The sequence below is a fragment of the Vigna unguiculata genome, chromosome 8 (assembly GCF_037176805.1).
Source record: "Vigna unguiculata cultivar grain cowpea cultivar isolate G323 ecotype 2 chromosome 8, ASM3717680v1, whole genome shotgun sequence".
Classification (NCBI taxonomy): domain Eukaryota; kingdom Viridiplantae; phylum Streptophyta; class Magnoliopsida; order Fabales; family Fabaceae; genus Vigna; species Vigna unguiculata.
The window spans coordinates 7,287,213-7,359,301 of NC_140799.1; the positions used below are offsets into that span (position 1 = coordinate 7,287,213).

General features: G+C 33.2%; 3 protein-coding genes and 1 pseudogene across 5 annotated transcripts; 2 read left to right on the forward strand and 2 right to left on the reverse strand.

The window, feature by feature from the left end:
• The first annotated feature begins 3,441 nt into the window (after nucleotides 1–3,441).
• LOC114193959 (potassium channel AKT1-like) lies at nucleotides 3,442–12,188 on the forward strand. The gene is made up of 12 exons (XM_028083968.2): nucleotides 3,442–3,837; nucleotides 3,915–4,280; nucleotides 4,377–4,434; nucleotides 4,525–4,836; nucleotides 5,201–5,446; nucleotides 6,428–6,526; nucleotides 6,638–6,670; nucleotides 6,763–6,948; nucleotides 7,869–8,063; nucleotides 8,157–8,232; nucleotides 9,128–9,697; nucleotides 11,734–12,188. Exons 1-12 carry the CDS (start codon nucleotides 3,638–3,640, stop codon nucleotides 11,997–11,999), a joined length of 2,607 nt encoding a protein of 868 aa, XP_027939769.2. The 5' UTR covers nucleotides 3,442–3,637; the 3' UTR covers nucleotides 12,000–12,188.
• A 4,231-nt stretch (nucleotides 12,189–16,419) lies between these two features.
• LOC114193960 (putative boron transporter 7) lies at nucleotides 16,420–22,417 on the reverse strand. 2 transcript variants are annotated; one of them, XM_028083971.2, is made up of 14 exons: nucleotides 22,259–22,357; nucleotides 21,518–21,611; nucleotides 21,315–21,408; nucleotides 21,029–21,221; nucleotides 20,510–20,648; nucleotides 20,263–20,428; nucleotides 19,658–19,824; nucleotides 19,297–19,470; nucleotides 19,105–19,200; nucleotides 18,898–19,014; nucleotides 18,502–18,809; nucleotides 17,423–17,681; nucleotides 17,184–17,331; nucleotides 16,420–16,738 (listed from the first exon to the last, which is right to left on the reverse strand). In XM_028083971.2, exons 4-13 carry the CDS (start codon nucleotides 21,139–21,141, stop codon nucleotides 17,203–17,205), a joined length of 1,668 nt encoding a protein of 555 aa, XP_027939772.1. In that variant the 5' UTR covers nucleotides 21,142–21,221; nucleotides 21,315–21,408; nucleotides 21,518–21,611; nucleotides 22,259–22,357; the 3' UTR covers nucleotides 16,420–16,738; nucleotides 17,184–17,202. The 2 variants fall into 2 exon arrangements, with proteins under 2 accessions (XP_027939772.1, XP_027939770.1); XM_028083969.2 differs by having other exon boundaries at nucleotides 21,029–21,397; nucleotides 22,259–22,417.
• Nucleotides 22,418–34,594: 12,177 nt separating this feature from the next.
• LOC114194208 (DNAse I-like superfamily protein) lies at nucleotides 34,595–49,172 on the reverse strand. Of its 2 annotated transcripts, none has more exons than XM_028084318.2 (15): nucleotides 48,960–49,170; nucleotides 48,490–48,871; nucleotides 47,727–47,893; nucleotides 47,206–47,271; nucleotides 45,363–45,415; nucleotides 44,685–44,766; nucleotides 44,521–44,552; nucleotides 43,168–43,249; nucleotides 42,961–43,053; nucleotides 42,841–42,873; nucleotides 42,678–42,766; nucleotides 41,436–42,582; nucleotides 41,217–41,302; nucleotides 40,871–40,955; nucleotides 34,595–34,985 (listed from the first exon to the last, which is right to left on the reverse strand). In XM_028084318.2, exons 1-15 carry the CDS (start codon nucleotides 49,074–49,076, stop codon nucleotides 34,905–34,907), a joined length of 2,595 nt encoding a protein of 864 aa, XP_027940119.2. In that variant the 5' UTR covers nucleotides 49,077–49,170; the 3' UTR covers nucleotides 34,595–34,904. The 2 variants fall into 2 exon arrangements, with proteins under 2 accessions (XP_027940119.2, XP_085521704.1); XM_085665578.1 differs by lacking the exon at nucleotides 34,595–34,985 and adding an exon at nucleotides 37,224–37,610 and having other exon boundaries at nucleotides 48,960–49,172.
• Nucleotides 36,265–37,399, forward strand: LOC146884081 (uncharacterized; annotated as a pseudogene).
• Nucleotides 49,173–72,089: the final 22,917 nt, after the last annotated feature.

The window sequence follows — 72,089 nt, forward strand, 5'->3', positions numbered from 1 at the left end:
CGTGTTTTTTTTTCATAAATGGGACATGCGAAATGACCTTTAACATTGTAATCGCTCAAGTTTTCATATGCTGGGAAATCATTTATGGTGCAAAATAACATTGCACGCAAATAGAAAGTTTCTTGACAATATGAACCGTACACATCAAAGCATTCTTCCCAAAACAATTTCAAATCATCGATCAACGACTTTAGGTACACATCAATGTCAATTCCAAGTTGTCTAAGACCCAATATCATCATAGATAACATCATATATTTTCTCTTCATGCACAACAAAGGATATAGATTGTAAATCATCAATAAAATTGGCCATGAAATATGTTTGCTACTTAAGTTCCTATAAGGATTTATACCATCTGTAGGAAGTCCAAGTCTTAAGTTTCTTGGCTCTGCATCAAAGTCTAGAAATGTTTCATCAATCTTCTTCCATTGTGGAGAATCAACTGGGTGTCAAAGAAGATTATCACACTTTCTTCCATCAACGTGCCATTTCAGGTTCTTTGCATCTTCTTTAATGGAAAACAATTGTTTGAATCTAGGTATTATAGGCAGATACCACATCACTTTAGCAAACAAACCATCTTTGTCTTCATCACCACTTTCATCAATTTTCTTTTTAAACTACGATAAACCACATGTTGGACACACCTTGAGGGCAGCAAACTCGTTTCTGTATAAAACACAATCATTGGGGCATGCATGTATCTTTTGATATTCCAAACCCTTGGACATAAAAAAAATTTGCCTCGTAATTATGGATAGGTAACGTGTTATTTTCTGGAAGCATCCCCTTTAGTAACTCCAACAAATTTGTGAAACTTTTATCAGTCCATCCATTCCTTTCTTTTAAACTGAACAATTTCAAAGTTATCGACAGCCATGTAAAGGTAGCGCATCCTAGGTACAACTCTTCCTCTGAATCAGACTTAAGAGAATCAAATAAATGAGCTTTTCCAAAATTTTCTTCCCCAATATCACGTATCATGTCTTCTAAATGACCATTCATCCATTGGTCTACATAATTTGTTCCTCGTGACGTCGTAGGCTTGTCTAATACTTCTCCATGCCAAGTCCAAAGTGTATAACTCCTCATTATACTGAAGATGAATAGATGATTACACATTATGCCCAACTTGTGACATATTTGATTAAGACAACGAACACAAGGACAAAAATATGTCTCATTAACAAAGATTGTGTGTTCTTGAGCATATTGCAAAAATTCAGAAACCCCTTTTTCATACTGTTCATTGATGCGACGCTCATTTATCCATCTCCGATCCATACTATTTTCATAAAAACCTCCATCAATCTCAAACTTTTAATTCTCACAAGGTAAGGCCCTACCCATTTGAAAAATTATTTTTCATAATTTCCTAACCAGTATACGAAGAAGTCAAACATCATAAATTTGACAAAATTTCGACATCATTTCACATTGATCTCTGAAGTACACGAAATGAAAGAGATCAGTTATGATCACAATCAAGTATGCATCCAGAGAACAACACAAATTGCCTCAATCGAAAATTTATCAAATTTACACATAAACCTCAATATATACGTTATAGCCAATTATGAAAAATATTTTATTCAAACTGTCCGATCGAACAATTCAAGATTTAATACAAACGATTAAAAATTTAATCATTTGTACTAAATCTCAAACAGAAACTAAGGTTCACTCAATATTGTGAACTAAAATTATAATAAATTTTCACATATAAAATAACAATGGAATAATAATATTTAAAAAATTACAATTATTTTAACATACAACAAATCTAATAATAAATATAAATTTTATTCCAAATTTATCAACTATCATAAAAAAAAATAAGCCAAAAAAATCAACATAATACATTAAAATTATTTTAATAAGCAACCCATCTAATAATAAATCTAAATTTTATTCAAAATTTATCAAAAATCATAATTTTTCTAATAAAAAAAATAAGCCAAAAAATATACAAAATAAACGCATATATGAACTAGAGGAAAATGAAAACCTAATCTCTTGTAGCAAAAACAAGGATGCAGATGGAGGAGGGTCTACTGTCGGCAAAAAAAGCTTCACGATGCAAAAGGGAAGAAAACCCTGCATTTATGTGAAATGGAGACCAAAACGAAATCCAATCGGTTCAAAATGCTTAAATTAGTGCACAAATCAAAACCCAACAAGTTTCATGGTGGAAAACTAACCTGTGGAGGTCGTGCTAGTCGGCGGAATGTGAAGGAGAACTTGCGGGGAAGAGAAACAATGGCGTTTGCACGTTGCATATCTGAAATTTAAGGTGTGGGACGTCGGTTCTGGATTTACCTGATGTTAATTGACGCTGGATAAGTAGTATAACATACGTCGAGTGACGTTGGCGTGGTGGAGACAAACGTTACGCTAGAGTAACGCCGGGGCTGGGAGAAACCGACGTTAAGCGACGTCGGAGCAGTGTTGGACAAACGTTAAATTTGACACTTTATTTACAAAAATGTCATCGGTCATTTTTTACGTTTGTGTTGTCTCTAGCATATGTTAACTGGGTGACATTATAGGCACGTTTTGTATCCGTATTACTCAATAAATTTGAATACAAACACTATTCTTACAATAAAAAAAAAACACTTTGAAATCTAAACACGAAACTTTTTTTTTTAAACCGTGTAAGTGGATAACATGTCTGTAGATATCAGGGCATCATCTACTATTTTAAAAAACTTTGCTGCAAAAGTACAAATATAAATTAATTAATATATATTTTTGTATGTAATAAAGAAAAAACAAACCAAAATTTATCTCTAAATACTTATAATAGAATTTTAGGTATCTACACATAAATTTGTCATTATTACTTACAATGACAACTTTTAATATCTTCACCTAAATTTGCAACAAAAAGATGTGAAGAACAAGTTATGAAAGAAAGTAAATATTGCATACAAATCTTTAAGTTTTAATATCCATATTGCACAAATTTCAAATATATAATTAATTTAAAAAATATTAAATATAAAACACTACGTATATATGATTACAAATCTAAAACGTCAATAACTTAATGACCTATTTTTAGAAAATAAGAATTCGTCCAAAATATTTCGCAAACTCATTTTTTTCTTTCATAGCATATATGAAACTGTTTATTTTCCTCGCAGAAAAACAAATTTTTTCCTATATATATATATATATAAATAAATCTTGTTTTCAGTATATTTAGGTCATGTGTGTTAGGTAGGTGGAGTTGCATGTTAACGTATTGCAAAGAATCAGGATTTTAACAAAAAGTTAGGTTCATGAATCTATATTATTGTTGAAGGCAGTGCCAAATGGAGACACAACCAAGAAAGTAGCATGCAAACATGTTAGGTGTTGCCTCGTCACATAGATATATATTCTATATATATATTGGTTTATAATTGATTGATCGATGCCACAGAGTAAAAAATGGCATTATTAAGCTACGCCAATCAACAAAACCAAGAAGAAGGGGAAGAAGAGGAAGGGAAGCAGAAGATAAATTATTATAGCAATTCCTATTTGTAGAGACGAGGGGAGAGACACATGGTGTCTCTCTTTTTTCCGAGCAAAAGTGTGACAGAAGAAAACGATATCATCAAGCCGAAGAAGGAAGACCAAGAAGATGTTTGGATTGTGTGGTCGTGATGATGCAAAACATGAACATGATGTAAACGAGAGAGAAATCGAGGGAAGGGAAGATGGTAGCCAATACAGTCTCACCGGTGTTCTTCTTCCTTCTCTCGGTGCCACTGCCCAGAACAACGGTAGTCGGAGACCAAAGCTTGGTCGTCATGTCATCTCTCCATACGATCATAATTACAGGTTCAATTTTCCGACATTCATCCATAATGTTTTTTTTATCAACCCACCTGAAACTTAGGTTAAAAGTGTTTTTGCAGGCTATGGAACAAGTTTCTGCTAATACTGGTCTTCTACACGGCTTGGATATGTCCATTTGAATTTGGTTTCCTTGAAAAATCAAAGGGTGCCCTAGCTATTACCGACAATCTTGTAAACGGGTTTTTTGCAGCTGACATTGTAATCACCTTTTTCGTTGCTTACCTTGATAAGTCTACTTATCTATTAATCGATGACCACAAACTCATTGCTTTGAGATATGCAAAATCATGGTTGATTTTGGATGTCATTGCTTGCATTCCATATGAAGTTGTTCGCAGTGTGTTGCCACCTTCTCTTCAGTCCTACAGCTACTTAAATGTTCTCCGACTATGGCGACTCCATCGAGTTAGTGCTATGTTTGCAAGGTAATGCCATAACTCTAATTTTTTTATGTATCAGAGAATGAACATTTCACATTCTTCTTCTGAACCACTATAATTATTTATTTCTTCATGTGTTAGATTGGAAAAGGATCGAAATTATAGCTACTTTTGGGTGCGTTGTTGCAAGCTTACATGTGTAAGTACCTACTTATATACTGCAATGGATTAATTTCTTGGTAAAGTTTTTGTAGACCATGACAAAACAACCTATTTTATACCATTGTAGGTTACTCTATTCTCACTGCATGCTGCAGCATGTTTTTTCTATTTTCTTGCTGCGAGAGAGAATCCAAAAAATACATGGTTTTCAATTATTCCTTCAACCATCGACCAAACTATATGGGGAAAGTATGTAATATCTGTGTATTGGTCCATAGTCACCCTTGCATCAGTTGGCTATGGTGATCTACATCCTGTAAATACAAAAGAAATGATATTTGCCATTTTCTATATGCTCTTCAACCTTGGACTCACCTCGTACTTGATAGGCAACATGACCAACATGGTTGTCCATTGGACCGAAAGAACTAAAAGATATGTAAGTTTATCTTCTCATTCCTCATCCTTTGTTTTATTTATAGTTAACCTTTATAAGTAAGGTAAGGTTTTAAAAAATGGGCATTGCTTCTGTGCCCTTCAAGAAAAAGGGGGGTTTTGGTACACTTATGGGTGAATCTAAATGGAAACATGTCATTTACATCATTTAAAATTTTTAGATATGACATGTTTGCATTGAATCTATGTAGAAGGGCTCCAAAACTCTTGTTTTTTTAAGGAGCACGAAAGCATTGTCCTTAAGAAATTATTGATGGTCGTGAATTCGGTTAGGTGAAGGTTTTTAAGGTTTTTATGAATGTAATATGATTATCTATGAAAGTGTTTGCTTCTTCTTGTCATAACAGAGAGACACTGTCCAATATGCCTCAAATTTTGCTCGTAGGAATCGATTGCCTCCTCGTTTGCAAGAACAAATATTTGCTCATTTGCTTATGAGATATAGAACTGATTTAGAAGGACTACAACAACAAGAGATTATTGATTCCCTTCCAAAAGCCATTCAGTCTAGCATCGCACACTACTTATTCTTTTCACTTATCGACAAAGTGTACTTATTTCATGGAGTGTCAAATGACCTGGTTTTTCAACTGGTAATATTTTGTGTTAGTCATGTCTTGTTGCATTATGTCAAATCAGAATTATTTTCCTATTATTAACCTAATTGATTTCCTGTTATTAGGTTCAGAATTATTCTCATAAAATTAAGCTAATTGATTTTCTGTAATTATGTTGTACATAATTACATACATGATTTAGATCATATTGTTATATATAAATACATATCTCTCATAATTTGGTTGAAGAAAATTTGAAGGGCAACAACAAAAACTTTATCACACTAGGAAATCTCTCATTTACATAAATCAAACTATGTCATTTGATTCAATAAGAAACCAAATTTTCAGAGATGTTATTCACCATGAGATCTTTGTTAACAACTGTTATTAGGACAATATTTCACTTGTACACAGAGTCATAAGAAGAATGCAAAGTTAGGGAAATAACAAGAAGAAAAACTATGGAACACTTTGATTTTATTATTGTATTTTATCACCATTTCTTGATTCAAACTATAGTATTTGTAGGACAAATATACATGTAATTGACATATGAAATCTAATTCCCATTAACTTGGTGATATTAGTTTTACAATTTTTATTTTTACAACAATTTCTTCCAATGTTCTTTCTGGTCTTCTTGTCCCTATTTTTATAAGGCCAAAAACATGGAACCTTATATTTTTACTAGTGCTTCCCACAACCCTTTTTTATATGTGCTCAAACAACTATAAATGATTTGTTTAATCTTTCGCCCAATTGGTGGAACATAGAAGGACAAAAATTTTAGGGTGTTACATTGGTTTTCTCATAAAAAGCACTTACGGGTGAAAAATATTTTTAGAAGTGACTTTTAGTTTATAATCGGTGATTAAGAAGTTTTGTAGGAAGAGAGACTAGTGTTGTTAAATGAAAGGACTCTGGAATAATTAATTGCATTGATTCTTGTTATTCTTTCTCTTTTAAATAAATAAAATGTTTTATTTTGCTATGCTTGTATATCAAAATTTGAAGGTCACAGAGATGAAGGCTGAGTATTTTCCTCCAAAGGAAGATGTGATTTTGCAAAATGAAGCACCAACAGAATTTTACATATTCGTTACAGGAGCTGCTGTAAGATATTGTATTACTTTTTTTTTTTTTTTTACTTTGTTATGTTATAATTTATTCTATTGTATTCCACATACACACACAAGCTAATTTTGATGTTCTCATTACAAACAGGATCTGATCACTCACAACAATGGATTAGAACAGGTAAGTTTGTTTATTTTGATTGTTTTCTTTCATATGATTTCACGAAAAATTTTGATTCTATGACTAACAAAACATGCGTTTAATTATACCAGATTGTTGGAGAAGTAAGGCAAGGAGATGTAGTTGGTGAAATAGGAGTCTTGTGTTATAGGCCACAATTGTTCACAGTCCGAACCAAGCGATTGAGTCAAATCTTACGTTTGAATCGAACCACGTTTCTAAATCTTACTCATTCAAATGTTGGAGATGGAACAATGATCATAAACAATTTTCTCCAAGTATGTGAAACTCTTGAGCTTTTATGAAAGTTTTCTTTTTATTTCTACTTAGTATTGTTTAGTTTTAAAGTTTAGAGATTAGGGTTTTAGTTTCAGGCTTTTATGATGTTTGCTATGTACACATTCATTTTGGTTTTAGTTCAATGATATAGGTTATATAAATCAAACTACTAAAACGTTTCTACTTTTAGTGGAGGCACAATTAATCTATTAAATCCTAACTTTATTGCCTAATATTTTAAAATTTTTAGCATAACATGTTCTCATAATGAGTTCTAAGTAAGAATGTACTTGTATTTCAATAATTGGCCCTTTGACATATTTATTTATTAATATTCCTCTGCATGCATCTTAAAATATCACAAGAGAATATAAATTTATAAAAGAATTCTAGAAAATATTTTGTTGATGTGATATTTTACAATATAATGTGTAATTTTGCTTGTGTTAAAAGTCTCGTATCGACTAAAGATAAGGTCCATTACAATATATAAATAGGTGTAAATCTCACTTTACAAATCATTTTTGTAAGATTGAGTTAGACTTAAAATTTACCTCTTAACATGTATCCAAACAAAACTTGTTATTTGTTGGTTCTATGTTTCACCATCCTTATCAGAGCGGCATTAAATGTGATATGTATATGTCTCGGCGTAACAAGATGTGTTGGAAGTCCTACACTGACTAAAGTGAAATCGATTTACAATATATGTGTTGAAACAAACTTTACCTTACAAATTGACTTAAGTTTAAAGTCCATGACTTAACCGTTTACATGACTTAAACATAGTTCCTTTGTGTTGAAGTGAAATTTTATAAATGTGAATAGAATCAAAATCATGTTTAAGAGTCAACAAATATTTGATTCCCATGTAGGAGATTGTAAATGTTATTTTGACATGATTTATTTCTTAGTGCAGCATTTACATGAAATTGGGGGTCCAATTATGCAAGAAATTGTGGCAGAAGCAGAAGCAATGTTGGCTAGGGGAAAAATGGATTTGCCAATTAGTTTATTGTTTGCAGCAAGTAGAGGTGATGATATTATGTTGAATCAATTGTTAAAGAAAGGTTCAGATCCAAATGAACCTGATAAGAATGGAAAGACAGCATTGGTTAGCAAATATGATTTCCTCTAATATGAACACATATACATATGTTTAAACCTACTATGGACTCTTACAATATTTTGCTTTCACATGTAACAGCATATTGCAGCTTGCAAAGGAAATGACCATTGTGTACTTGTGCTAGTAGAACATGGAGCAAATCCCAACATCAAAGGTACACACTTTTTCTGAAACTCAATCACTGCTAAAAGGAAAATGTTCTAGCTTTCAAATGAGCAATGTTCTTTGTCAACAACTTCCAACACATGAATGCTAAAAGAAGAAAACAAAAGTGACAGAAACATTCAACTTTGGATTGCTAAAGAATATAAAGTTAGTTTTTGCTTATTATATAAATCATCAAATGATAATACTTCTCACTTTCCTTAGCACATGACATTAATTACTCTATCCATGCAAAGCTAAATGATTATATTGTTAGGATTCAAAGTGAGTTGGAAGTCACACGTTAGATAAAAAAATGACTAGTATACAAATATAAGAACCTATAAACTCATGATTTTAGAGAAGTGATTATATGGTCCTGTATATAGACTTGTTCACAACTCATTGATTTTGAATTTTTCGATGTATCCCCTTTTAAAAAAAATAGGAAGGTGTCCCAGTATCGAGAGATTCACATTTAATGGAGAAAGATAACTATTTTTCTTTTCTTTTTTTATCAGCAAATGTTAATTATTAGTTTTTGTTAAGAATCCCAATCTCTTCCACCATCCCTTCTAAATCCACTAAACCAATCTTATTTCTCCAAATTGTTAGTAGGGATGATCAAACTTACGACCTTAAAAAATAGCTATTATATATAAATAAAAGGATTCATAAACTCATTACTTTAAGATTTTGAGTTAAAAGTGACATCATAGTCTCTTATATGGACTTGTGTTCACATCTTATTGGTGCTGAATCTCCCGGTGTCTTTCCTCTTGAAAAAAAAAAAACCTCACATTTCATCTAGTACACCTTCTGGTTTCATTGTGACAACTTTTTTCACATTATGCATACTTTGAGCTATTAGTTGATGTTGTCTTTAACTACTGTTATTTATGCAGACCTGGAAGGAAATTCGGCATTATGGGAAGCAGTTAAGGGTGGACATGAAACTGTGATGAGAATTCTTTTAGAAAATGGTGCAGAAATAACATCTGATGATGTAGTTGATTTTGCACGATTGGCTATTGAGAGAAACAACCTAGAAATTCTAAAGGAAATTATTGAACGTAAAGTGGAAGTGACACAAAGTGGTAGTAAAATGACCACACTGCTACATGCTGCAGTGTGTGAGGGAAATGTTGAAATAGTGAAGTACCTTGTAGAATTAGGAGCAGACATTGATAGAAAAGATAGTATTGGGTTGACTGCAAGATCCTTAGCAGAACATCAATGTCATGAAGAAATACTAAACGTTTTTAAGAAAATGGGACACAACAATAAACCAAATGCTCCTCTTCCTCCTATTTCATCCATTGTTGGTAGGTGTCAAAGTGAACCCACAATACCAGCCATTCCCCAACCCAACAAACCACCTAATAAAGAACTCAAGTGGTTTGATAAACATCAAAGAAGAAGGGTCAGCCCTTTCCACAATTCCTTTTTCGGAATCATGTCATCTGCAAATTATGGTAAATATGCATTTATCTTTCAGATTCTTTCATACTTTTTCTACCTCAATACAACTTAGGATATAATTAATCAACTTTTTAGTAAATCAATCTTGTATCAATCATCCTTAAAGAATTAGGTCAAGTTAAACAATTTTTTTCAAATATGCATCACATGTTTTTAAATGGCTGAATCAAAAAATTAGGGTTAAATATGTTTTTAGTGTCTAAATTTGGACACCAAATTAGAATTTGTGCATGTCCCAAACTTTGATAAAGTTTGGTACCCAAACTTTACAAATAAATAGATATAGTCTTTTTGACCCAATTGGATGAATTTATTTTGACGTGCTAAATGACATTTCAGGCAAATGTTTGAGCTATATACACCATTTGAAAATTTTCAACTCAAATGTCAGCCTAGAATATCATTTGACACAAAAAATAATTAACTTTATTGAGTTAAAATAACTATATTCTTTTAATTTTTACGATTGAGGATTAAAATATATCAAAGTTTATAATATCAACAAATTTTACTTCTATTTTCAAATTTATACACTAAAAACATATTTAACCAAATATATTAACAAATTTTTTAACATCGTGTTTAGAAATAATAGCTTGAAATAGATGAATACACCATTACATATGTATAATCAACACGACGAATTCCTATAAAACAACATATCTTATTCAGTAATACATTTAGATAAACCAAAAATGTATTGAAAATTCAATAAAATCAACACAATTTTAGTTATGTTTGGCAAAATATATTTAAACCTTGTTTTATTAACTTAAAAGCTTGTTTGACCTTATTTGTAGAGTTTGATAAATTAGATATTTTTTCCCCTCTAGTTTATAGTGTTTCAGAAAACGCTAACTTCTTCAAATAGTCTTTTTGACACTACATAAATTTTAAAACGCTAACTTCTATTTTTTTTATACATTTATTTTTATTTTATACTTAAAAATTATTTATTACTATTATTATTATTATTATTATTATTATTATTATTATTATTATTATTATATATGTGCCTTTTACACAATAATTATTATATATATATATATATATATATATATATATATATATATATGTGTGTGTGCGCGCGCCTTTTTCCTATTCAACTAACAAGATAAAAGAAATTATTTTTACTTTTTATGACACAAAATATTCATAATTAATAATTAATTTTTTAATTTTATTATTTATTTTATCATTTTTACATTAATTTTGAAAATATTGGTATTGAAAGACGATATTCTTATATTTTTTAACTATTCTATTAACATAATGAAAGTGCGACGTCTTCTTACGTATGATATATTTCTCTATTTTGAATTTAATTGGAAAATGTTTTAAAATATAAACTAAAACAAATAATTGAATATGAAAGACTAAAAATATATTAATTAAAATTAACATATAATAATAATATTAAGGATTGATTTATAAAAAAAATTAAAATTAGTATGTGTATTTCTATCATTTTGTATTTATAAACTACTTAACAAATAAGTGTAGCGTACACTTATAGTACAAAAAATTAGTTTAAAAATTTTCAATTACTAGATTTTCATCTTCTACAAATTTTGATAAACATAACATTTGTATTTGCTACAAATTTCAATATTGCTAGTATTTATTCAATCACATAAGAAATTGAATTTAAATTTAATTCACTCTTAACAAATCAGCACAGTAAGAAAAAAAAAGTATTTCCAATTTATATATTATAATTTGGATTAATAAGATCTTCAATAATATAAATGAACTTTAAATTAAGTTGAAAAAAAGAAAACCAACATACAAATAAAGACAGAAAAGTTATTTTAAAAAATATGTAAAAAACTACTATTGGTAAGAATACTGAACCCTAATTTTGCATTTCATCTAAAATAAATAAATACAAACAAACTCACCTAAAATCTTCTTAAACATAAATTAATTGCATGGTTCCATAGGTGAATCTGAATATTATCATTATTTAAGTCGTTTATATTTAGAGTTTCGTGAAAACAGTGAGTTTAAGTTATAATTTGATTTTCAGCATCAAGAGATTCAACGGATTCTCCAAATTCATCTCAAGTGGGTCAAATAATTAAAGAGGAAGTAACAGCCAGAATAACAGTGAGTTGTCCAGAGAAAGGTGAAGGTGCGAAGAAGCTTATGTTTTTGCCAGATTCTATTGAGGAATTGCTACGAATTGGTGCCAAAAAGTTTGGTTGTTCTCCGACCAAAATATTGACAACAGAAGGAGCTCAAATTGATGACATAGATATTGTAAGAGATGGTGATCATCTTGTTCTTGCATAGGATTCAACATTCAAACATACAAAAATCTTAATTCCTATATAAGTATGTAGATTTTACACTTCTATCTTACCCTTCATGTCTATATTCTTGGTCAGTTGTAAATTGACACAATTTTCCCAATATAAGAAAAAAAAAAATCTTAGTTTATTCTTCTTGAGAAAAAAAAAAAAAAACATACGAGTGATATACACAAATAGGTATGTATGTATGTATAACAATATTTTGTTGATAATTTTAATATAAACATGTCTCTATGGATCTTTATTATGTTTTTTTTTAAGTAAAAATTTAGGGAATATAGATGAACATTGTAATAGGTTGGAGATGAGTTTAACTCATTTTTATTCAAAAATTATAATATTCATCTTGAGGTGTCGTCCAATATGGAGAAATCATGAATAACTTAGTGTTAATTTACACAATTTAAGGTTGATTCAGTAGTAAAGTTGGAAGGGAAAAATCCCAGAGAGTGTGGATTCAACTTCTCCCACTGATATTTATGAGATATAATGTAAATTTGGTGGGTTTAGAAAGAATCGTGGAAAAGTCTTCCACCAATAAATACTAAGAACTAACATCTTCGATTTAAAATAACAAACCTAATTTAAAAATTATTAATTTAATATATTTTAATTCAGACAAAATATAAAATATGGTGAAAGTGGCAACATTGTGTGGCTAATATTTTTTTTAATTCCCAGTCAAAATTAGGTTTCGAGATTCGAATTCTCAACTGTTTTTTTTAATAAATTAGAATTAGGATATTTTAAATCTTTTATTTTTTAAAAAATAGATTTAAAAAATGGTTGAATTAGAGGTTAAAAAGGTATATTTTTTTAAAATTTCTTTAGTTAAAAAAATATAGTAAAAATAGATTTCTTATTACATTTTAAGTTATTTTAGGTAATTTGGAAATATATCAAAGTAAATGTAATTTTTTTTTTTGAATTTGTTGAGTTTTTTTTTTTAAATAGATTTAGTATTGTTCATTAAGTTATTTTAGATATTATTTGAAAAATATGAAAATAAATGTAATTAAATTTTTCATTGAATTTCTTGAGTTAAAAAAATAATGTGAAAGTAGACTTAGTATTGTAGTAAATTATTTTAGGTGTAATTTGGAAATATAAAAGTCAATTTAATTTTAAAGTTTATTTTTTAATTTGTGTATTATTAATTTTTTTATTAGATGTTTATAAATATTGAAATTATAGTTTTCTTTTAATTTTTGGTAATTTTTAAAAATCGTATATTAAAAGGTACAAAAAATAATTTGATTTGTATACTTAGTTTTTTTATATGGTAAGAATTTTTGTTGTAGTAATTTGTAATGGAGCAATGTTTTCTTAAAGCAAATAAATTCCAACATATACATTGATTAAAAATTTGTTAAATAATATTGTTTTGAAAATAAAGGCAGCGAACATTAACTATATTTATTAAACCTAAAATTATATAGGAAATAATTGTAATTAAATTTGTTTAAAAAGAAATATCAAAGTAGAAAAAAAGGTTATAAATATATTTAATAAAATAGAATTATGTGCAAGAAGTGAAAAAAAAATGCAAATTTGTAAAAAATAATTTAAAAATGAAGGAAATTACTAAAATAATTTAAAACCATTTTATTATTGTATTTTAAATAATTTTGTTATTTGTTTTTGGTTTATGTAAAATAAGTAACAATAAAAGATAATAACAAAAGATGTACCATTGAATTGAATCAGGATAAATTTATTGAACACAATTAAAAGTACAACATAAAGTAAGTAGTTCGATGTGGATCGTCTAAGTGCAGGATTGTTAGGACAATGATTTATTGTGTGTCCTTGAATTCTACAATAGAAACTCTTTCTTGATTGTCTTCCTTCCTTAGTGTCCATCTTAGTCCTAATTCTACTTAATTTAGGATGACCCCTCTCACTCCTTTTTTTTTTGGCAAGATGAGGCCAAACCATTTTTATTTTTTGTACTAGAACACTCCACAAGTTTCAAACTAAGGAACCACAAGCTTAAATAAAACTGACTTCCTTCAACTGGATAGCGTGCCAAGGAAGATATTTAATCTCATCATTGTAAAAGCTACGAGATATTTCAAATACATGGCCTCACATGCACTCTATCATTATGACAAGACTTGTAAACTTTATTGAGTTGTGCCAAGGCTGATTTATTATTTAACTCTTGTAAAAGTTAATGGATACTTCAATTGGGATAACGTGCCAAGGAATATATTTAATTTCATCACTACAAAAGCTTACGCATATTTTAAATACATGGCCTCACATGCACCCTGTCATTATGACAAGACTTGTCAATGATATTGGGTTGTGCCAAGGTTGATTTATTATTTCACCCCTATAAAAGCTGATAGAGACTTCAATTGGGTTAACGTGTCAAGGAATATATATAATTTCACCATGTAAAAGCTTATGCATATTTTAAATACATTGTCTCATATGCACCCTTACATTACGACAAGACTTGTCAATGATATTGGGATAGTGTGTCAATAGAAATACATAATTTGACCAATTCAAAAACTGACAAATACGTGAACACATGGTCATACACAGTGTAATCATTAATGGTATCACATGCATGCTGAAACTATGACAAGATGTATTAGCTTCATTGGGATACCGTGCCAAATTTTTTACTAGCTTGAATTGTAAAAGGTAAGTAGTCTTACAATGCATGCCCTGATTCACATTACATATTAATGGGCTAAGATGCACTCTGCCACTATGAAAAGATGTATCACCTTTATTGGGATACCAGGTCCTATACACCTAATTTGAATCCATACCAAGACCCACAACTACTTCCCCTACAAATACAAAAACTCCAAAACCAAGTTAGTGTACTCTGGTATTGCATAAAAGCACCACTATCAAAAGATCAATACATCCAATTGTCTGACATGGAACACTTTGGCGTTAACACCCAAGAGAACTATTCAAATTCCTTTCTTGGAGCCTTGTTTTCCAATGGTCAAATGATGCAATGTGAAGATGGTGTCAAGTTCCATAGTGAAAGTCCAATTATGTCAATTTTATTTATAATTATGTCAATTATGGTATTGTGATGTCTTTCATTAAATAAATATATTTTATGTTCAATTATACTTTATAAATTTCAATTAAAAAACACGTATATTACAAAAACAAAATTTCAAGTTAAAACAAAACTAATTAATTTCAACCAAATTTTTGGTCGATTATTTATTACAATATTTAAAAAAAAAAATTCTAACTTTATATTTTGAAGTTAATAGCTACTATTTTATTTCACCATATAACAATAAATTTTACATTATTTATTTGTGTAAAAAAATAAACACTTGACCAATAAAATTCTTATAAAGAAATCAAAGTAAAAAAAAATATAAATAAAATATAAATTTTTACTTCCACATACTTTTTTAATTTTAAATATTCAATAAACACAAAAAAAATAAATAGTACAACACCACCTCAAACATTATATATTAATTATTTTTACTTTTATTACCTCTATTATAATTCATAAAGTTTTTTCCAAAATCACTATTATAAAAAAAATTATTTAACAAATTCAAAAAAAAAATTAAATTTACTTTTATATTTCCAAATTATACTAAAATAACTTAATACAAAATACTATATCTATTTTTAACTCAACAAATGCAAAAATAAAATAAAATAACATTTATTTTTTTATTTTTCCAAATAACACTTCAAATAACTAAAAACACACTACTAAATCTTTTTTTTTTAAAAAATTAACCTCTAATTCAACCATTTTTTAAATCTATTTTTTTAAAATTAAAAAATTTTAAAAATCCTAATCAAAATAAAAACATAAATGGAGAAGTGAAGGTAGCTATACTTGATGGAATACAACAGGTCACATAAGAACCGAGAGATTGTGAATGTGGCACAAAGTAGGACAAATTACAAATAGAGTCACGAATTGAGTTCAGAAAAAATTTACCCATTGAAATTGCACATGAGATAACAAATCCTAATTAAAAAAAAAATCTACACATTATGATAATAATTAAACAAATTATTGTAAGTTACTATGTGTGAATATTCATCTTTTTTATGATGATCCATTACTTAAACTAATAAATTCAATTTTTTTTTTATATTAGTTCAGCTTAGATGTCAAAATACATGATGATACCTAAAAAAAATCTAACCTTCTATGTTTCCCAAATACTAATATGAAATCATTTTTTGTCAAAATCTTTGCTACAAAATTGACATGCAACGCTCACTACATCTACAACCTTGGGTCAAAGATACTTACAAAATCCTCAAAGTGCCCCGTGAACACATACATCACATACATACATACATATATATATATATATATATATATATATATATATATATATATATATAAATAAATAAGACATTGTCTATATTTTCACTTGAAAACAAGTGCTGAATCTATTTATTTTCAGAACTTTGTAGCCAATTAATGAAGGAAAAATGATCCTTGAACAAAACAAGCTAATTATATGTAGTTTCCTTGTAACAATATTGAGGACAAATAATCAAAGTTCAAAAATTTTTCTTTCCAATTTGCATTTCATATTTCTTCTGATTATGTTTCCATACATCGTATGTCTTCAACTTTTGTTGACTTCACAATTATCTAGAGGATTTCATTCATGATTATAGTCATACTAAGCCTGTTTCAACATGCCAATGGAGAGAGACTCATCATTTTTCTTCAAGCTGTTGAACCTGTCCAACACCATTCCATGTTTAGACACTATAACTCATCATTCAAAGATAAACATAAAACAAACACTATATCTGCATATATTTATTCAAACCCTTAAAGGATAAAGGGTTATGTAGTCAGTCAGAACTCTCTTGTGAAATGAAAACTATAAATATAGACTGTTTATCAGATTTGAATAGTCAGATGAAAAGAAATGTGGATGATATTTTTACAGAGTCATTTGATTACAAGCTAAGTTTTAGTTTTGGTGATATAAGTATGGTTGTATACATCAGACAAATTTATAGTAACATTTAAGATGAAGTTTCACTTGATAGGTCCCATAAAACTCAACACAGATGAATTTGAACAAACCAAACTTGTATATTTTAAACTCAATTTTCATCATTTGCGAAGAAAAAAGGTCAGGTTTTCTGCCTCTTATCAGCATGTTATCATGAATACCTTATGCATACATATCTGTCTATTGCTTGTCTTCATTGAAGCTTCTGTTTTTCCTTTGGCTTACAGTTCTATGCTTTAATTCTCCTCTGTAAGTTGTTATCTCATCCAATATCTCTGCGTTGTTGTCATCCTCACTTGGATCTTTGATCTGATCAAACAGTTTTGAAGATTGTTAAAAGGTTTGGATTTGAAATTATTGTGTACAAACATATAACTACATTGTTGAGCACAAGACATACCTCATTTGGAACTCCAAGAATTTCCTCATACTCAGCAGCATCTAGTTCTTGAAGATCAGCAGGCTTGAATATGCGGGGAAGCAAGTACTCTCTTATGGGTATGAGAAGGAAGAAAGGTAATGGGAAAAGTATTCCTCCTATAGGTATCAATTGCACTCCATAACATACTAAAAAGTACACACACTGCAAGACTGTGAACAAGGCTATGGTCTTGAATGGCACTGATTCCACAAACGAGGCATGAGGACTTTCCAAAATTCTGCCAAAAAGTACTCACATTAGAGCAATCACAAAATTTAAAATGTTATTAGCTTCTTGTACTATATGAAAATAACAATGATTGGACACCAAGGGAAAAATGAAAGACCTACTACACTATGTACCCTTGTGAAAATGCTAACTACATTTTGTACACTAAGGCCAGATTATCAATTCTGCTACAAACGAGTATTTCCACCACAAGGAAATGATGGGTACATCAGCCTAACCCAAGCAAGGAATTAACACCACTTCTAATCCAAAACATTAAGACAATGGATTTATAGGTCTTCTAACTTTCCTAACTTGCTCAACTTTCTCCTTTTTATCCCGTGTGGAATTTAGACTCACACTTTAAATCCAACAATCTCTCCTTCAAGGGTAAGCCCCTTTCACATTGGTACACACTCCATCGAAATCATTCCTAACCACGAGTACCTTTTTTTGTATCGTTTCATACCACCATTCAACTTAACGGGACACGCTTACATGGAATCCTTGCTAGGAAGATTTTTTATATAGGGACCATTTTTATCCAATGTGAAACTTAGATTCACACTTGAAACCCAACAATAAAGAAAGCTTTGAATACCATGAAGCAATATATCTATTTCAAAACCATTATTTATAGACTAAAACTTGAGTTGAGTGGTCTAGTTACCCTTAGAAATCTAAGGTTTTTGGTACTGGACCAGTAGTTGAATGAGTTTGAGAACACCAAGAGAGATAGAGAGGGAGAGAGTGCCTTAACAACAGTACCAAAATCCTTAAATTTCCCCGGATAACATAGAATTTCTCTTGAAACTTGTAGGGATACTTACTTGCTGCGCCGGCTTGGTGCAATGAAGAGAAGCAATATTCTTTCCCAGAATTGATTTCCTGGCAGACTATCAATAGCCATGTACGCAAAATATCCCCACAGAACTGAAGTGGGTATCATTTTGATGATAGAAACGGCAAAAATTGATAGGCCAACCAGGAGAGACTGCAAGAAGTTACTCATTCTTTGTTCATTAACACGTTCTGGTATGTAGGCATCAATGTGTTTCTCAGGATCAAATGCAGGCGTTTCTCCATTACTATCAGAAGATTGCATTACAGCCTCCTTCAAATCGTTCAAGTCTTTAGTCTGGACCAAATTCAAAATGTCTATCAAACTACTGTTGGATTTGAACAAATAGGCACATATAAGTAGTATCAAGTCAGCAATACTTAACACTTGGTTCAGAATCCATTTCTACAAACACAGCTTCCATCGCTCCATATAATTCAGTGCCGGTTCCTTGTTGCTTAATGCAATCCTGGGCACTTTTTACCACCTTCTTTCGGATCATCTACAAATTGATACAGTAATTATATAAGAATATATTATAGTTAGTGTTTTAGGCTTAAGGGTCTTGATGTAAAACTAAGATGATACTTACCTGCCTCCTGAGAACTGCCAAACTCTTTGTATGCATGGGGGACTGAGGAAGGACTCCATTTGATGGAGGAAGGCCAAGTAAACCACAAATCAGAGTCTACACATGAAAATGATATAGATATGTCAGAGAACTGATTAGTGGAGTTAACAAAGTGATGTTTGAGGTTGCAAGGTTTTGCAGAAAATGGTATACCATTATACCAAGAAGGAACATATCATAGTGATAAGCACTTGGTTTTTGAAGATTATATTCCTTCTGTTGAGACATCTTAGAAGCTACACTGTGATCAAAGAAGTATAAACCTGCTACCATAATAGCTGGAATAATTGCTGCAAAGATGTAAAGCACCGGTACCTTTCCCATATCCTGCACTTTGCCATCATCAACCATATTATATGTTTTCTAGAACATGTTTGACATAAAATTACTAATTATAGTATACAATGTTGACCATTTCTAAAACGTAAGGACTAAAACTAATTCTAGCATGAAAGAAGGACATGTTCTGTTTCACTAGAAGATAAGAAAAAGCACATAATATGGGTAATAATACCATTATCACTGTCCAGTGATAGAGAGAAGCAGGTTCCCAGGGAAGTGGACAAACCAGCCTTCTAGGAACAGAAGATGGAACTTTGTTGGGTACAGTATAGGATAGTCCAGTCCAAAGCAAAACCATCAATGGAATCCCATAATCTGCAACAATAGCTCTCATCCACCCTGCATTGAATGCCACAAAGAAGATCAAAAAAGTGAAAAAAAAAATATAAATCATTGGCATGTTTGGAAGAGTTTCTCCACAAACACTTCTAGAAAAGAAAACAAGAGAAGCACTTCAAACACTAAATTTACTTTAAGATAGGTTACTTCACAGAAATAACCTTTTTCACTTTCTTTTCTTCTATAGAAATTCTTATGGCAAAGTTCTTCCAAATGTCCCCAAGTCTTACATGAAAAGTTTAAAACTTTGAACATGGCCTCATATGAATGAATCCTGGGTTGAACACGTAGGGTTATGCATTTATATATAGGAAAGTACAAAGGGATGAGTTTATCCCTGTTACATCTAAAACTAACACATAATAATGTAACTAACAATATCTAATGATATCACAACGATATCTGACAGTATATATGCAGATATTTGGAGCCACTTGCCTGTTCCATATCTCCATGTTCTTGCTCTTCTGCTGACCATGGCAGTGAGAAGTATTCCAAAAGAGAAAATGACTGCAAGTAGTCCGTTTATATACAGCCATTGGAATTGATGATCCTCTGCAGAAGCATGTTCAGATATGGGTGTCTCGAACTCACCCTTGACTCCCTGAGGATCACATGATTTTTTGGTTAGATCTTGAAGTGCAGAATTAACATTCTATTTTGCTTCCAAGGGTCAGCAATGTACCCTTATAGCCTCTTGGAAGAAAAGGACAGTGATTAACATGCCAAATAACTCCTCTGCGAGTCTTGTGAACTTCGTGATAACTGTGCAGGCATTGAAAGTTGCAAGCAAAATCAGCATGATAGCTGTCCACACACAAACCCTGAAACACAAGTGAACATAATGTAGTTCAAAAACTAAGAACATGGTAAAACCAAAATGTCTAACATATAACTACGAAGCACCGATTATTTGATTTGTTTCACATAAATAAGGATAACTTTTAATACTTTACTGATATGTATGTATATGCATAATATACCAACATATGAATAATCATAAAGTATGTATAACAATATGATACTATTACTTGTGATACACAAATGATTCACAGTTTTTCTTTTATTCATAGTGATGTCTAGTAAGATATATTGATATGAATTTATGTACATATGTATATCTTATACATGTATTTAGAATATACAATCATATGGTGGTATCATATTTGTGCATGATATTCAAGCATCATAGATAGATACATACCATCCAGCCCAAGGCAGAAACATCTCAACACCAAGATCTGGACTTTTTATGCAGAACTGATACAGAATAGTGTACATTATAACAGTTGGTTCAGCAACTCCCAAAATCAACATAGGCTGACCACCAAATATTGACTGGATAATTCCACAAATAGCAGTTGATGCCAGTGTTTCAACTGTACTTAAGCTTCCACCTATAAAAACATGATATGGATGCTTGGTTATGGAACAAAAAGCATAGCATTGACCACTGAAAGTAACTACAAATTGTTGAAGAAATGTTTTACCTGTATCCCTGTTAAGTTGCTCTCCAAAAGCAATAACAGGAAGAGCTGAAGCGAAGAATATGTAGAAAGTTGGAGCCAGTATCCTAACATATTACTTAGAGAATCACAAATCAAAATTAAGCACAGATAACAGTGAAAAGTAAAAAGGGGGAAAAAAGTCTCATCAATATGAAACTAAAGGGTACTTAATAAACAAGAATTACTTAATCCCAGAACATAATGCACTGGTCCAATCATGTTTGTAGCAAGCAGCCCTTCCTTTGATATCACTAATGACTCCTCCAAAAGGTACCATTTCTGATGCAAAAAAAATTGGATCATCAAATCAAAAACTTCCAAAACTTATAATATCTTGAGATGAAAATATATGAAAGTTTGGAGATTCATTTTTTCTTAAGCACTACGAAATAAAGGACTTCCATAATTTTGTTGGTTGAGCATCTGTATCAAACAACTTAGATGCATAAAAAAACCCAGTTAAAGATTTCAATTAATGCCTACACCAGCCACATAAACCATGATTTAAATAATTGAATTCAGTGTTAGAACATATATATATAAAATCAAACTGAGGTTAAATCGATAGACATCATTGTTATTCCTGACATTGAACACCATATATCACAATCTTCTCTTAAATTCTTTGCAAACACTTTTTAATTTAAATGATGGGTTGGTAAGGATTGTGGATTCATCACAATCCTTAATATTGCAGAAAATTGTGAATCAAGACATTTGGTGTGGTAATGATATCTAAATAATGGATTGTGATGGACTTCCAACCAATGTTTTTCCACAAAACTTGAATCTTTGATCACATATGTTTACAAAAAACAAAGTTATCTATGAATCATGCAACCATGATGAGATTCATTTCATAAATAAAAGTGCACAATATATATATTTGATCTGCAGAAGGGAAAAACAGAAAGAAAAAGACTGACTTGAATTACGAGCCTAGGTTAATCCCTAGGTCTCGTTGTGGGAGGAACAGGTGGAAGAAAAAGTATTCCCTCCGGAGGATCCAGAGGGAGTGTTATTGTTGGATGTTTCTCTCTGTCTCAGGGTTGAGAAGGAATGAAAAGAGGGTGGCTTCATGTATGCATGCAGAAATAAGGACGTGATGGAAAAACAGACAAGCGTGTTTTGTGGAGTGCAGACATGGTGTACATCCATTTGTAACATCCTTAGAGACCAATACCTACTACGACAATCTGTGATTGTCAATACATATACAAAGTATACACTCTTTTTTTAAATGTCTCATGTTTAACACATCAGAAAAGTTGACTTAATCATCATCGCTCGTGTTCTCTTTTATTTCGTCTTTTCTAATGGTTTTAGATGAATAAACACCTAATTCATTACTATATTTTGATCTCATTTACGTTTGATAAAAAATAATGGAATCCACCCATTAAGTCTTGCTCGTGTACTACAAATAACAATAATTTTAAATCATTAAGATTAATAAAAAATAGTTTAATGGGTTCATTTTAATTAATAATATTATAAATTTAAACTTTATTTAAGAGATACTAATCGAATTAAATAGTTTAAGTAGGGATTATATTTAATGACATAACTAATAATTCAATAAGTTATTTTAACCAATATATATTTTTATTCTCTTAATAAAGGCATCCACCTTCATCGGAGACGAGTGGATGTCTCCTTATAAATTAATGGTATGAAAAAACAATGCATTTGAAAATAATTATATGTTAATTATATTTAGGAAAAAAAATATTTCTAGTTGTTTCCAATATATAAAGGTAGGAGGTAGGAATGGCAACGGGACGGAGCGAGGATGAGTTTCGCTATCCCATATTTATCTTCGTAGAAAAAATTCATCAACATCTTTATACCCAAATCCAACAGGTATCGAACTTTTGTCTCATCCACATCCCCACTAGGTAACGTATATAATCTTGTATCTATACTCGTACCCGTTTTCTTATATTTCAATATTAATTTTAATTAATTTTTATAAAACAATAAAAAATTATGAAAATGAAACATAATATTATCAAATATTCAATATTAGGAGAATGATTGTTTGTTCGATATTAAATACTTTAAAATAAATTATAATTGTTTACATTTTAGATTATAATACCAAATAAAATTTGATGAGAACTAAAATATTTATTAAATTTACAAACATTAATGAAACCTAGTTGATAAAATTTAAAAAGATTTTTAAAAAAATATAAAAGGAAACAAATATTCAAATTAAAATACATTTTAAATGTTTGTTTACTTCAATTTTTTAAATTCTAATAAATCTCCTTTTTATACACTAATATAAGTTATAATACGTCACTTGATCAAAATGATACAAAGAACAAATAATAAACATAATAATAAAATTTTGACATAGATCTTGTATCTTTGAACTCCAATATATGTTGGATGGTAATAAAAAAATATTCATGGCAATTACATTAAATTTTTATTGTAGTAAATAAAAGTTCTTTATTTATAGTGAAAAAATTACAGTATGATTGATAATAAGTTAGAAAATAAAAAATAATTAGATAAAATATATTGAAATAGTATTCTACATGATGAAAATAAACAACAAATAAAAATATAAAAAACTTAACAAATGTGTGTCTTAAAAACAATTTGAGAGACTATTGAAAGAAATCGCACAAAGAAAAACAAATGTATAATTAAGGATATGATAAGATGAAAAATACCTTAGAGATTTAAGAAATTTTTTCAAATATTAACATATATACTCAATGGTTGAGAAATAACGAAAATTGTTTTAGCGAAACAAAAGAGTTCTTCAAATGAAACAAAAATGAATAATAGTAAGTAAATAATTTTTTTTATTACTAGTAAATGAAAGGTTTATGCTATTAAACAATTAAATTGAGAGTATTAAACATTCTCCTGTTAAAGGAAAATATATAATGAATAAAAATATTAAAAAATAATAGAAATAATCAAATGTGAGACATAATTTTTTTTAATTGACATGCATCATTTTAACATAATTACATAAAGGTTATGATAAGATGAAAAATATATTGGAGATGCAAATGGATTTCATGACAAACCAAATAATTAGAAGAAATGAAAATAGAAAGTATATATACACATATATATATATATATATATATATATATATATATATATATATAGTTAATTAATTAATATTTTAATAATTTAAATAGGAAGGGAGATGTGGCGGAGACGGGTATTATGGCGGGGATATATACATCCTCATCAGTGGCGGATCTTGACCAAAAGCGTCAGAGGGGCCAAAATAATATAATTTTGAGATCATTAGATTCAATCATTAGTATAATGCTTCAAAAAAATGACTTCTTTAACTGAACATTTTGTATCATTAGTATAATGTTTCAAAATATGTGAAGAGGTAGAATCTATATTGTTTTAATCATAATTTCATTTTCATCACTCTTAAACGATTAATTTATTCTTTCATTATTTATCAATATACCTTTTTTAAATAATACTAAAAAATAATTGATCATAATCTAATAAAAAATTGAGACATGTAATTATTAAAAGAAAAATATATTCATTATTATTAATACATAATACACTATTTTTTTTTGTATATTCATAAACAAACTATACAAAAAGCTCATGAAATAAAAAAATAATGTTTTCATTATCAAGTAAGACAAGAGACGGGAAAGGAAGAGGATAAATGAGAAATATAAGGAGTTTATGTCTAACTTTTCTTCTTTAATAACAAAAAGAAGACATATGAGAGTGGGAGATTATTACAATCTGTGAAAAATTAAAAAGACAATAAAAAGGAAAATAAAAATTATGTTAATAAATATTTAGTTTAATTACTCTTTGCTTTGATGGTGTAATTAACTTAATCCTAGTGTCAATTTTTAAATAAAAACAGGGACCAAAAGAAAAATTAAACCTAAATATTTTTATTTTTTATTATATTTAAATTTATATTTTATTTTATATTTACATTAAATGTTATGTTTAAATAAAAGAAATAAAAAATAAAAAATTTAATTTTTATTAATTTCTAATATATATTACCTACAATTTAAAAAATTTAAAAAATTTTAAATATATTTTTATATTATATTATATATATATATATATATATATATATATATATATATATATATATATATAATCAAAATTTTGGGGGGAGGGCCCTTCCCTGCCCCCAAAAAGCTCCGCCCCTGATCCTCATACCCAATTGAAAAAGTCGGGGATTCCATATATCCATACCCATACCCAGTCAATGCAGGGATTCCCTGTCAAAATGGGGACAAATTCGAACAATACCCATGGAGACGAGTTTATTTGTCATCTCTAGTAGGAGGTAATACTTTTAAAATACCATGTTGAAATAATATGTGTTTGTAATTGGAATGACATATATGCATAATTTGTAAGAATACTCTTATATGTGGATTGATATTTTTGAATGCAAAGAACCGTTAAAAGAATTTCAATTATGTTCATTAGATTATGTTCTCTCTACCCAAATACCAATTTCTCCATTTGTTGTAATTGTTGTTTCATTAAAATAAAGGAATTCATATAAATAAATAAATTGAGAAGCCTTTTATGTTTATATCTTCTTCTAATTTTTGTATTGTGTATTTTCTCTATATTATAAATATTAACTAACATTGCTGTATAATCTTCATACACAAAATAGTAAGAATATTATCTATGTGATTGTTTTTTCAGTCGCATATTTGTTACATCTAGGTTTATGCCTTTCACTTCTCCATAAGTTTCCAATTTTTCTCTTCTTATAAGGAAAGTCCCATGTATGAGAGCATGTATGAAAGGAATAGGTTGAGAATATTTATTTAATATTTTTTTATTTATACTAGTTTTAGAAACATTTTGGTTTTAGAAATTAATTATTATTTAGATATAAGAAATTAATATTGAGATATTATATATATATATATATATATATATATATATATATATATATATTGATATTTGATATTTTGTTACATTTCGTACTCAATATAGAGAGTATATATGTTAAAATAAAACAAGTTCCTTCTTACAATATATCTTTTATGTCTCTCATATCTCTTATATCTTCCATGTCTCTCATGTCTCTTTTATCTTTCATGTCTCTCATATTTCCAAAATTCGTAAAAAAATCCCAACAGTAATATCAAGAGTCATTGTTCTTACGGGGCTTGTAGCATGGAAGGAAATTTCTCACAGGTCGTTATTCTACTCTTTGATGGTGAAAGCTAGTGGTGGACTTACATGTAGCTAAGCATGGGCAAGTGCCCTCTTTGATTTTGCTAAAATTATTACCAAATATCTGGAAAAAAAATATCCCCTCCTAATCCTATATATCCCTACCTAATTTTGCTATCTTTAATTTTACTTTAAAAAATTGATTGATTGAGACCCAAATAATGTCTAATTACCTCTACTTACTTAAGGTCTTAGATATGTCACTGGTGAAAGCTATGATCTATGGGTGGTAAGAATGCAAACTAATCTAGAGAGACTACATTTATATGAAGTCGTGGGGGAAAATGATGATCTGTTGCCTAAAAATCCCACCATGGCTTAAATCAAAATGTAAAAGGATAGACAAGGAAGGAAAAGGCAAAGTCATGCTTGTTTGCATGTGTTTCACAAATTATCCTTACCAGGATCCTAACTTTAAAGTCACCCAAAGAAATTTGAGATTATTTTTTAAAGGAGAATATGAAGGAAACAAGAAGATTCAATACATGAAAGTTTTAAACTTGATAAGGGAGTTTGAGCTACAAAGGTTGAAAGAGTCTGATACAATTATTAAGGAATACTCAAACAAATTGTTGAGTATTACTAGCCATATAAAATTGTTGGGAAAGGAGTTTTCAAATTCCAAACTCGTTGAGAAAATTATAGTGATGGTGCTAGAGATATATGAAGCATCTATTGCTTTGTTAGAAAACACAAAATATTTGTCAACAATTACTTTAACAGAAGTTATGCATGCCTTGCAAGCACAAGAGCAACAAAGATTAATGAGTGAAGATCGCGCGGTTGAAGGTGTTTTACTTTATATTGGAGAGAATGTTCTCATATTCAAAAACAACAAAAGGAACAAATGTAACAACACATAAGTTTTTCCATCTTGTCCCTATTGCAAGGAAAATAATCATCAACTCAACAAATGTTGGTTGAGACCAGATGTAAAATGCCACAAATACAATCAATTGGAACATATGTAAAAAGTATGTAAATTCCAAGATCCTCAAGAAGATGTCAAGATTGTAAAGCACAAATTAGAGGAGGAATTACTTGTTACCACATCATGTGTTACATCAAACAAGTTTATAAAAGGTTGGATTATAGATAATGGTTGTACAAACTACATGAATTATGATTGAAAACTTTTCAACGAGATAAACAAATCAAATATTTCCAAAGTAAGAAGTGGGAATAGAGAACAACTTGATGTGAAAGGTACATGAACAATTTCAGTTAAAACTCATTCAGGTATCTTATATGTTCCTGAGATTACCCAAAATTTGTTAAGTGTTGCACAAATATTAGAGAAAGGTTATAAGGTCTCCTTTGAAAATTAACTTTGTGTGATCAAATATGTTAACCTAGAAGTATTCAAAGTTTATATAAAAGACAGAAGATTTGGTTTGAATTTGATGGAGGAGGAATTGGTTACAAATGAAGAAAATGTGAAAGAAGAATCAAAATAAAAAGAAGATGAATACCTCTTAAAGATGTTTAAACCCAAGTGAAAGAAGTAGATGAAGACCCACATTCTAACATTAATCAAAGGTTCAATGTCACTACCATGAAATTCAAAATTAACAAGAATATTGTAACATCACGTCTGGATATTACGAATTTAATAAAATAAAATAGGAGTAAACCATTAAATATCATTTATTATAATTCCATTTCCCAAAAATGCAGGAAAATTAAAATGTTTATTACATCCGAAATTACTCCAAAATCCATACTTTATAAAATTTAGATATAGTATCTGAGTTCTGAACATAAAGTTTACAAAACTATTTCAAAACCATAAAACATAAAAACTCTAATAAAACTTTCTCCCATACTAGCCTCGCTCCGGCTCTAGGCCTCATCAGATTCACTAGAAACATCATCTGCTCTCGTGTACCGCATACACGATCATCGCCAAACACAAGCAGATAGGGTGAGCTAATAATTAAACAAACATATATACACAACATATATATATATATATATATATATGTATGTATATATATATACATATATATATATATATATACATACATATATATATATATATATATATACAAACACACCAAAGGAATTCCATCCTTTGATTCCATATCACATGGCCACCACCATGTCATCCCTGATCTATGTCTTAGACGAATATCTCAAAATGTCTTGTTGCCACACCTACAAGCCACAACTTGTAGAGCACGTGCGGGAAACCTGCTACGGACCATACTCCGTAACGCTAGGTGGAGTTCCCAGTACGAACATTATTCGTAACGTCCCAAGACTATGAAACTTGTCAGCTAATTACTGAGGAGGGCAATCTATCTGGACCCATCCGTACAAGCCACAACTCACACAGTCACACCGGCAACACTCGTCAACCCGAGCTACAACTCAAGAGTTCCTTGTGTTCATCCGTCATCCCGAGCCACAACTCAAGAGATGTCATTCCGAGCCACAACTCAAGGAATGCCACATGTTTAACCTTTATCCCGAGCCACAACTCAAGGTATATGTTCTGAGCCACAACTCAAGGAACACAAGCAAGCCGACCTTCGAGATATCACCAAAGCCTTGTAGACCACACACATCCAACCTAAGCAAAACATAAGTCTGGCCTCTGCATTATCGCTTGACACTGCTCCTGAGCCGCCAGGTGAAATTCGCTTCTAGACCACCTGGCTTCGCCTGGCGGGGGACATGTTTCGCCTAGCAGCTAGCTCGCACCGCCGGACGGTTCCTCTCAGGAATCTAGTTTTCAACATAGAAGGAATGAGTCGCTTGACGGTAGTTCATCACCCGCCAGGCGGTTTCTGGAAAAGTTCCAAAAACCCAGAAATTTAACGTGAACAAAAAGGAATCAAGCATAAACAGGTTATACATCATGCAATTAATCTAAAGCATACAATTATTGAATTCTAGCTCCCCTAACCAGGTTTCCTTGCTTAAGTCTTGGAATTTTTCAAGCCCTTGTGCACTCCAATTTCTAGTGCAGTTGATTAGTATCTACTTAGAGTCATCTTCCTCTCACTAAACTTCCCTTTACCCCCACTTTCAAGCCTGCCCCTTCAAATTCATTTCAAAAAGAAATTTGGCAAAAGGAAAGTTTAATTTAGATCTACCAAGGTTCAAACTCACAACCATACTATCTCAATGCAAATGCACAACCAATTCAACCAATTCATGTTTCATGATGATTCCTATCAATCTAGGATTATATTATCACTCATCATGATCCAACATATTATTAAAATAATAACAAATTAAATAACACATACATACAATACATAGGACTTAGGTTCAAGTCCTTTTAACATGTCTAAGTACTCTCAACCACTTGAGCTAGTACTTTTTCATGTCATACATGTTAGTATTAAATGTCATAAAGGCTCCTACTACCTGCATTTATTAATTATTTATTTATTTAATTAATTAATTTCGCAAGTCTTACAAAGATGATCTTGATAAAAGAGCAAATTCAATATGTTAAATTGAATGAAGATGTGATCACATGGAAGAGAGAGAAAATTAAAAATTACAAGCAAAAAATATTGAGAAAATCAAGTACAGAAAAATGGAGAATCAAATTTGAAGATCTAAAATTCAAATAAAAAATGGGATCTAACCAAGTGTTTTAGGGTGGATGGAACAAAAGAAAAAAGGGACTAATATTATTTAAGATACGAGTGGGTAACTAGTTAATGAGGTATGTAGTAGTTAGCAAAGCTTCTCCCCCACTAGGTTTTAAGAATGGCATACAAAAAAGAAGCTCTAACTACCTCTTAAAGATCACATTTTCCCTTATGCAATTCTATTTTTGTTGGGAAGTGTTAACATGTGTTAGTTCATCAGCAATACTGTTATGTGACAAAAACTTGGAGAATTTTTTATTCAAATATTCAATACCATTATCAAACCTAATTCTTTTGATATTTTTTCTAGATTGATTTTGGACATGAAGAAAAAATCAACAAAAATTAGAAAGACCTAAAATTTACTTTTCATAATGTATATTCATGTGACACGAGTATGATCATCAATAAAAGTAACAAACCATGTTGCTCAAAAAATAGATTCCGAAGTAGATCCCTAAACATTAGAGTATATCAAATCAAATAAAAAAGTACTCTCTTTACTAGATATGGGAAGATTCACAATGATGCTTTGACAATTGACAAATATTACATTTGAAAGACTCAACAGACATTTTATTGACCAAATGAGGGAACAAAGATTTAATAAGGTTGAAAGGGGGGTGTTCGAGTCCATAATGAAGCCATACTTGGGAATTTGTCCATGTTTCCAAGGTTGGTTATTGGCTTATGACCTTTGTTGTACTTTGACTCGTGGATTTCAATAGATACAACCCACTCCTTAGCAATTAAAATTGTCTTTCGTGTGACAAGGTCCTAAATACACATAAGAAAAGAAAAAGTTAATGAACAAATCAAATTTTTTGTAAGCTTTTTTTTATGGAGATAAGACTATTGGTCAGTTGTGGGACGTTCAAAACATCCTTTAATACTATAGGTGTTATAAGTTTACATTCTCATATCCACATATGGTACACTATCACTACTTGTAATTGTAATGAGTTATTCTTTCATTAAAGAGCTTAGAAAAATGAGTCACATGATTAGTTTATCCTGAATCAAGAATCAAACACCTTGAGATAAATGGGAAATAGTATTGAATGTACTCTTACCATTCAAGGGTAGGGTATAGGATTCAAAGGACTTAATCATTGATTAAATCATTGTTTTGAAATTATATAGTTCTTCTTTAAGAGTTTTCATACTAAACATTATAAAACACATAAACAAAGAGATAATAAAGATTTAGCCAGTGTTGTTTTGATTCTTCAACAAAAATCCTTTGTGCTCTAGAGGCCTCGACCCTATCTGTGGCAAGAGCGGGTCGGAGACACCTTTTTGTCTCACCACTAACCTCAACAACGATCACCAACAATGTCGGGGATGAAAATTAACAAAACAACTAAAACAAGGCTCCTAAGATATCATCTTTATTTGTAATAACCAAAACTCTTGAAAAAAAAATAAAAATATATTGAAATAATTAGGAAAATTCTTAAGATATTTTCCAAATTTCTATATAGATATTGAAAATATTTTGTATCATAATAATCTACTATTTACAACAAAGTTTATATTAAATGTACAACATAGTTTCAATCACAATGGTTATCATCCTTATAATAGTCACAATCATCTTGTACATCTTCTTTATAGGTCAAATAGTGTCAACAAAAGATTTTGATAGAAATCATCATTTGCAATAACTATAGGTCTTTGTTGTGCATCATGATCATTTGGGGATGCAACTTTGAGTTTAGAATTTGTGATTGATTGTATTTTACTACATGCTTTGATTTATATGACATGTAACTATATTTATTCTCCTTGAGGATATGATGTAAAGTAAACTTGCTCTACTTCTTGACCAAATAAAAAACAATAATTATGATATCTTGGATTCCTTCTCAATTTTAATATTGTCATACTCATTTGTACTTCTCCCATTAAAATTAGAATTAGAGTCAACTACTCATATTTAAACATAATCACATTTTTTTTAATCAACTTGTATATTACACATCATCAATGATATGATGACTCGTATCTACCTCATTATTCATCCACCTTGTAGTTTTGAGGAACTTCCATGCCTACTACATTTTCTCCTAACAATCACTTACAATACAATTGTTTAAAGTACAAAACATAATTCATAGAATTCAATAGATGTTAGTTCATTACGTCATTTAAGCGTAAGTAATACTTTGCTTAAGTGACAATAAAATAACACATTTGGATAAATACTTTTCGTTAAGCATCACCACTTCAAAATTGTCTTTAAGCATGAATCGTCGTTTTAGAAAATTTCATTTAAGAGTCATTTATATATTTGTTGAGTGGTTTGCTTAAGCATTAATTATTTACTATAATTCACTTAAAGTGATGACCAATCCTTGGTTAAGCACAACAAATTAATGAACCTAACTCTTTTTAGGGAACCATTCAAGCAACTAACTTAGCCTAAATATGGATATATTATGTATATTGTTGATTTAAATGCTACTTGGAAAGCAAAGTTAATCAACCAATTACCTTTTCAAAGACTATCAACAAAATGTTACAACTATACCTAATACAATGATTGAGCTTAACACAAAGATATACCCACAACAAAAATCTAGAATGGTTAGAATACTCCCTTATATGAACATGTCTTTAGTTTTTGAAGACAATGTATTTTAGTTAAGTGCAAACAACTAATGAATTTGTATGCTCTAACATTACTTATAAGTGCAAGAGTAGTTCATTTGTTTGTATGAACACAAGAATGTGTGAACACGTTGTATTGTGAACTTTACTTTTAATGATTTCTCATACTGTTTATGTATAACTGAAGTAATAATAATTACATTCTTTTTAAATTAACACAACTTTTTGGAGAATGGATCATAGTAATGACATTTTTTCTTACCACACGATCTTCAATTTAAAAATAAATGTTTTAGAGATTAAATGAAGGGTATTGCTAACTAGTGCCTTGAATTTTGTAAAAAATACATAGGTAAGTGTAATATTGAATTAAATCTGACCTAATCACTATTAATGCAATTTTATTTTATTTAAAAGACAAAATTGTCCATAAATATTGTACATGTGAATTTTATATTTTACTTAATATTCACCGATAAAAATTAAAAAAAAATAAAATAATTATATTTTAATGTTGTTAAAAATTAAATATATTAAACATAAAGAAGTTTAAATTAACATAACAACCAGCAAAAAAATTAAAAAAAAATAGTGTTAAACATCTAAAAAGTTTATAAAAAAAATAACTAAAGTATTAATTTGAGACCCCATCGAATTTTCTTTCTCTAACTTCTCGACAACAAGACAGGAAAATTAATTTGAAAGAATTTTTTTTTTTTTTGTAAAACTTAAAGACATACCTTTCAAATGTTTACATTCTTCACATTTGAAACTCTGAGAGACTCTTGAAGTGTCATAAGAGATTTTTTATTCTTTTTAATAGAAACTTAAAAATTCCAAAATCATATTATTATCTACAAATTTAAAAGGATGTTTTTTGTTTTTATAAAATTTATTATATGCATTTATAATATCTTAATTAATGTTTTTAATTATTTCATCTTTCAACGTAAAAATAAAAAAATCAATATAAATTAATTTTTTTTAACCGAACACCTGTTAGCATTCTCCTTAAATGAAGGTAAGTTTATTATATCAATTACCACAATTGGGTTTTTTTCTTCTTGGAATGTGTACTATTGACTAATTTCTTTTAATACAGTTCCCACTTAAACGTATCCAACGCCTTCGACATAGAGGTGTTGGAGTTGATTGATTATACAATTTTTTTAAATGATCTAATTTACTGTTAAAAGTAATGAGTAATTCCACCACAAATCTTATTATACAATGAATATTTCAGTTCCAATATTTTATCTCATGATGAATATAAAAATGAACATGTTAAATTCCATAATGACCGATTTAACCAATTTATACGAAAAATAAAATTAACTTGTTATCAACATTTTTATAGAATAATATGGCATTCATAAATAAAATCTAAAAATATAGCAGCTTCTTTGTATAAATCAATACACTCAACAATTTAAAAATTAATTAATGTATAATTTTTGTACATTACAACAAATTTAATAAAATCAAAATATATTAACAATAAAAAGGTATTCATTTTTTAGTGACTTGAAGCCTACACTTTCATGAAATTGTTCAAGTTTATTTGCTAAATCATCCCTAATTATAGGAATAATAAATCAAAGCCTCAATCTTTTCTCAGGATATCCCAATAGTGAAGGAAACTGTAGAATAGTGAATCACAAAACAGTTTCAAATTCTGTAGGGCAAACAATAACATTCAACAATTCCATGGGTAGCATTATTCTGGACAAATTGACAGCTCCAAATTTGAGAAAATACCAGATTCAATCCATCTTAAGCAGTTAATTAACAGCTCAAAAATAAAAATACATCTGAATATCATGCACTAAATGTATTTATTAAATGTACAGGAGGATCGATATGAATATTTAACTTACAAATACATTTGCAGAAAAATCTTTATGTATCCTACAGGTTACAAGAGGGGGAAAATTAGGGTAGGGGATTTGAATCCTCACAAGTGAGTTTCAAAGAAAATTGGGGATATCCACCATTGATTTGAATTAAAAGAGCCTCGTAAGGTCGATACACCCCAACTTTTCATGTGGCATCATATCCAAATATCTAACACAATCCTATAAGTCCACTGGTTATTGAATGAACTGCTATTTTAAACCTTGGTGGAGATGTCGGTACCATCTTTCAGGAAAGCCAGCTCCGTCACCAATGCAATATGATCACTGCCCCATTTCTGTACGATTGAGAGGCAAAGAGAAGCTTAAAAGAAATAACAAACTACACATTTCAAGTAACGGTTTGCAAAATCAAGGGAAGTGACAAGGGAAATTATACATGAAAGAAATCTAGTTCAGTTGTCATGTCAACACATACGGCTATATCATTGAAACCTAAATTAAAACACCATTTGGTCCTTAAAAGTTCAAAACATGTGGCATTGGCGCTGGAAGTAAGAAAATTCAAAACAAATTCCTGGGATGTCATATAAGTTTCTGAACTTATAACTTACTGACATTTGGGAATTTGCGCCTTAAACAAACGTTAATATGATCACTTGACTACTTTCGAAATTTTGGAACAAAGTGAATGGCAGACTGCAACTTCTGGGTTTATCAAAACTTTCTTATTTTGAGGACTAATATGATACCACACCCTGTACATCAAACTTCCATTACTAAAGAATCTACCTCCTAAGTAACAACCTAAGGAACAAAACCCTCTCTTCTGAGATGTGGGTAATGTTGTCAAAATCGTGAGTAAACTCACACGGTCCTACAATTACAAATAACACCACGAGCTGAGGTAGATACTGGGTTGCACGAGGAACGGGAAACAATGAAGCTTGTTGAATCAGGGGGATGGTGGGCTGTTTCTATCCTTCCGACCTTGTAAGGCTTAGGTTTCACATCCCATAGTTGGCTAAGAAATGAGCCAACCTAAAAAGAAAGGCCCAACACTTATGACCACAAGAGCATACACACCTCTTGACATTGAGGTCATAGCTGCCGTTGAAGTCATCGCTATTGCTATTGTTTAACATCATCGCTGCCATCCCCAGAGCAATCAGAGCACTCACGCAGAGCTTCACCAATGTCAACATTGCCAAACTCATGAATCACAACCAGCATAGTCGGTGTTATCCTTCTTTGGTGTTCTACTTGCTTCTATTTTTGCTGGAGTGTTTAGTTTTATTTAAAATTCGAAGGAAAAAATGGCATCAGGTGGTTCAAGTGACGCTCCTAGAAGAGGAAGTGGAATTGGAACAAAGATTGTTCCTGCCTAGACTCATTGTGTTTCAATTAGTGGGAAAGCAATATGAAATGTAAATATTGTGAAAAAGTATTAACTGGTGGGATTTATCGATTGAAGTTTCAATTGATGGGAAAGCAAGAAATATGAAATGCAAATATTGTGAAAAAGTATTAACAGCTGGAATTTATTCATTGAAACATCATCTAGTAGAAACTTCAAAGGATATCGGAGCATGTATAGCTAATAAAAACGTTAAATTAATGTTGGATGTGGTTTATGTGCTGCACCAAAATTTGATTAAAAGATCAAAATTTAAAGAATTCGAATTGGGGGAGTAGTACGGTAATTGCCAGAAAAAGACTAAGGCAAGAAGAGGATAAGGACTCGTCACGTATTTTCAAGAAAAGCGGCAGTCAAACTCCTATCAGTACCATTTTCTAGAAAAGAGGAAGAATGCATGTCAAGTAATTGCTCTATTTTCCTACAACAATGTCATTCCATTTAATGTTGCAAAGAGTGAAGAGTTCGAGAGGATACTTGAGTTGGTTTCCAAACATCGTGCCAGATTTAAGCTACATTCATACCATGAAATTAGGCAAAATATTTGAGGCAACAGGTTGAAAAGACCACTCTAATCTTGGAAGAACATAAGCTGTTTTGTAGAAAGATGGGTTCACAATAATGACAAATGGATGGAATGATAGGAGTAGGACCATACTTAATATTCTGGTAAATTGTCCAAAGGGCACTGTCTTCTAGAAGTCTATTGATGCTTCTGAGATATATAAGACAGCTGAAAAGACTTTCAGGATGATGGATGATATTGTTAAAGAGGACGGTGAAAAGAATGTGATCCAAATTGCAACTAATAATGCAGCAAATTACAAGGCAGCAGGAGATTTGTTAATGCAAAAGAGACAAAATTTATATTGGACATCTTGTCCATCGCATTGTAATGATTTGATGTAGGAAGATTTTGAGAAGAAAATACCACTCCATCATGAAAAGTTAGTGAATAGTAAGAAAATCACAGGCTACATCTATTCAAGAACTAGTCTTGTTTCCTTGTTGCACATATGTACTAAAGGGACAAATTTGATAAGACCACCATTGCCACTTCTTATTTGACTTTGTGATGTTTGAATGAAAATAAAGGATCACTTATTAGGATATTCACATCCAAGGAGTGTAAATCCGGTCAATTTGCAAAGACTAGAAATGGAGAACTTGTACAAAATTTGATATTCAACAAGGGATTTTGGAAAAATATTTTGAATTGCAAGAGGGTGTTCGTCCCCTGATTAAGGAGTGGCATATGGTGGACTCATATGAGAAATCAACCATGGGTTTATTTATGAAGAAATAAATATTGCTAAGGAGACGAGATTTATTTGAAGCAACAGATTGAAAAGACCAATCTAATCTTCGATCATCCATATATGATCTCCCGTCAGTATCACAATAGGCTTTTAAGCTTAAAGAGCAGTTAAGTGATGCAGATTGAAAATGCATCCCGTGAGTCACACTCACTTCAAAACCAGGTGGTTGAGTCATATAAGTTGTTTCTTCAAGAAAGTCGTTTAGAAAGCCATTGTTAAACATCTACCTGAAACAGTTTCCATCCATAGGATTAAGCAAGATTCAGAATAATACGAATTTGAAGAACAAGCTCTAGATACCATCTTAGAATTTGACTAGATAAAAGAGGGAAAAACTTAACAGAATCTTTTTTATTAACTGATTTCACACTTGAATGTTATGTGAAACAGATATTTATAGACATGGATTGCTACATGGTGTTATAAATTGACAGTTGTACCATGAAAAAAGAACATATACAATGAAAGAAACCTACAGTTGTACAAGTCTGACTATTTATACAAGTTGACTACAATATATACACTAACAACCACCGTTCATTCTTCTCTTTTATTTTATGTTTCTTCTCTCCTGTTTTTCTTTTATTCTTCTTTTCTTCTCTTTTTCCTCGTTTTTTGTCTTTTGTTTTATTTTTCTTCTTTCTTTTTTTTTTTCTTTTTTCTTCACTCTTTTTTCTAGTAATTTTCTGTTTTCTCTTTTTTTCTCTTCTATTTTTTATCTTATGTTTTGTTTTTAATTTTCTTTTTCTTTTTTGTTTTTTATTTTCTATTTTTCCTTAATCTTTTCATTTTTTTTATCTTTTCTATGTTTTTTTTCTATTTTTCCTTTACCCTTTTCTATTTTTTTTTTACTTTTTAGTTCAATAGCACACCCAATGGCAACAAGTGAACAAGGCAGTTCATAATTTTTCCACAACTTGTAATTTGTAATTATTGTGGAAAAATTACGGAAGGAGGAATTACAAGAGCCAAAGAACATCTAATGGAAAAAAAGGGCAACGTTGCACCTTATCCCAAGGCTCCCAAAAATGCTAGAGAAGAGCTTTAGAGACTATTTAGGGAGAAGGCAGCCACTTCAATAAATTTTGTTCATTATATAGGGAGCTTTGGTGATACTAATGAGAGTGAAGATGAAGTTGAATTTACAGATGCTAGTAATCCTAAAGAGAAAGAATTATAGAAAAAAAGGACCAATGGATATGTTTCGTAGGAATCACGTTCTTACTTTAAAGAAGAGAAAAAAGGAAAGACAAGCTAATATTGAAGAGGCTTGTGACAAGAATTTGAAGGCTTTAGTTCATCAATATATTACTCGTCTTTTGTACCAAGCAAGCTTGTCATTTATTATTGTTGAATTGAAGAGCTTTCAAGACATGATTTATGGTCCACATTTACCAGTTCTTGGGTATAATGAAATTAGAGTTCCACTTCTTAACAAGGAGATGGACTACATTGAAGGATTGTTGAAAGATCATAAAGTGCAATGGGCCAAACATTTTTGTTCTATCATCTCATATACATGGACCGATAGGAAACAAAGATGTTTGATTAATTTTTTGGTGAACTCTCATGCATCGACAATGTTCATGAAATCCATTGATGACTCAAAATTTGTGAAGACAGGTGAGAAACTGTTTGAGATGGTTGGTGCCCTTGTCGATGAGATTGAAGAAGAGAATGTTATTCAAGACATCACATATACCAGATGCTTGAAGACATTGGAAAACTTCCTTTAATAAGGAAGACAATCCAAAGGGGAGTTAATCGTGTTGGTTTTATATATAGTTATTCTAATACCTTGAGTTTGTTGAGACAATTCACAGACAAGAGGGAATTAAGACATGTTACAAGATTTGCTACAGCTTATAGATGTTCACTTCTAATGAATGGAGCAAGAACAAGTTATCTAAGGCAGTAATGGGAGGGAAGCTTCAAAAGTTGTTTTTGTCCTTGGTTCTGGAACCATGTCGTATTTACTTTGAAAGTCATGGCTCCTCTCTATGTACTTTGTCTTGTAGATGGGGAAAGAAAAACAACAATAGAGACCAGAGAGTTACAGCAAGGAAGACTGTGTTTTAGTGTTTTCCCAGCAAAGAAGGCTGCATTTTAGGATTTACAAATCAATGAAGGTTGTGTTTTAGGGTTTACACAAGAATTAAGGTTGTGTTTTAGGGTTTACACAGCAATTAAGACAGCATTTTACAGTTTACAAATCAATGAAAGTTGTATAAAAAAAACACACAATCAGATGCTCCCAAGGATCAAGAGCTCTGATACTGTCTCAAGTTTAAAGGAAAATAGTTTCTCTCTTATTCAATCTCGTTACATACTTATGATATCTACTATACATATATAAATTAATTAGATAAATTTGGAAATGAGTATTACCTATTCTAGGAAACAAAAGCCCTATGATTTTGGGATTGATATGTCAGTAATAAAATTAAGATACAACCCACATACAGAATTAAAAACAATAGGAATCAAATCTAAAACTTCCTAAAATATCTAAACATGTAGTCTAATAACTCAACATGCACTCAAAACCAAAACTCCAACACAATGGTGGGAATCATAAGTTGATGAACATCCAGAATTACAAAGGTTTGCTTTTAAAGTATTGAGTTTGACTCTTAGTGCATTCAGTAGTGAGTGCAATTGAAGTGCTTTAGAGAAGGTGAGAATTTAAATTTATGGAATTGATTTTATAGTTATTTACCTGTACCACTTAGTAGGCTAGTGTGATGTGTTAATTAATTTTACAATTATTTAGGTCCACAACAAGAAAAATGTTTACAGCAAAAGAGCATGATTGATATGGTGTTTGTGATGGCTAATTCAAGATTGAACAAGAGGGATATTACGAAAACAAATGACTATAACATTGATAATCTTGCTTTTGGTGATGAATGGACTGTGGAATAGAATGAAGTAAATTCAACTTTGATGGTTCAGATAAAGACATCTTAGTTGAAGTTGGAGAGATGAAGATGCTAGTGATGGTGTTGTTGCACCTATGAATGATTTGAAGGTTCCTTCAATTGCGAACAATGATGAAGGTCATTGAGGACATGATGAAAATGAAGATCATGTGGCGTGCAATGATTATCTACTTTTAATATGAATGATTTCCTTGGATAGTTTGCTTGTATTGAACATTTGCAAATTTATTAACTGTTCTATCTATGAACAATTTTTAGTTGTGTTACGCATTGCATCTTGTCACTTAAGACTTATGAGTTATTTTTATGATCTATATTACTTTTAATGCATGCACGGGTCTATGAATATAACTCTTAATATTCTCATCACTGTTACGTGTCAAATGACATTTTTTATCCACCTTTTCAAATCCTCTTTGAATCCTCGAGTTTGATAACATTGGATATGGGTAGCATAATGATAATGAGTAAAAGAAAAGTCCCAAAACACCCACCTATAAACCCCATCCATCTGCAACATTTCATACAAAACTAGGTTTTCTTACCTTCGTTGGGAATCCTGGAGTCCATTCCATGGCATGTTTAGCCATTGGAGCAAGAACTCTGGTTGTTTGAAGACCTTCAGATCGCCTGAGTGACAGATCAAACGAAAAAATACATTCCTATCAACTCCTTTCATTTAGTTAAACAAAAGTGTACAGCAAAAATTTGAATGCATACTAAAATTCAAACGAATCAATCAGAAATGTCAACAAAAAAAGAGTCACACTTTTACAAGAACTTCAATAATGACTTCAGACCAATTATTGTCACTTTATAGTTCAAAATAAAATTAGAAGCATGGCACAGCAAATCTGTGACAGATAAACTTGAACAGCTTATAGCACCTACCAAATGTAGTCAACAGTTCCTGAGAAGCGCCTATTATAACTGGTCACAAGGGGCTCTCCGTAAGGGTCTCTGGTCCCTGAACAATCCTGCAATTATACAAGTTTACAGGTATTGTGGAAATACAGACTTTAACTATAGCTTTAAAGTATGAGGTGTAAGATGTGCTAATTTGTCAAATAAAAGGTTCAAAGAAATGTGCAGGCGACTGTTTAGATATACCGTAGCCTCGGTGTATGTGCTCCTAAGCTGTAAAGGGTGCTCCAAGAAGGTGCAATCTTCATTTCCTGTTGCAGTTTCTATCTCCTTAGGGGTCCACAATGCTGGATTATAAGTAGCCTCCTCTGCCCAAATAGATTTAGAAATCTGACGAGGAGACAAGTTATCTTCACCTTCATTGCCTTCTACAGGCACCAAGTTGGAAGAAGATTTTAATTTATTGTACTGATAGGACTTATCAAGATCTGATTTCATTGATGAACTGATGTCAAGAGCAACTCCTTCAGCATTATGTAAGGAAGATACAAAACTCCTGTCATCACCAATATTTTCGCCGACTGCGATAGTTTTATCTATCTCATCAAAGAATGTTCTCTCTTTTTCATCAAGTGGAAAGTTAATGTTGGACATTTGATGAGATTTATCAACCAGGAATGCGGTTGATGAGCTGTTATTTTGGTCATCAGCAATTTCCTCAGGAGATGGGCTATCTCCATACTCTGTACTAGGGACTTCAAATGTATTGGAAGCTGAAGTTTGGCTCGATGGTTTAGTTGGAGAAATTACGCTATTGTCTAGATCTGTTGACTCATCATCAATGCTCACCCTTGTGAAAGATTGATGATATTCCTGAAGAGAAGTTGAGGAAAATTCAAACTCCACCAGTTTATTCTCTTCAGGGACATGTAAGTTGGATTCTTTACTTAATTCTTCATTTGAAGTTGGGACAGCATCTTGTATATGTTCATTGCTTCCCATCCCAGTTTTTTCACTGTTAACAGCTTCAGGAGCTGAAGAGATCACAGATGTAATGTCATGAATATCACCATTTACAGGAACAATATGGACACCACCTTTACTATAAGAAGGATCTTGTCCTTTTATGCTACCAATTTCACAAAAGATCTTTGAATGGTCAACAGCAGTTTCCTGAGTATCTTTTCCTGCATATGAATCATTTTCCTTTCCACACTCAACATTTGCACAAGACTCAACAGACCTATTCAAAACTGAGTGAGTATGCTGATTATCCAAACTATGACATTTAGTGTCCAGTTTTGTTGTGTCCAATCGACAATTATTTTGTTCAATAACTTCCTTGACACCTTCAGTGGATATGGCCTGAACTGAACCAGTAGTAGATATTTCACTGCAAAATTTTAAAACATACTAATAGGTATTTTTTGTATAAAGCAAGAAACACAATAAATAAACCATATATATGTCTCGTATGAAAAAGTCTACCCAGAATTAGGACCATAATAGGGCTTTGATGCACGAATTGCAGAAGCTTGTCCTGATACCTTATTCCTATCTATTCCGGACAGATCTAGCTGGTAATAATATAAAGATGTCATTTCTACATCCAATGTCAGTCCTAGGGAGAGAACAACTAAAGAGTACATACCTTCTGTTCCGATATAAAGTTGTATAACGGACTCTGAGACAAGATTAAAATGGTTAATGTCAAAAGGCCGTGATAAAATTTTACTAAAAAGAAAATGATAACCATAATAGAAAAAATAACCTTGGGTGTACAATTAAAATCCCCACAGATAACTATAGGGGCATCATTCCAGAGTTTAGAAACAGCTTTAGCCTTATCAAGTAGCACTCGAACCTGCTTAAATTAAATATAAAGGGAAAGGAAATTATACGAAGAATTTACAGTATCAGATGCATAGATGACTTCATCAAAAATGGAAAAATGTCATGTCAAAAAGGCAGTGCAAACCTGGCCAAGCTTAATTTCTCCCCTGTTAGGATTGTAAAGCACATGAATGTTACAAACCACAACTTTACTAGAGCCTGTCAAGCTACAGAGAGTGACGTATATGTTATGTTATGTTATGCTGAGAATGCAAAAATATCCCATGAAATTAAATCACTTAAGGCAATGAAACACCTCGCTTATTTCAAGAAAAGCCCCTAACGCAACCAAAGGCCAACTCAAATAATCCCACAACCTTGTAAACCATTCTAATATGGAAACAGAATAAAATACTCACGTGAACCTGGTTCATAACACAATGTCTTGTTTAAGCAAGACGACTGTCATATTGAACTGAATTAAAACTATATTCCATTGATTCATTTTAACTTTTGGCCTTCATTGTTAAAAAGTTAAATAATTTGCTGAATATAACAGTAACCTTCTCAATCTTTTGTAAAATTGTATCTTCTCTATTTGTGGGTGAGATGCTGGAGGAAACATATTTTTCTTAAGGGGTTAGAGTGGAGATTGTGGTTTCCCCAGTTTAAACAATCAGCAGGCAGTAGTTCTTCCTAAGATGCACAGCTACTCTAAATGGTTGCAGTAACCATCCGTTAGAAGAACTTACAGGAAACTATATAAGATCAGAGCACTATACCACCATATCAGAGCAGAGTGGCTTGAGGCTTCTATAGGATGCCCAGTTCTCTCTATTTTGGGGGAACAGATATGACCAAAGCCAATATTGCAACAACTCAAATGCTGCAGCCATCCTACTGAATCAAGTTTCATCTTTGCCCCCATTTTCTGTGTTCTCCAAGATTTTTCAAATATTTCTTTGATTTTTCCCTTCACCTTTAGCAACAGAAACATTATAGGGTTTAAAACCCACAGCTTGCCAATATTGTGGCTGAGCCTGGCCTGGCTATTTCTGACAACCACAGGTCTATGTTGCTGTTCCTACACACCAACGGGTCTCTTTCCAAGCATGTATAACTAAATTTTTGTTTTTTGTCTTCAATGTTTTGGGTTCCCCAATTCACAACTCCATGTTTTCTTTTTAAATTCCTCTATTTTCCTTTCTATGGTAATTATTTGTTACTTATTTAGAATGTGACTATTGATTACTAACTTTGGAAATATATAAATTCAGGATAATTATTTGTTTTTTAGTATTTACATGCACATAATTGTCTGTCCTGTATCTATAGTATTTGCCTTTCAGTACAGTAACTATCCCACTATATTATTTTGGGGTTGACCACTCCACTGCCCAGATTTGATAAGCATGCATATGAAGCTTAGGTACTCTTGCATTTTTTCTAAACGAACATATACACAAATCCAATTAGCCAAAAAAATGAGAGTAATTACCTGGATGGGAAAGATCCATTTCTATTAATGATCTGAAGGATGAAAATATTGGAAAGAAATTCAGGGACGCCAATTAAGGTATGAAGGGAAAGATAATTGAACATACTCAGTTTATCTCAACAGAAATTGAACAAAGCAGATGACAGTATGAGAGCATTATGTACCTCTAGTACACATAGCTGAGCGACATTGTCCCTGAGTCCCAGCTTATTAAACTCAATGCATTCTTCGTATAACAAATTGAACCTATGAAAAATAATGATAATGAGATTATTTCATGCAAATAAAAAATCCAAACAAATGTATTATGGAAGCATGAGCATCCGACAAATCAGGCCCTCCACCCTAAAAAAAATGTGTGAAAAGTAATAATGTAATAGAAAACATAAAAGAATAATCACAGAATGACACAGATGAATCAATTGTCAACAAGATCACATAAGAAAATACATAAAAAGAAAAGGCCTGCAAAAAAACACATTTGCTCTCAGCACAACAGAGGTACAATAGTTTCTAGTCAATATACTACTTAACGATATTACACCTTTATAAGACAGGACTCTGGCTTATACATCGTACTTTTACACGTCATTTTATTGTAGAACACTACACTTTTATATTATCATTCTGAGCATAAAATTGTATAAGCCAAATAAACAAGGGTAAAAAAAGCATGCACGTAAATCAATTGCAAAAGAAACACAATTTTGCATGGCTAAAAACAACCTTAACAAAACTACAAATGTATCAATACAGTGAATGTTTAATTACTATTGAAGAAAACAAATTCCACTAAGATAATCAGCAAGTGGCATCCAGAGGAAAGTAAAGTTGCACAGAACCTTGATTTTTGCCAAAATATTGCACAGCCATCAACTGGATTACCTGTACGCATCTGTAAGAAGAAAGAATGCTATTAGACTTTATAATGCAACAGAACTATTTATTTTTCTTTCAAAATTTAATTGAAATAATCAATCAGAACGAGGACAGCAACGTAAAAAGAAAAACATTTCTAAAAAGTTATCCGAAGATGGGGTCACTGCACATAACCAAGTTACAACTTGTTTATATTGGAGGGAACTGGAAAAGTAGCCAATCAATCAACTAGATGATGAAGCACAAATGTAGAAATATCCTCAAGTAAAAGCATAGTAACTTTTTGGTTTAAATATGTTTAGTCCCACAAATTTGGATCGCTTATCTAGTCCTCCAAATTAAAAATTACTTTTTAGTCCCTGACTTTCAGAAAATGTTATTCTTGGTCCCTGGGCACGGATGGTGTTACACTCGTTGATGTGGCTAACGACATCCACATCAACAATGACAAATGTAACTAAAATAATGAAGTGAAAATTCACTTTTAAAACTTTTTTACAGAAATACATTTTTGATCCCTTGAATTTAGGTTGAACTTTCTTTAGTCCCCGAAATTTTTAGCCCCTCAATTTAAAATTGATTTTGTAGTAATTGAAAAAATGAATTAAAACATATCTAATTCTAAACTGAATGTGAAACTTTTGTTTCATTCAGCTCCTCTACATATAAAAAATTAAGAGGTAGAAAATTGAAAAAAAAAATTATTACCCACTATACTTTTTTATTGTAGGAATAGGTTTAAGAGACTAACAATATGTTTTCTAACAAATCTAGACCCCCAAAATCAAGTGAATGAAAAAGGAAAAGTGTATTCACACATTCTAATTGCAACCACTATACGTTAATCTCAAAATAAAAACTTAAGTCAAACGTCATTAGTGACAATGTAACAAGACGGTAGAAAATCGGAGTACATCATTGTGATGTGACAATGTAACAAGGTGATAGAATAAGAAGGGACTACATCATTCTGATGTGACAATGTAGCACGGTAAAAATCGTCTTTCTCAAATTAAAGTGTGTTAGTTATGCCAACACATTTTTAATAACACCAACTTGAAAATCAAAATGAACTATTTCCAAATTAGATGACTCAAAAGCCGACTTTTAAATTTGTGGACTAACAAATATTTATAAATTTGGATAACTACAAGATCATTTTATATTTGAGGGACGTAATGTTTCAATTTAGCATTTGAGGGACTAAAAATATCACTTTAAGTTTTGGGAAGTTAAAATTTAATCCAAATTTTAGAAACTAAAGAAATATTCTAGCCAAAAAAAATAAAAAATTGTATTTCTGTATCATTACTTTAGTAACATGTATCACTGTTGAAGCGGATGTTGTTAGCCACATCATCGACGAATATAACTTAGTGGCCAGGGACCAAAATGAGCATTTACTTAAATTCAAGAACTAAAAAAAGAAATTGAAGGACTAGAAAAAATTACTTAAATTTGAAGGAATAAAAACATATCTAAGTCCATTAGTCAATGTTAATCACAACATTTGTACTATACAAAGATGGCAAAGATCCATAATGCAAGATGGGAAGTACATATATATATATATTTTTTTTTTAATGGTAAACAATCATCTAATATGTGATATTCAGATCATTGAATAAAAACAAAAACACAGTCATTAAAAAAAAAAATTCTATATAAGTTCAACCTAGAAACAGCCTGAAACAAACCAACGCATATCAAAAAATGCACGAGCAGCATTGAACAGAAAAGTTTAGAATAGGGGGGAGCTCATGTCATGTAACCTTAAGGCAAATTGCACTTCTAAGTCCAACCCACCTTCCAGATGCCACAGTATCCCTTAGGCTTCAACTCCTCTGCCAACTCATGAAATTTATCAACCTCCTGGAAGTTATAACAAAAAATAAAAAGGGAATAGTTCAATATACAGTCAGTTTTTCCAAGTGATAGCCCAAACACGAACAACACAGTTAAAAAATTAATATTGCACGCTTGCTAAAGCAGTCAAAGAAAAAATTTAAAATTCCAAAGGTACAACTCTTACTAAGCTCAGATGTTAATGAAACTGAAAATTCTTGTTTGTCAACAAATGGCAATTACTTTTCTGAAAATGGAGTAAAATAGAAAGTCCAAGTCTGTTTTTTAACAATTGGAAGTAAAGAATTTCTCTTGTCATATGTCTTATTTTAAAATGTGATTGCCAAGTACAACATCCGTATTTTATATCATGATTATCCCACAAGCCAAACCAAAATATACAACATTATATGATCACAAATATGTTAAAAAAGAATATTAAGCGAGGAGTAAACATTGGGGTATGTAACATAATCACAAACCTGTAAACACAAGATATCAGCTGACCACAGCCCCAACTCAAAAAGTATGCTTCTCTTTCTCCACTGCCAGTCCAAAATGTATGGAGGTATGTGAAAATAAAGTTTGTTCCGGTGGTCCAAAGCAAGGTAGTCAGCCAATATATTATAGGAAAGAACTTTAAACCGCTCTGACCAAAGGTAAAAGAAAAAGGATAAGCTACATTAGTCTGATTACAGATAAAGCAATCAATTATGAGTATTGATAAATACTCAAACCACGAGAGGGAACAAATAATCAATCTCAGGCCCATCCTCCTCTCAGTTGTCAATCCAAATTATCAAGTGTTAGCATTTTCATGCATGGACACTCAGTTCTTACGTCACGCTCACCTTAAGTTAAAAAATTGATATTCTCAACATAACAATTCTTCTTGCCAAACAAAAGCCCTCCTCTTTAAATCAAACTTGCGTGCGAAGCAAGAGCCATTTATCAAACTACTTATCTAAACATTGCTCCTTGATGGCTTTTTGATTTCTCGAATAAACAAAAATCAGTACCCAAAAGTCAAAACCAAAACCAAATGATTGCTTTAATCAACGATAACTCCTAGCTAACACTCAACATAACGTTTTCATAATCTGATAGGTTGAACAATGCAATGCAGAAACGCAGTGATCAAAATATTATCATTCAGTATCATACCAAAAATTGACTTCTTCGGTTCCTCTTAAACCCTAAGGTAGAAATCTAAGTCACAATCGCGCAGCACAAGAGTGAGGTTACCACAATGAGGAAGAGGCGGCGTCAGGGCAAGCTCCCAGTCCCGATAATCCGGCGGCCGCTGCCGGAGATGCGTCTGCGGAAGAAACGTCGGCCGGTTCTCAGGCGGAGGATGTTGCCGATACTGCGGGAAATGTTGCGGAAAGTGCGGGGAATACGGTCGATTACGGAACTGAGGCCGGTCTTGGTGAAGCGGCGGATGAGGCCTCGGATTATACGGAGGATTCTGATTATGCGGCGTTTGGTTCGCGAAGCTTCCGCTCTCACCTCGCCGGAGTCCTAAATTGGCGTCGCGGACAGAGCGTAAGTGCGCATCGCCGGAGATGAAGTTTCCCCTGCCGCCGGAGTACGGGCGGCCGTAGAATCCCCTACCGCGCCCTCGATGCTGCGAAAATATACGAGTGAGAATTAAGATGTTGAGTGCATGAATGTGTTGTTACAGTGCTAAGAATGTGTGTGAAGAGATAGAGTACGAGTGGGCGTGAAGACATCGAGGCGGCGCTGGCTGCTCCTGTGTTGGAGGCGGTGGCCGTGGCTGTGGCGGTGTCAGTGGCGGCGAGGAAATGGAGGGAGGGAGGAGTGCGTCGCATTGCAAGAGAAGCAGAAGGCAAGGATGGGAATTTTATTTGTTCAGTATTCCAATTGTTTTACATGAGATACCACACTTCACACACTGCACTCAGTAGTGTCCAATGATGGTCACCGTAGAAAACCTCTTAAAAATTGGTTTTCTGATAATTGATCATGTTTCTTTCTTCTCAAAGTAATGAAAAAATTTTACAAATAAAAATAAATAATTGATTAGATAAATAAACCAAGGCTTTATTAAGTAGTAAGTTTACCATAATTTTAGGTGTTTTACTTAAATTTTTATATAAAAAAAAAATATCTATTTAAAACTTATATTTTTTTCAATTAAATTCCTACCATTTGTTTATTTTTATAATTACTTTTTTTATAAAAATCCATTTAATAACAGTTTTTATTTTAATAATTAATGCTAGTGAAAGTGAGTTGATTTTTTATCATAATAAAAGTTAATAAAATTATTATTACTAGCGTAAATACAGCCGTTTGTGTGTACGTATTTTTTAAATTATATTAATAATTGATGATATTATAATGTTATTAAGTTAATAAACAAAATAAAAGTATGCTTATAAAAAATAAAGTGAAATGTATGGAGAAAATATGAGAAAAATATATGTTGATGAATAGTAGGGAAAAAAAGAAGGAGATAAGTAAATAGTTTTAAAAAAACTTGTAAAAGTAACCGTTAATTTTTAAAAAATTAATAAATAATTAAATTGTAAAGGGTAAAGTTAGAATTATGAAATGTGGACACAAAAGAGGGAATCCCCTTTATGTATAGTTATAGATAAAAATATATATATAAATAACGTTTACTATTATATATAGTTTTATGTATTTTATAAATATTTTCTTATTATCAATAGTTATTTTAATTTAAAAAATATCTAAACTATATGAAATCAAACACCATATTATCCAAATATCCCAACTTAATTCGTTGACACGTGTCCTTTTTTTAGGTTTTTTCGTAATTTCACCTGTGGATATTACTCAAATACCCTAACTTAATTCGAAGACACCTATCGTTTTAACATGTATTTTTGTAAATTAACCTTTTACCCGTGATCTGAAACACAAAGTTGAGTATTTTACTCATCTAACCCTTTTCTCCAGACTCAATTTTTGTTTAGTGCCCGGGGTTAAAAGTCATTTTACATTTCCCGCCTGTTGAGTGTTGGAAGGAGGGATATTGTGCATGAGTTGATAGATATTGCATACATTAATTATCTCAGTTGTGTTTGAAATCATTTTTTAAGGGTAGTGTTTAGTGGTTTCGTTTTTTCATATGGTTCGTGCGTCTTTTTTTCCTCATACCCACCAACATGAAGTTTGTCATTTTCTTCTTATTCTTCTTTGTTTTCTTCTTTTCAAAGCTTTTAGGAGTTGTTGAACAAAAGATCGAAAGTTGTTTTTGAAGATCAAGACGAAGTTCTTAAGCAAAAAGACGAAAAAGATTTAATTTTTATTATTTATTCATTTTTTTTAGTTTGATTTTAATCATTTTTGTTCTGTGAGCCGACCTGTTCCGATGTTGCTAGGATTGTGTGTGTTCTTGGAATTTGATGGTGGTTTTTCTCTTTAGGGTTTTTCATTTTCTTCTTCCTCTTTGATTTCTTCTTTTCAAAGCTTTTATGAGCTATGTTGAAGAGAAGATCAAAGGTTTTTGAAGATCAAGACGAAGTCCTCAAGCAAAAGAGACGAAAAAGGTTTAATTTTTATTATATATCCTCATTTTTTTAGTTTGGTTTTAATCATTTTTGTTCTACGAACCAATTCGTTCCGATGTTGCTAGGATTGTGTGTGTTCTTGGAATTTGATAGGGGGTTTCATTTTCTTCTTCCTCTTTGATTTCTTCTTTTCAAAGCTTTTAGGAGCCATGTTGAAAAGAAGATCGAAGGTTTTTGAAGATCAAGACGAAGTTCTCATGAAAAAGATGAAAAGGTTTAATTTTTATCATTTTCCCATATTTTTTTAGTTTGATTTTAATCATTTTGGTTCTGTAAGCCAACCTGTTTCGATGTTGGTTTTTTGTGTTCTTGGAATCTTAGGTTGTTTTTCACTTTAGGATTATTTACACGAGGATAAAGTATATTTTTAAGATTGAAGTTTCTTTGTGTATGCAAGACAAATGGAGTTCATTATTAGGAACCTTCGGCCAATTAACTACTTTGACTTTGGACATTGAGGAGAGCCACTAAGAATTTCCCCCTCTAAATGTTCTTGGAAGTGGTGATTTGAGCTTGTCTATCAGGTTTAGGTACTAAATCTTACGTCATATGCTTTTATTGTTGTGGGTCTGTTTATAATCATATAATATAGCCAAATGTGCTTGCTTAGATATATTTTAACTCCTTCAAGTTGTATTTCTGGATACACCTTTTTGTTTCCTTTATTTCGAGTGCTCAAAGAGAATGCGATGGTGGATGATAACAGCCATGGTTTGGACGAACCTCAAATTCAGCATTAGCTGCAATTTGCAGAGGCAATCAGAAAAGACTACCCTAATGAAGATTGACTACATTTGATTGCTCTCACTCATGGTAAAGATATCTTTTGTTTATTAGCATGTACCCTTTGAATTTGGTTATATTTGTTTTCTTAGAAGAGAAACTGACTGGACTAATTGGAGCCAATAACAAACTAGGTTGCACGATAGAACATCAGTATGGTAGTTTCTTTCTAATATGAATAAAAGGTGATTTTAGTTTTTCAATTTCAAATCATCAGGTCATGTGTTGTTAATGTTTATTCACAAAATGAAATGGAGGTTAAAAGAGAAAAAGCCCAATGCTTTCTTAGCCCAATCCATTTCTTGAATCACCCCAGTATATCCTTAGCATCTTTTTCTGTTATATTTATTGTAAATATCAGTAGCTTCTAAATGGTCTACGGATTGTAACAATATTCTGTTATTTGCTTTATCTTTGCTTCCACGTTGTATATATTCTGCCCACATTGGGATAATGAATACAGACTTTTTCATCATTCTATATTGTCTTTACATCTTTGTCTTTTTCCCTTTTATGGTATCAGAGCTCCCTCTTGGAGCTCTGCTGATATCATTTTTCTACTACCATGGCCACTTCTGTTTCTGCACCTGGGTCCCCTCACAGTGATAACGTTTCAAATCCACCACATTTTAGTGACCCTAACCAAAATCCATCAAGTCCTTTCTACATACACCCGAGTGAGAATCCCTGTGAGATCCAAGAAATTCATGAAAATTAATAATTAATAGAGTATAAGAAATGAGGGGTTGAGACTACCATAAGAGAGTTCTTTGATAAATCCTAGACAAGAAACAACGTGAACCTAAGTGGTTTAGAGCACTTAATTAGGTTGAAGGGACTTGGGTTCAAGTTCCGAGCATGCCATTAGTAGATTTATTTAAGTTTTTGTTTTACTTTGCTACTATATTGGGAATGTGAAAGCATGATTTAAGTTCATACGAATGAGTAAATCGACAAGGAACATGAATTAGTTTGGTGGTTGTGCATGAACTTGGTAGTTGGGAGGTCATGGGTTCGAACCTTGGGTTAAAGGAAAGGGACTTTATCTATATTTTTGTTTTTGCCAAGTGATGGAAAATCTGAAAAAAAACTATAGGAATTCCATGAGAAAACAGAGGGGTGTCAGTTTAGGTGCACTAAACAAGAATAATGGTTATAAAACTTAAAAAAAATAAATTTAATTCGTTTTTCTTTTAATTTATTAAATTGGGCTGAGTTGGGGAGGGGGAAAGGAGTGTGTGAGAAGGCCAAGAGTGAGAGTGAGTGATAGCAAAGGAAAACAGAGAAGAGATTGGGAAATTTCGTGCTCTAGAGGGAGTGAGTGAGGGTTGAAGGAATTGAAGAAGATACCTATAGAGGGGGCCTTGGACAACAAGCACAATTCATTAAATTTCAATTGGAGCGAGGATCAGAGGTAAGGGGAGCTGTTCATGTCTGTTATTCGTATTTTTACTATTCTGGAATGACTTTGTTGCTTGACAGCTGCATTTTATCATTTTCGCGTTGAATTTCGTAAATTCTGGAAAAATGACCAGAACCGCCTGGCGGCTAAGAGTGCTCCGCCAGGCGGCTAAGAGTGCTCCGCCAGGCGACACAACATTTCATAGTGTTATTTGGGTTCTGTGATGAACTGCCTGGCGGCCATGGTGGACCCGCCAGGCGGCGCGCACTGGAACTGCATATTTTGGCCTGTTTTGATGCTTCTGTGATATGGTCGAACCGTGGTAATTATATAATGCTGATGATGCTTTCATTGACGTGATTGAATGTTGATTTAACGGGTGTATGGAAATCCGACTAGTGTGTATTGGGTGTATGAATACTATGGTGTAGGTTGATTTCAATTTGGATTGTAGAGGGGGTAGTAATGTGTTATTGAAAATCCCAATTAGAGTGCGTAAAATGATCTTTGTGTGCTACTTAAACCGATGCATGTGGTTAAATCTGCGATGAGAAATTGAATTGGAAATTTGGGGGTAATAGGTTTTTCTGCAGATGCGGGAAATCTGGGATTTTCAGGGTTCTGATGTGCCGCCCGGCGGTCACCTATGTGCCGCCAGGCGGTATTAAGTAGCCAGTGGTGATTGGCGTGCTCAGTGGGTTAGGGTGTGCAGTAGAGAATCACAGATTTTAGTGTGGCTGTTGGGGGGGTGATTTTGAATATAAAAATGGGGGTACTTGTGGTGTGGTGTAAGAGTCACCTAGTGGGATGGGTTAATGCATGAACTAAATTATGCGGACTCAAGATAATCGAATAAATATATTGGCAAAAACTATTTTGGTACCATCGTATGCATGTTCAGAATGCTGGTATGCAGTTGTATTTTTTTATGAAATGTATGATATATTGATATTGGCTAAAGTGTCATATTAAGTGGAAATAGAGCATGTGAATGATTTGGGTGGGAGTATTGCGATAAACTATCTGTTGGGAATGTATGATATGAGAGTAGTATCCTTTTAAAGAAAAGAAGTAATGCTGATAGTGGTATTCGGGTCATAGTACCGCATGTGCAAGTTGGGGACTGATTTGTGTACATTTAACTTCCAATGATCATGATTGAGTGCTTACTTGGATTGAATGCTTGTGAGTTGGATGAGTTGATGATTGGTAGTATTGTAAACATTCGTAGCTAGTGATCTGGATGTGAGATTTAATAGTCGAATGTGCATGAAACTCTGTGCAAGTGTTTAAACCAGTAGGGGAGTGTCCTTACTGGTGTGGCACCCGGCGGTGGGAGAAGCCCCGCCAGGCGGTAAGTCACACAACAGAGATGATGGTGAGGACAGGCGCCCGACGGTAGAAAGACACCGCCAGGCGGCCTGGAGCGGGTTTCGCCTAGCGGTCTCGGGAGAGGCGTCAGGCGGGAGTGTAGTGGCAGGGGTCCTTTGCAGATGGATTCGCATGGACGTTTTCTTTCCTTTTCTCAGAAGCTTGGTTAGGGATATGCTGGATTAGTTACGAGCGGGAAGGTTCGTAACGGAGATTGAGATACGTGATTGATGCGGGCGGGGAGGTCCGTATCTGTTGTACTCTTGTGTGGGGATACGAGCGGGGAGGTTCGTATGTTCCGTGCGCACACTTGAGGCTACTATGAGCGGGGAGGTTCATAGTAGGTGTTCACGCATGTTGGACTACGAGCGGGCAGGTTCGTAGAGTTGGACTACGGGCGGGGAGGTCCGTAGAGTTGGACCACGAGCGGGCAGGCTCGTGGGAGCATGATAATCCCTAAGGACCAAGGTGGTGCATGGATCTTTCTCATATAGGTTATGAGATTGGGGTATAAGGTTATAAAAAGGTCGGTAAACCAAAATTGACTAAGTTAGATTGGGTGAGGGTCAATTCTTATTATCTTATTATCTGTATATTTTTTCTTTCTCAGCTCACCCTTGCTTGTTTGTGTGTTTGTGTTTGGCGATGATCACGTGACTTGTTACATGGGAGCAGATGTGACTTCAGGTGATCATGCTGATGCTTAGCAACTGAGCGGGGCTACCGATGGGGGATTCACTTTATGCTATGCTTTCCTACCTTTTGTAATAGACATTATGATGTGTTATCCATTATGAACTTGTAATAAAGATGAGACAATACGAATGGATTATAGCGAGACAAGTTTGAAATTTCCCGCGCTTGGGAATTTATTTAAAAGACTTATTTTCTTGAAGTATATTTTATGAAAAATAAATTTTATCTAGTAATATCCATCTGGGGTGTTACATTTGGTATCAGAGCATATGATTTTAAAATGATTTATGGGCCTTGGGGAAGTGAGCTTATTGCGATTGTGAGATTAGTGTAAATTCACTGAATTGTAAGAGTTGTTGAGATATGTGTTTTTGCATGGTGTGTATTGCTAATGCATTTTCAAAGATAACTTATAATGGTGTATGATACCTATGTACCAGAAACTAGGAAATGGCTGGTGGAAGAGGTAGAAGAATTGGTGCCAATAACTCAGCTGATGAAATTGCCCATGCTATTCACCGATTGGTTGACGCTATGCAGCCGCAACAGGTGGTGCTACCACAGCCTGCACCGCGACCTGTCAGCATGGACGATTTTATGAGGCACAAACCAGCCAAATTCGATGGCAAGGCTACCCCTGATGACGCAGATGCGTGGATCAGGGAGTGCGAGAAGATATTCCGTGTACTAGGCTGCTCAGATGAACAGAAATTGGCCTATGCCACCTTTCTCTTGGTGAGTGATGCAGAATACTGGTGGGTTGGCATGCAGCAACAGATGGGAACTAGGGAGGAGGAAGTGAACTGGGAGAATTTCAAAAGGAGATTTCTGGAAAAGTATTTTCCAGATAGTGTTAGACATGAGAGGGAGGCTGAGTTCTTGACCTTACAGCAGGGCAATATGACTGTACAGGCTTACGTTAACCGATTTGAATATCTGGCGCGGTTTTACACACAGAATATCACAGAGGAATGGCGTTGTCGAAAATTTGAGAGGGGTCTACGACATGAATTGCTCAGGGTTCTGGTGCCACTCAAGATCAGAGAATTTCCTCTTTTGGTGGAACAAGCAAAAAGTGTAGAACAATTAGAGATGGGGCCTAGTCGCGTAGCCAGACCACAGAGGAATGTTGCAGAGGCTAGACACTAGAAGACACCTTATAACCGACCTCAGACATCGCCATCAGGGTTGAAGTGTTTCCAGTGTGGGGGAGCACATTTAAAAAGAGATTGCCCCAGACTTACTCGTAATGCAGGGAGTAGTGGAGGATGGCGGAAATGTTATGTGTGTGATCAACCTGGCCACTTTGCGGACAGGTGTCCCAATAAGAAAACGGTCGCAGAGCCACGACCACAATTGCCTTCTACAGAAAGGCCAAGAGCAGCAGGGAGAGTGTTTGCGCTGACTAGCGTCGAGGCAAATCGATCAGGTAATCTTATACAAGATACGTGTGTAATGATGGGTCAGAATGTATGGGTGCTTTTTGATTCGGGAGCTTCACATTCTTTTATTTCCAATGCATGTGTGGGGAGGTTGGGATTAGAGGTTCATGACTTGGGGTGCAAGCTAGTAGTCTCGACACCGACATCTGGGCAAGTTACAACAAGTACTAGTTGTGATGGATGCTTGATCGAAGTGGCGGGCCGTAGGTTCAAGGTGAACCTAATCTGCTTGCCGTTGGAGGATTTAGATGTGATACTGGGGATGGACTGGCTGTCCAATCACCATGTGGTAATGGATTGTGGACGGCGCAGATTGATATTCCCAGAAACTGAAGGGGTAAAATTGATTTCATCTCAAGAAGCTATGAAAGAATTGAGAGAGGGAGCTACCTGTTTCATGATGATAGCTCAGTCAGATAAAAAGAGTAGTGAAGAGCAGATCCGTAACATATCTGTGGTGGCTGATTTTGCGGATGTGTTTCCTGACGAAGTTCCTGGATTACCCCCAAGCAGGGATGTGGATTTCACTATCGACCTCATCCCTGGGGCAGGTCCGGTGTCTGTTGCTCCTTATAGAATGGCACCAGCTGAATTAACAGAACTCAAAAAGCAGATAGAAGATCTATTAGGGAAGAAATTCATCAGGCCAAGTGTATCACCATGGGGAGCCCCAGTACTACTGGTTAAGAAGAAAGACGGGAGTTCCAGACTATGCGTCGACTATCGTCAGTTAAACAAACTTACAATTAAGAACAAGTACCCGTTACCGCGGATAGATGATCTATTGGATCAGCTGCGAGGGGCTGGGGTGTTCTCAAAGATTGACTTGAGATTTGGGTATCATCAGATTTTGGTCAAGCCTGAGGACGTACAAAAGACGGCATTCCGGTCTCGTTATGGACATTATGAATATGTCGTGATGTCGTTTGGGGTGACAAATGCTCCAGCAGTATTCATGGATTATATGAATCGGATATTCCGACAGTGTCTGGATAAGTTTGTTGTCGTGTTTATCGATGACATCCTCATTTACTCCAGAGATCGGGATGAACACGCTGAGCATCTGAGGGTGGTATTGGAAATACTCAGGGAACATCAATTATATGGGAAATTATCAAAATGTGAGTTCTGGTTGAGCGAGGTCCAATTTCTTGGACATGTAATCTCGGCTCACGGTATCGCAGTCGACCCTGCAAAAATAGAAGCCGTGTTGAAATGGGAACGGCCGCAGACGGTGACAGAGGTAAGGAGTTTTCTGGGATTGGCCGGGTACTATCAGCGATTTATAGAAGGGTTCTCCAAAATGGTAAGTCCTTTAACGTAACTCACGCGAAAGGACAAACCTTTCTCATGGACGGACCAGTGTGAGGCATGTTTTGAAGATATGAAGAAGAGACTGACCACGGCTCCAATATTGGCTATTCCCGATACAACTCAAGCATTTGAAGTGTACTGCGATGCATCATACCAGGGGTTGGGATGTGTGTTAATGCAAGAGAAAAGGGCGGTAGCGTATGCTTCTCGACAGTTGAAGATCCACGAGAAGAATTATCCCACCCATGATCTGGAACTGGCTGCGGTAGTTTTTGCTCTTAAGACTTGGAGACATTACTTATATGGCTCCCAATTCCGAGTCTTTAGCGATCATAAGAGCTTAAGGTATTTATTTGATTAGAAAGAACTTAATATGAGGCAAAGGAGATGGATGGAGTACCTTAAAGATTACGATTTTGAACTCCTCTACCATCCAGGCAAGGCTAATGTGGTAGTCGATGCCTTGAGCAGGAAACGGGTGCATATGTCTTCACTAATGATGAAGGAATTGGAAATGATAGAGAAATTGTGCGATATGAATTTGGGCTTACAACTGGATTTTGATCATATCCGGTGCAGTATGTTAACAATTACAAACACCTTCCTTGAGGAGATCCGAGAGGGGCAGGTGCATGATGCTGAATTACAACGGATTGTCGGATGGTTGGGTACAGAGAAAGGAAAGGAATTCAAGATGGGGGTTGATGGCATCTTAAGATTTCGAGATCGGGTTTGTGTGCCAGGGAATTGGAGGATGAGAAGGAGAGTTCTGGATGAGGGGCATAAGAGTCGCCTCAGTATCCATCCGGGTATGACGAAAATGTATAAGGATCTTAAGGAGTCATTCTGGTGGCCTGGGATGAAAACCGATGTGGCAGATTTTGTGGCAGCCTGTTTAGTGTGTCAGAAGGCTAAAATTGAGCACCAAAGGCCAGGAGGTACCCTAGAATCACTTGAGATACCTCAGTGGAAGTGGGATGGTATCTCTATGGATTTTGTGACTCACCTACCTCGATCTGTAAAAGGGCATGATGCCATTTGGGTAATAGTTGATAGACTCACCAAGTGTGCGCACTTTTTACCCATCAATCTGAGGATGTCAATGGATAAACTCGCAGAGTTATATATCCGGGAGATTGTAAGATTACATGGGGTTCCAGCAAGTATAGTGTCAGATCGTGACCCGAGATTTACCTCGCGGTTCTGGCAATGTTTACAAGCAGCGTTGTGAACTCAACTGAGAATGGGTTCTGCATATCATCCTCAAACGGATGGTCAATCAGAAAGAACGATTCAGTCACTAGAAGATTTGCTTCGGGCGTGTGTATTGGATCATTTGGGTGGTTGGAGTGAAGTTCTTCCCTTGGTGGAGTTCACATACAACAACAGTTATCACTCAAGCATTGGAATGGCGCCTTACGAGGCATTATATGGCAGAAGATGCAAAACCCCACTATGTTGGTATAAGGATGGAGAGTCAGTGACTATTGGGCCGAAGTTGTTACAACAGACGACGGAAAAGGTCAAACTGATTCAGGGCAGGATGTGTGCGACTCAGAGTAGACAGAAGTCGTATGCAGATAAAAGGAGGAGGCCGCTAGAATTCCAGGCGGGGGATCATGTGTTCCTACGAGTCACCCCGACTATAGGCATTGGGAGAGCAATCAAATCCAGAAAGTTAACGCCGAAATTCATAGGGCCATATCAGATTAACAGGAGGATTGGACTGGTAGCCTATGAAATTGCGTTGCCACCACATCTAGCTAACTTACACAATGTGTTTCACGTGTCTCAGTTGCGTAAATACATTGCGGATCTCAGCCATGTGTTAGAGACCGATGATGTCCAGTTCAGGGATGATCTGACCCTGGACGTGAGACCGGTAAGCATAGTGGACACTCAGGTCAAGAAGCTGAGAGGGAAGGAGATCCGGACAGTAAAGGTTCTTTGGGATGAGGCAACGCAAGAAGCAACGTGGGAGATGGAGGACCTCATGAAGGAATCATATCCACAATTATTTCCTGGTAAGTGAAATTTTCGAGGACGAATATTCTTTTGAGTTGGGAGTAATGTGAGATCCAAGAAATTCATGAAAATTAATAATTAATAGAGTATAAGAAGTGAGGGGTTGAAACTACCATAAGAAAGTTCTTTGATAAATCCTAGACAAGAAACAACGTGAACCTAAGTGGTTTAGAGCACTTAATTAGGTTGAAGGGACTTGGGTTCAAGTTCCGAGCATGCCATTAGTAGATTTATTTAAGTTTTTGTTTTACTTTGCTACTATATTGGGAATGTGAAAGCATGATTTAAGTTCATACGAATGAGTAAATCGACAAGGAACATGAATTAGTTTGGTGGTTGTGCATGAACTTGGTAGTTGGGAGGTCATGGGTTCGAACCTTGGGTTAAAGGAAAGGGACTTTATCTATATTTTTGTTTTTGCCAAGTGATGGAAAATCTGAAAAAAAACTATAGGAATTCCATGAGAAAACAGAGGGGTGTCAGTTTAGGTGCACTAAACAAGAATAATGGTTATAAAACTTAAAAAAAATAAATTTAATTCGTTTTTCTTTTAATTTATTAAATTGGGCTGAGTTGGGGAGGGGGAAAGGAGTGTGTGAGAAGGCCAAGAGTGAGAGTGAGTGATAGCAAAGGAAAACAGAGAAGAGATTGGGAAATTTCGTGCTCTAGAGGGAGTGAGTGAGGGTTGAAGGAATTGAAGAAGATACCTATAGAGGGGGCCTTGGACAACAAGCACAATTCATTAAATTTCAATTGGAGCGAGGATCAGAGGTAAGGGGAGCTGTTCATGTCTGTTATTCGTATTTTTACTATTCTGGAATGACTTTGTTGCTTGACAGCTGCATTTTATCATTTTCGCGTTGAATTTCGTAAATTCTGGAAAAATGACCAGAACCGCCTGGCGGCTAAGAGTGCTCCGCCAGGCGACACAACATTTCATAGTGTTATTTGGGTTCTGTGATGAACTGCCTGGCGGCCATGGTGGACCCGCCAGGCGGCGCGCACTGGAACTGCATATTTTGGCCTGTTTTGATGCTTCTGTGATATGGTCGAACCGTGGTAATTATATAATGCTGATGATGCTTTCATTGACGTGATTGAATGTTGATTTAACGGGTGTATGGAAATCCGACTAGTGTGTATTGGGTGTATGAATACTATGGTGTAGGTTGATTTCAATTTGGATTGTAGAGGGGGTAGTAATGTGTTATTGAAAATCCCAATTAGAGTGCGTAAAATGATCTTTGTGTGCTACTTAAACCGATGCATGTGGTTAAATCTGCGATGAGAAATTGAATTGGAAATTTGGGGGTAATAGGTTTTTCTGCAGATGCGGGAAATCTGGGATTTTCAGGGTTCTGATGTGCCGCCCGGCGGTCACCTATGTGCCGCCAGGCGGTATTAAGTGGCCAGTGGTGATTGGCGTGCTTAGTGGGTTAGGGTGTGCAGTAGAGAATCACAGATTTTAGTGTGGCTGTTGGGGGGGTGATTTTGAATATAAAAATGGGGGTACTTGTGGTGTGGTGTAAGAGTCACCTAGTGGGATGGGTTAATGCATGAACTAAATTATGCGGACTCAAGATAATCGAATAAATATATTGGCAAAAACTATTTTGGTACCATCGTATGCATGTTCAGAATGCTGGTATGCAGTTGTATTTTTTTATGAAATGTATGATATATTGATATTGGCTAAAGTGTCATATTAAGTGGAAATAGAGCATGTGAATGATTTGGGTGGGAGTATTGCGATAAACTATCTGTTGGGAATGTATGATATGAGAGTAGTATCCTTTTAAAGAAAAGAAGTAATGCTGATAGTGGTATTCGGGTCATAGTACCGCATGTGCAAGTTGGGGACTGATTTGTGTACATTTAACTTCCAATGATCATGATTGAGTGCTTACTTGGATTGAATGCTTGTGAGTTGGATGAGTTGATGATTGGTAGTATTGTAAACATTCGTAGCTAGTGATCTGGATGTGAGATTTAATAGTCGAATGTGCATGAAACTCTGTGCAAGTGTTTAAACCAGTAGGGGAGTGTCCTTACTGGTGTGGCACCCGGCGGTGGGAGAAGCCCCGCCAGGCGGTAAGTCACACAACAGAGATGATGGTGAGGACAGGCGCCCGACGGTAGAAAGACACCGCCAGGCGGCCTGGAGCGGGTTTCGCCTAGCGGTCTCGGGAGAGGCGTCAGGCGGGAGTGTAGTGGCAGGGGTCCTTTGCAGATGGATTCGCATGGACGTTTTCTTTCCTTTTCTCAGAAGCTTGGTTAGGGATATGCTGGATTAGTTACGAGCGGGAAGGTTCGTAACGGAGATTGAGATACGTGATTGATGCGGGCGGGGAGGTCCGTATCTGTTGTACTCTTGTGTGGGGATACGAGCGGGGAGGTTCGTATGTTCCGTGCGCACACTTGAGGCTACTATGAGCGGGGAGGTTCATAGTAGGTGTTCACGCATGTTGGACTACGAGCGGGCAGGTTCGTAGAGTTGGACTACGGGCGGGGAGGTCCGTAGAGTTGGACCACGAGCGGGCAGGCTCGTGGGAGCATGATAATCCCTAAGGACCAAGGTGGTGCATGGATCTTTCTCATATAGGTTATGAGATTGGGGTATAAGGTTATAAAAAGGTCGGTAAACCAAAATTGACTAAGTTAGATTGGGTGAGGGTCAATTCTTATTATCTTATTATCTGTATATTTTTTCTTTCTCAGCTCACCCTTGCTTGTTTGTGTGTTTGTGTTTGGCGATGATCACGTGACTTGTTACGTGGGAGCAGATGTGACTTCAGGTGATCATGCTAATGCTTAGTAACTGAGCGGGGCTACCGATGAGGGATTCACTTTATGCTATGCTTTCCTACCTTTTGTAATAGACATTATGATGTGTTATCCATTATGAACTTGTAATAAAGATGAGACAATACGAATGGATTATAGCGAGACAAGTTTGAAATTTCCCGCGCTTGGGAATTTATTTAAAAGACTGATTTTCTTGAAGTATATTTTATGAAAAATAAATTTTATCTAGTAATATCCATCTGGGGTGTTACAATCCCTCCTTTGTCTTAGTTTCTCTTGTCCTCTCCGGTGGAAACTACCACTCTTGGTTTCGTTCCTTTCGCTTGGCTCTCACTTCCAAAAACAAAATGGGGTTCCTTACTGGGTCTATTCCTCTTCCAAGTCTTAATGATCCTACCTATCCTCCATGGGAGCGTTGAAACACGCTGCTCATATCATGGCTCATCCATTTTGTCTCTCCTTCGATTGCACAAAGCATCATTTATTTAGATTATGTTGTTGATGTCTGGAATGACTTACGAGAACGGTTTTCTCAAAGTGACCTTTTGCGTATTGCAGAGCTCCAGGAGGAAATTTATGCCTTGAAGCAAGGCTCCCTCACTGTCACAGATTTTTTTACTTCCCTTAAGGCATCTTGGGAAGAGCTTGATAATTTTCGACCTCTTCCACCATGTGCTTGTCAAGCTCGTGTTTACCATCAACAGGACTTTATCATTCGGTTTCTCAAGGGCCTTGATGACAGATTCAGTGTCGTTCGTTCCCAAATTTTATTAATGGATCCTCTACCTTCCGTTAACAGAGTCTTTTCCATGGTCATTCAAAATGAACGCCAACATGCTACTGTTGTTTCTCCTCTCGATCCGCCCAATGATTTTGCTAATAATGTTGTTTCCTCTTCTGCAAATGCCACTGATGCACGTTCTTTTCATGGTACACCTCGCAATAATGGAGGTGGTGGACCAAGCAGAGGAGGCGGTGGTGGCCAAACCCTGCAAGCCAAATCTTCAAAAGTGTGTGTTTACTGTAAGAGAACAAGACACACCGTTGACGTTTGTTATAGCAAACACGGATACCCTCCCGGTCATCCACGATATCCGGGTCGACCACGTTTCTATAGTCCCAACAGTGGTTCTTCTTCTGGTGGTTCTTCTTCTGTTAACAACACTATCACTGATGACCGCCCTTCTGTGTCGTACCACCTTCTTGAGCAACAACATGGATCAGGTCTTCAATTTACTCAGGCCCAATACCAGCATTTGATGTCTCTAATCCAACAAGCCACTGTTGGTGTCAATAGTGATGAGCCTCATTCTTCCACTCGTGCTAATCTCATTCAGAAAAGCCCAACTACCTTTTCTGGTCTCAGTGGTAACACATCTTTTACTTTTTGCAGTGTTACACCACAAACATCTCATATCCTCTCTTCTAACTCATTATATCATTCTTCATCTTGGATTGTGGACTCTGGAGCAACTGATCACATTAGTTGTTCTCTCAAAAATTTTCAAGTTTTTTCCAAAATAAAACCCATTCATATTCATCTCCCCAATGGGTCCACAGTCACTTCACATTATGTTGGAACGGTTCATTTTGCTCCAAATTTCATAATTTACAATGTGCTTTATGTTCCAGATTTTAACTTTAATCTTTTTTCCATTTCAAAATTTCTTTCCGGTCTCAATTACAAATTAACCTTTTCAGGTCTTTTATGCCAGATACAGGAATTGAGCACAATGAAGATGGTTGGTTTGGCTAAGCTTCAACAAGGTCTTTATCATCTAGTCACTCAAGAAAATTCAAGTCTCCCACCTTATGTCCCTTCTGTCAACCACTTTTCTGTCTCTCCCATCAACACAAACAACATATGGCATTTTCGTTTAGGACATTTGTCAAACAAAAAACTCAATGTTTTACATGATCAATATCCTTTTATTCCAAAGCATGTTCATGGACCTTGTGATATTTGCCACTTAGCTAAACAAAAACAATTATCATACTTTGTTAGTACTCATAGAGCCTCAAAAATTTTTGATCTTATTCATATGGATATATGGGGCCCATTCTCTCAAGTTTCTATCCATGGTCACAAATATTTTCTTACCATTGTTGATGATTTCAGTCGTTTTACTTGGGTTGTCTTACTAAAAGCAAAATCAGAGGTCCAAAGTAATATTCAAAATTTTATTGCCTTAATTGAAAGACAATTTGATTCTAAGATAAAACTCATTCGTTCTGATAATGGCCCCGAGTTTTCTCTAAAGGACTTTTATGCCTCTAAAGGGATTATTCACCAAACCAGTTGTCCTTACACCCCTCAACAAAATGCTAGAGTAGAACGCAAACACCAACATATTCTCAATGTTGCCCGAGTTCTTTTGTTTCAATCTGAAATTCCAAATAAATTTTGGTCATATGCTATTAAACATTTTCTCATAAATCGTGTTCCCTCACCTGTCATACAGAATAAAACTCCTTTTGAATTACTTCTCAATAACAAACCTGATTTTTCTAGTTTCAAGGTTTTTGGATCCCTTTGTTATGCTTCCACCCATATTCCCCGACAAAAATTGGACCCACGTTCTAGACGTGGTGTTTTTCTTAGTTTTCAAAATGGAACAAAAAGGTACATCATTTTAGATTTAGATTCCAGAGAAATTTTTTTGTCCCGAAATGTCATATTTCATGAAACCCATCTTCCTTTCAAAAGGCCCAAGCCTAATGATATTGCTTTTAACCCTAACACACAGCTTCCGCCACTGCCACCCATACCTTTTCCCAACAATACTTACACTCATGTGGACCCCATTTTACCCTTTCCCTCTCCCAATACTTCAACACCAAACACCTCACCTTCTCCCATTGCTTCAACACCCAACACGTCCCCTTCCTTGCCTTCACCTAACCCATCACTATCAACCACCCATCTCAACTCACCATCGTCCTCACCACCCACATCTAATTCGCCTACGACCACCACACAACCCACTTTCAATCCACGTCGTTCAACTCGCATCTCTCAGCCATCAACTCAGCTTCGTGACTTTATCTGTAGTACCTTTACTGCTTCGTCAGACCAACCATCCTCAAAGTGTGAATATCCTCTTCAAAAGGTACTTTCTTACTCTCAGCTTTCCCCTTCTGATCACAAAATTGTCATGTCTCTTTTCTCTGAAATTGAACCTTCTACATACAAAGAGGCGATTCACAACCCTTGTTGGATTGAGGCAATGAATGCTGAGATTGATGCTCTAAATCTAAATCAGACCTGGGATATTGTAGTGTCTCCTCCTAATGTTAAACCCATAGGATGTAAATGGGTCTACAAGATCAAGCGCAAAGCTGACGGTAGTATCGAGCGCTACAAAGCACGTCTTGTTGCCAAAGGGTTCTCCCAAATTGAAGGGATTGATTACATGGAGACCTTCTCCCCCGTGGTAAAAATGACTACAACTCGTGTTGTTTTGGCCTTAGCATTAGTCAATCGTTGGCACTTGCAGCAATTAGATCTCAGCAACGCATTCTTGCACGGAGATTTGACTGAAGATGTTTATATGACTATTCCTCCCGGTATTCAGGGCTACCCTCGTTCTCATTGTTGCAAACTTCGCAAATCTCTGTATGGGCTAAAGCAAGCTAGTCGTCGTTGGTATGAGAAACTTCATCTTCCTTTTCTATCTTGTGGATATCAGCAAGCCCAGGCAGATCATAGCCTCTTTATTAAAAATCATGGAACTGATTTCACGGCCTTGATAATTTATGTTGATGATATAGTTTTGGCAGGCAATTGTCTACATGAAATAGATACAGTCAAGCAGATTCTAAATTCCAATTTTCACATAAAGGATTTGGGAAATCTTAAATATTTCTTGGGTTTAGAAGTAAATGTTTCAGATACTGGCATTTCAATTTGTCAACAGAAATATTGCTTGGATTTGATATCAGATTTTGGTATGTTGGCATGCAAACCATCCACCACACCAATGGATTGTTTATTACGCCTTCATAAAGATTCAAGTGAGCCATTATCTGATCCCCTCTCTTATTGACGTTTAATTGGTAGATTGCTTTATCTTACAAGCACGCGTCCTGACATTACTTTTCCTGTCCAACACCTGAGCCAATTTATGTCTAATCCTACTCAAACTCACTTCCAGGCTGCCATGCGAGTTCTTAAATATCTTAAAGGCAGCCCCAGCAAAGGCCTTCTGTTTAGGCGTGATTCACCAGTTCATATTGCAGGTTTCAGCGACGCAGATTAGGCAACCTGCATTGATTCTCGTTGGTCTGTTACAGGATATTGCATCTTCATTGGCAATTCTTTGGTTTCTTGGAAAACCAAGAAACAAAACACAGTATCTAGATCTTCTTCTGAAGCTGAATACAGGGCACTTGCTTCCACCACATGTGAATTGCAATGGCTCATTTATTTATTATCTGATCTGGGAATTTCATGTTCAAAGCAACTTGTCTTGTATTGTGATAATCAAAGTGCCCTCCACATCGCTGCCAATCCTGTTTTTCATGAACGCACAAAGCATCTGGATATTGATTATCATCTCGTTCGTGAGAAAACTAAGTCAGGTCTCATGCGATTGCTACCCGTTTCATCCTCCAACCAACTTGCTGACATATTTACGAAAGCCCTTCCTCCTTGCTTATTCACTATTAATTTATCCAAGCTGGAGTTGTTTGAAATTCATTCACCTCCAGCTTGTAAGGGGTAAAAGAGAAGAAGCCCAATGCTTTCTTAGCCCAATCCATTTCTTGAATCACCTTAGTATATTCTTAGCATCTTTTTCTGTTATATTTACTGTAAATAACAGTAGCTTCTAGATGGTCTACGGATTGTAACAATATTATGTTATTTGCTTTATCTTTGCTTCCACGTTGTATATATTCTGCCCACATTGGGATAATGAATACAGACTTTTTCATCATTCTATATTGTCTTTACATCTTTGTCTTTTTCCCTTTTAGAGGTTTAGAAACATAGTTTGTGTACAAGTGCATATTTATTCCCATGAATGTTGACAATGTTTATGTTGTAATTTCAAAAGCGATCAATTGTTTATCTCTTCTCTTTATTGGTATTTTCAAGAGTCTAATTTGTGATTTTGCTTAAATATGTTTTCTTTATATTTAACTTTAAAAGTTGTATTGTATCTTCTATTCTTATTATATGACGAAGGGTTGAAAGATTTCATGAAGGAAGAAAACACTTGGTTTTTGGGAGCATTCTAGAATCATGTTGTGATTCATGACCCCAGATGCGCATTCTCTCATCGGCTATGTAACAGTATACCAGTCATATGAATGACATTTTAGTAATGGTGCCTTAGACATCACGAATATACAACCTTCCATAATTTTTCTCTGTTGTATGCATCACGAATGGGAGGGGAACACTTAAAACGAGTATCTCCATTGGTATCTCTTCATACCAGAAAGTAAGTAATGGGCACAAGTATCAAGAGTTATGCTATCACCACGATTTTTATGGTTTTTGGGTTCTATAAAATGATTAGTGTACATTCCATTTTTGGGTTCTATATTTACCCTTCTCTGCTATTAGTTTGATATCGTTGTGATTCTTTTACGGATTAATTAGCCTACCTACACAAAAGCATGTCCTGTTTTCTTAACCTCACTAATTCCTGGTGGTTATTCTTCATTTCTACAAGTCATTTTGTTTCTTTTAGCCATAAAATTCTCAAACTGTGGGATTTAAATTTGTACATTGGGTTTAAAAACATACCGTTCAAATTTTGAATGTTTTAACTAAACTCTTCTGATTTTTCATCGTGTGACCAAGTATAGTTAATGTTTTAACATATATTATTATATCACGAGTTGTTATCATTGGAAGCGAGCACGTAGAATCAAGAAAAGACTGCAATAATGTAACATTATCCATATTACTGTGATATGCTTAATATAGTATTAACGTTATTTTGTTAAAGTTATATAATAATATTTTTTTCAAAAAATCTATACTTTCAATTTTTTATAATTTGTTTTATTTTAATTAGTTATACTAATATTGTTATTTATTTTTAAATTTATCCATATTTCGGTGGTTCATACTAATTTTAAATATTTTGTAACGACGTCAATACTAATATATTGTTTTTTAGTAAATCAGTACATGGCTTTTAAGTTTTCCATATATATGGATAAAACTATTGTAACTTCCTCATGTTTATGTATTGTTGTCCTCGACATTTTGAAATAAATTATTGAAATGGTACTAGGATTTTAAAACATATGATAGTATTGCACCAGTGGCTTCAGTTTTTATTCTCTTGCAAACCTATTCAACATTTTTCTTGCATTACTAGTCTACTAGATAGGTTGTATACTTTCAACCTCACTTTTGTAGTAATTTTATTGATTTTATTTTGTACAAGAGCAAAGTTCACAATATACCTACATCTTATTTTAAGTACAATCTTTATATAAATATTTTAATTTAATATAGGTTTAATTATGCCTTTGGTCCCTATTTTGGAGTCAAAATCTCAAAATGGTACCCAAATTTTTACAAGTCTCAAATTGGTCCCCTTTTTTGTTAAAACGTCTCAAGTTTGCCGTTTCTGTTAAGTCTAGCTAGATGACGTTAAATGGGGTGTCACGTGTAAGTTCCTCGATTTTCTGAACTTTATTTTTATTTTTTTGATTTTTTTTTTTGATTTTTGATTTTTTGAATTTTTAAAAAAAATAATAATTTGCCACGTGTCAAGTTGTCGTCGTGCCACGTGGCAGTGACAGAGTGATGTGGCAGTGACAATAACACGTGCTAGTATTATGTCATGTGTCATTTTCTTAGTCTTAATTTGGTCCATGTATTGTAATTTTTGTCTCAATTTAGTCCCTAATTTTGTAAAAATAATTTAATTTCGTCCCTCTCCAAATTAAAACAAAAATTAATTTTATATAAATGTTATACAAATATTTTTATTAAATTTGATATTTTTATTCAAATTGATATTTTTATTATATATTTTTAACATAGCTAAATGTATTTAAAATTGTGGTTCACATTCAACTTTACTTAAAATTGTTTTCAAATTTTAAATTTATATGTTTTTTTATTGTTACATGAACTAGTTAATTTATGAATTTTTTTCTATTAACATTATTTTCTATTAACCACTTTAAAACAATTTTAAATAAAGTTTAATGTAAAATATTAATTAAATGAACTTAATTTGGTTAAAAATATTTACTTGAAATATCAATTTTGATGGAAATATTTGTGTACATTTATATAGAAATTAAATTTGATTTCAATTTGGAGAGGGACAAAATTGCTACTTTTTACAAAAATTGAGACTAAATTGAGACAAAAATTAAAATAAAGGGATCAAATTGAGACTAAGGAAAGGACACATGTCATAATACTGACACGTGTCACTGTCACTACCACATCACTCTGTCACTACCACGTGGCACGATGACAGCTTGACACGTGGCAATTTTTTGATTTTTTTAAAAAAAAATCAAAAAATAAATAAATAATCAAAAAAAATCAAAAAAAAATCAAAAAATAAAAATAAAAAAATTGAGGAACTGACACGTGGCACTCCCTCTAACGGTGTCAACCTTGACTTAACAGAAAGAACAAACGTGAGACGTTTTAACAAAAGAGGGGACCAATTTGAGACTTTTAAAAATTTGGATACCATTTTGAGATTTAGACTCCAAAATGGGGACCAAAGGCATAATTAAACATTTAATATAATATATAACTAATTTTAGTTTCTTTGTTAGTACTATTATTTTTAATTTTATATATCAATATATTTTAATATCTTTGTATGTGTTTGTCGATATCTAAATGTATTTCTATTTATAAATTTTAACATTAATTTAATGTTATTTTTATTTTTTACGGGACCATATTTCGATTATGTGCATATATTCTACATGATCGTATTATTATTTGAATTAATATGAGTAGTAGTAGTAACATTATTATTATTGAGATTATTATTATTAGTAGTAGTAATGTTAGTACTATTATCTTTGATTTTATATATCAATATATTTTAATATCTTTGTATGTGTTTGTTGATATCTACATGTGTTTCTATTTATAAATTGTAATATTAATTTCATGTTATTTTTATTTTCTACGAGACCATATTTCGATTATGTGCATATTTTTTACATGATCATATTTTTATTTGAATTAATATGAGCAGTAGTGATAGCAGTAACATTATTAATATTGAGATTATTATTATTATTATTATTATTATTAGTAATGTTAGTACTATTATCTTTTATTTTATATATAAATATATTTTAATATCTTTGTATGTGTTTGTCGATATCTACATGTGTTTCTATTTATAAATTTTAATATTAATTTCATGTTATTTTTATTTTCTACAGGACTATATTTCGATTATGTGCATATTTTCTACATGATCATATTTTTATTTGAATTAATATGAGCAGTAGTAATAGTAACATTATTATTATTAAGATTATTATTATTAGTAATGCTAGTATATATATATACCAGTATATTTTAATATCTTTGTATGTGTTTGTCGATATCTACATGTGTTTCTATTTATAAATTTTAACATTAATTTCATGTTATTTTTATTTTCTACGGGACTATATTTCAATTATCTGCATATTTTCTACATGATCATATTTTTATTTGAATTAATATGAGCAGTAGTAGCAGTAACATTATTATTATTATTGAAATTATTATTATTAGTAGTAGTAATGTTAGTATATATATATATATATATCAATATATTTTAATATCTTTGTATGTGTTTGTAGATATCTACATGTGTTTCTATTTATAAATTTTAACATTAACTTCATATTATTTTTATTTTTTACGGCATTGTATTTCAATTATGTGCATATTTTCTACATGATCATATTATTATTTGAATTAATATGAGCAGTAGTAGTAGTAACACTATTATTATTGAGATTATTATTATTAGTAGTAGTAATGTTAGTACTATTATCTTTGATTTTATATATAAATATATTTTAATATCTTTGTATGTGTTTGTCGATATCTACATGTGTTTCTATTTATAAATTTTAACATTAATTTCATTTTATTTTTATTTTCTACATGACCATATCCATGCGTACACATTTTATTTTAATATAATATACAAGCATCTATATATTTACATGTGTTTCTCTTTAAAAATGTTAACATCAATTTCATGTTGTATTTATTTTGTACGAGACCATATTATACACTTTGTCTGCGTTTTACCTTAACAACATGTATATGCATTTCACTTTAATATAATATACATGTATTTATTTCTATATGTGTTTTTATTTTAAAATTTTAACATCAATTTTATGTTGTATTTATTTTGTACGGGATATTATTACACAATATACCTACATTTTATTTTAATATAGTATATAACTCAAAAGTATAATTTA

Bases quoted from the DNA above. Each gene is read 5' to 3' on its own strand.
- LOC114193960 (XM_028083969.2), bottom strand. From the start codon at position 21,609: ATGGTACCTTTTGGAGGAGTCATTAGTGATATCAAAGGAAGGGCTGCT. The intron at 20,649-21,028 runs GTATGTATCTAT...CTTGTGTTTCAG, and splicing joins TTTCTGCCTTGGGCTGGATG to GGTTTGTGTGTGGACAGCTA. The intron at 19,825-20,262 runs GCAAGTGGCTCC...CATTCAATGCAG, and splicing joins AACATGGAGATATGGAACAG to GGTGGATGAGAGCTATTGTT.
- LOC114193959 (XM_028083968.2), top strand. From the start codon at position 3,638: ATGTTTGGATTGTGTGGTCGTGATGATGCAAAACATGAACATGATGTA. The intron at 6,949-7,868 runs GTATGTGAAACT...TTCTTAGTGCAG, and splicing joins TCATAAACAATTTTCTCCAA to CATTTACATGAAATTGGGGG. The intron at 8,233-9,127 runs GTACACACTTTT...TTATTTATGCAG, and splicing joins AGCAAATCCCAACATCAAAG to ACCTGGAAGGAAATTCGGCA.
- LOC114194208 (XM_028084318.2), bottom strand. From the start codon at position 49,076: ATGCGACGCACTCCTCCCTCCCTCCATTTCCTCGCCGCCACTGACACC. The intron at 42,874-42,960 runs GTTATTTTTTCT...ATCTTGTCTCAG, and splicing joins ATTTTAATTGTACACCCAAG to AGTCCGTTATACAACTTTAT. The intron at 41,303-41,435 runs GTATATCTAAAC...GTATAATTGCAG, and splicing joins GCACATACACCGAGGCTACG to GATTGTTCAGGGACCAGAGA.